Raw genomic sequence first — 72,089 nt, 5'->3', positions numbered from 1 at the left:
ACGGTATACATATAGGCGTACCTGTATTAACTGTATACATATAGGTGTACCTGTATTAACGGTATACATATAGGTGTACCTGTATTAACGGTATACATATAGGTGTACCTGTATTAACGGTATACATATAGGTGTACCTGTATTAACTGTATACATATAGGTGTACCTGTATTAACTGTATACATATAGGTGTACCTGTGTTAACGGTATACATATAGGTGTACCTGTATTAACTGTATACATATAGGTGTACCTGTATTAATTAACTGTATACATATAGGTGTACCTGTATTAATTAACTGTATACATATAGGTGTACCTGTATTAACTGTATACATATAGGTGTACCTGTATTAACTGTATACATATAGGTGTACCTGTATTAATTAACTGTATACATATAGGTGTACCTGTATTAACGGTATACATATAGGTGTGCCTGTATTAACTGTATACATATAGGTGTACCTGTATTAACGGTATACATATAGGTGTACCTGTATTAATTAACTGTATACATATAGGTGTGCCTGTATTAACTGTATACATATAGGTGTGCCTGTATTAACTGTATACATATAGGTGTGCCTGTATTAACGGTATACATATAGGTGTACCTGTATTAACGGTATACATATAGGTGTACCTGTATTAACGGTATACATATAGGTGTACCTGTATTAATTAACTGTATACATATAGGTGTACCTGTATTAACGGTATATACATATAGATGTACCTGTATTAATTAACTGTATACATATAGGTGTACCTGTATTAACTGTATACATATAGGTGTACCTGTATTAACTGTATACATATAGGTGTACCTGTGTTAACGGTATACATATAGGTGTACCTGTATTAACGGTATACATATAGGTGTACCTGTATTAACTGTATACATATAGGTGTACCTGTATTAACGGTATACATATAGGTGTACCTGTATTAACTGTATACATATAGGTGTACCTGTATTAACTGTATACATATAGGTGTACCTGTATTAACGGTATACATATAGGTGTACCTGTATTAATTAACTGTATACATATAGGTGTACCTGTATTAACGGTATACATATAGGTGTACCTGTATTAACGGTATACATATAGGTGTACCTGTATTAATTAACTGTATACATATAGGTGTACCTGTATTAACGGTATACATATAGGTGTGCCTGTATTAACTGTATACATATAGGTGTACCTGTATTAATTAACTGTATACATATAGGTGTACCTGTATTAACTGTATACATATAGGTGTACCTGTATTAATTAACTGTATACATATAGGTGTACCTGTATTAACTGTATACATATAGGTGTACCTGTATTAACTGTATACATATAGGTGTACCTGTATTAACTGTATACATATAGGTGTACCTGTATTAACGGTATATACATATAGGTGTACCTGTATTAACGGTATATACATATAGGTGTACCTGTATTAATTAACTGTATACATATAGGTGTGCCTGTATTAACGGTATACATATAGGTGTACCTGTATTAACTGTATACATATAGGTGTACCTGTATTAACTGTATACATATAGGTGTACCTGTATTAACGGTATACATATAGGTGTACCTGTATTAACGGTATATACATATAGGTGTACCTGTATTAACGGTATATACATATAGGTGTACCTGTATTAACGGTATATACATATAGGTGTACCTGTATTAATTAACTGTATACATATAGGTGTACCTGTATTAATTAACTGTATACATATAGGTGTACCTGTATTAACTGTATATATATAGGTGTACCTGTATTAACGGTATACATATAGGTGTACCTGTATTAATTAACTGTATACATATAGGTGTACCTGTATTAACTGTATACATATAGGTGTACCTGTATTAACGGTATATACATATAGGTGTACCTGTATTAACTGTATACATATAGGTGTACCTGTATTAACGGTATACATATAGGTGTACCTGTATTAATTAACTGTATACATATAGGTGTACCTGTATTAACTGTATACATATAGGTGTACCTGTATTAACGGTATATACATATAGGTGTACCTGTATTAACTGTATACATATAGGTGTACCTGTATTAACGGTATACATATAGGTGTAGCTGTATTAACTGTATACATATAGGTGTACCTGTATTAACGGTATACATATAGGTGTACCTGTATTAACTGTATACATATAGGTGTACCTGTGTTAACGGTATACATATAGGTGTACCTGTATTAACGGTATACATATAGGTGTACCTGTATTAACGGTATACATATAGGTGTACCTGTATTAATTAACTGTATACATATAGGTGTACCTGTATTAACGGTATACATATAGGTGTACCTGTATTAACGGTATACTGCACATATAGGTGTTGAATAAAACAAATGCTTTTCATTAACATAAGACTTCTGTAAGCCTGTCAATCCAACTAAAATAAAACGAAAGTAGTGAAAGTGAAAGTAAACGAACAGTATGCGTTGGAATGAAATCCTTTATAGGGTGTGCATCAGTTTAAGCAATGATAAAATTATCTTGAAAATTTTATACAATGCTGTTGTTAATGTATTCAAATTGATACAAAATTAGAATAGCAAGGGACTCTCAACAATGAAAATGAAATACATAGAATCACATGTGATCTATCGATTAGACAGCAACTCACAATTTGATTGCTGCACATAAACGGCACTTCCTACATTTATTTCATATTACAGAGTGAATCTATGCATGTCCTGTACACGACGCAAACATGTGATATACATGTATTGCTATTGACATAATATTCTATAATGATATTGGACACTGTTTTCTATCGATATTAAGAACACAGATGGTCGACAAGAAATGGTTTTATACAGACAGGCATTTAACAAATTATTGATCTTCATATACATTATATGTATCCCTTGTGTTTTGCATTAGTCACCACAAATCCTTGAAATCATTTGCTGTCATTTAAACAATAAAATGCTTTCTTTGTTGTTTCATCGGGTGATGAAGGTAGCTAACATTGCAGAAAAAATGCACAACCCCTTATTGTTTATATCTTTATGTATTATTTAAAAATATAAACTAGAATTATCATATGGTTGACCCATTTGTTACGTTAAATTGAACAGCCAATGCACCCTTTGACCTTGATGACACTCCATATTTGGTAATGATTTAGCAGACAAGTAGTACTACAAAATCGGATTGAACTAATTTGCAACAAAGATGTAATTTTTGCATGATGAAAGCAATGCTAATTACCAAAAAAAAAAAAATAAAAAAATGTAAGAGAAAGATTCAGTGAATGTAAATATTTTGAAATGAGGTCACTCTATAAAATTAGAAATTTCCGTCAAGAATTGACTTCAACCAAATATTTTTCCTAAGCATTTGCATCCCTACCTCACTAACTGTGAAATAAGCCAGAAATTGTAATCACGCACCTATAATTATAAATCAAAGTCAGTTGAATTTTCACTTTATTGATTTTAGTTTTGAAAAAGCAACGTTTGTTATATGTTCAAATTGATCTCATAGTTCAATGTGAACTTTATTTGCAACATCAGAAAAAAAATAACTACCATGAATTTTAGATAAATTAGGGCTTCAAATATCTGTCTGATTATCATTGTATACTTAGACTACAGTGGTGATTTACTAAAATATTTACAATATTATTGAATTCCGTAGTAATGATTTAGTAAAGTACTTACTGTGGTGATGAATTACCGTGGTATTTACAGTAGTAATAACTTTACGCATTATTCATTTACCGAAGTGTTTAATTTAATCATAATTCATCGATATTTATTACATAACTTGTTTTATAGTTGAACATCGATTGTAGATCATATGGTAACTCCTAAAATATTTTGTTGAATTACCGAAGTATTTACCATAGTAAAAACCATAGCATTTCAGATTTTAATAATTCACAAAAGTATTTACAATTGTAATTATAACAAATCAAAGTGGCTTGCGTACCTTACGGTAGTATTAATTATATTAATCATTACCGTAGTATTTACTATATTAATCATTACCGTAGTATTTACTATATTAATCATTACCGTAGTATTTACTATATTAATCATTACCGTAGTATTTACTATATTAATCATTACCGTAGTATTAACTATATTAATCATTACCGTAGTATTTACTATATTAATCATTACCGTAGTATTTACTATATTAATCATTACCGTAGTATTAACTATATTAATCATTACCGTAGTATTTACTATATTAATCATTACCGTAGTATTTACTATATTAATCATTACCGTAGTATTTACTATATTAATCATTACCGTAGTATTTACTATATTAATCATTACCGTAGTATTAACTATATTAATCATTACCGTAGTATTTACTATATTAATCATTACCGTAGTATTTACTATATTAATCATTACCGTAGTATTTACTATATTAATCATTACCGTAGTAATTACCATCAGGAAAATTTACGGGAAAAAATTGAATATAATAATAAACTACCGCAATATTTACTGTAGCAATGAATTGGAGTACATTATGCAAAGAATACAATAGTTGTGTAATAAACGAACACATAAACACAGTATTGTATTGATTGATTTCATGTTGTTTAACATCGATCCTCTCGAGAATTTAACTACGGATAACTCAGTTTACCTGATCGGGATATAGGGTTCACGGCGGGTGTGACCGGTCGACAGGGGACGCTTACTCTCCAAGGCACCTGATCCCACCTCTGGTATGTCCTGGTTTCCGTGTTTGCCCAACTCTCTATTTTGAATATCTTATAGGAGTTTTGATTTTAATCACTGTTCGTTATCTTCACCTTTCATCTGATCCCTTACTACTTCTATCATGATTTACAGAATTGAAGTACACATCTTGGGGTATGGATATTGAAGATGGATAGAATAAAACAAAAACAAAAACCCGGTAAAATCGTGCAGATTTATAGCTTATGGACTGCACTTCCGCCACAAAATAAAGTTCATTTTCCATGTATCGACTAAGTTTAAATATGATAGCAGATCTTCTAAATGTTTTGAGCTTTTATCTTTAAAAGTTGATTGTGATTGATGTCTATCCTGTTTATGAAGAATCGTATTAAAATCCCCTGTAAGCATAATAATGTTTTCACTCATTGCTAACTTAAACCTCCACGTTTTTTATTTTTTAAAAATGTTCGTTACAAACCTTTTAAAGTTTGAATCGACATAGAGAATTTAGCTGGGGTTAAGTAATAAATGTTTCAGAAGTTTGGACAAATTAAATAAGCACTGGACTAGTACCTATCCAGTTCTAGTACCTTGTGCTAAATATTGTGCTCAAAAGCGGAGGAGCTAAATTCTTTAACGTGTAAAGGACTCTATTATATTTCATTAAGTTAATTAAACGTGTTAAAATTTAGATTTGGGTTTGCCTTTGATATCTTTACAAATTCATTTCCTCATGAACGCGCTGTAGCTGTTGCGTGTATGAATCGTGATAGATATAATGTATGTACGTGAATCGTGATAGATATACATGTATGTACGTGAATCGTGATAGATATACATGTATGTACGTGAATCGTGATAGATATAATGTATGTACGTGAATCGTGATAGATATACATGTATGTACGTGAATCGTGATAGATATACATGTATGTACGTGAATCGTGATAGATATACATGTATGTACGTGAATCTTAACGACTGGGAAGTCCGACAGAAATGAAAGTACAAAGTACAAAGTAATTTCATTTTTGAAAATATACGAGTGTATGAATCGTTTCACGCCGATATAGTTTCTGTGAGGCGTTAACGTCCGTTTGAGTATAAGTATAGGTATACCGACACGAAGAGTCGCGGTTCATATCCTCATGTATTGAAAAATGAAAGAAGTAGGTACAGTTTCTACAGTCATCTGGCCCAAAATATTGATGATTTCACTTGGAGCTCAAATCCTGGCATTCAATTAAGGAATAGTTTAGCAAACCCAAAATTCACTCAGTTTGATCAGCAAAATGATTTGTGTCATATGACGAGAGCTTGAAGTTGGCATAAAATTGCAAAAATGCCATTTTCAATGAAAATATCCACAAATTCAGGTTGTTTTCCTTTTAGAAAACATACAGCGCATGCGTCGAGCAAATTCATATTGAAGCATGTTTTTCATTTCAAAATAATACACAATATATATCATTTTCATTTTGCTCGACAAATGCGCACATCTTTTCCTGAGCAATAATTTGTATGACATTTGACAGTTTTCAGGCTTATTTTGAGAAAAAGGCGGGAAATGTCTTATTCATGATGTCATAATGCTATCCATTTAGGACTATCATTCTGATTTTGTTGACATAGTATACCTGGCATTTATTTTACTTTCTTAAAACACTGATTAAGGTTAATTCCAGACACATTTTATAGAGAGAAATTTGTTGGGCCTTTTTATGTATACAACCGTACCTTGTTCTTTATTTCTTTAATGGCTACCTTGACATATGAAAATACTGTGTATATAATTATAATCCAATCCTTTGGTAAATGTGAAAAACTAGATGAATTCTTTTGATCTGGCCACATTACTGGACGAAGTCCTTCGCTTTATTTTTGTCTGACCTAGTGTTATCGTCGGACTATTTGATCTACGCGAATGAACTTAAATCAAGTAGCGGTAGAATGCTTACGACTGTTGGTAAGTGTAGCGGGCGTTAACCATTTTTAATTTGCAGTTTCTTTTTTCTGTGTAAATTCGTGATTACAATAAATCCATTCTTAATGTCTTGTGTTGTTGTGATTGTCCGGTACATAAATATGTATTGATCACCTATACTTTGTTTCAATGTGCTGTATAATTGAAACTACCCCCATTGGAAAGATTGGTGTTCTTCCTCTAAGCCTCTACGAGAAAATATAAACTAATTAGGCAGGATCCACCCACATATCATTCTAAATCGAACAAACATCACTCTACAACATAGGTAATGATATATTTACCTCCAATCCAGACACGGAATTCCCTCGTTAGTAATTATACCCAGCTAGGTTCAGAGAACAAAAAACGTATAAATACATGCAATAGCTTTAGGATGTTTTCGAAAGTTGAAATCTGTTGAGTGAGTAAAATGTTACAGGTGGTTTATCTGCTGATTTGTGTGGTTGCCTTGTGTCGATCTGACTGTCCGTGTAAGAATGAAATAAGAAACTACAACATCTGCACGAAGTCTGCCAACTCATGTGGTCTTCACCTCAGCGAATTTGAAGAGTGCATAAAGGACAGATTTACTTCTATGGAGACCAAGATAAATGCCTTGAAACACGACATTGAAAATATCACAGGTTGCTTTAATCATTGTTTCTTATGTAACTTGAAAAAGGAGTTGATTGGTTAACAGGTCGGTATAAATTTCAATCTCTACCAAGAGTTAAGAGTTATTGTTCCTTACATTCACTTAGGTTACAGACTACTAATTAACGCAAGTAGTGCCTGTTTATAAATAGAGGTTTTTTCTTACAAATTCTTGGGGATGTATGTGGGGTGGATTTGTGTCATTATAGGGCTTAGATGGAAAGAAGAGGGTCTGAAAAAATTAAAAACTTATAATAATGGGAAATTCTGCTCTTAAGTGTGTAGTAGGAAGGGTGTAAATAGGCCATTGTTTACCTGCTTCTCAAAGGGAAAGGGAAATATGCAGGGTAGGGGTAACCATACCGGTGTCATAACAGGACTTGTGTGTGGTGGATTTTCCTGAGATTCACAAATAATTTTGGACTTGAATTGCTCTAAGTCTGTACCAAGTTTCAGGTAAGTTGAGGCGGTGGAATTTTTTAGATTAATTTTTATGTTATAAAGGAATGTATAGCAAAATAATTGGTAGTCTGTGTCCACTATGCGAGTGTGAGGAATGATAACTCTGGGTAGAAATTGTATATCGCAACACTCTGTGTTTGTCGATTAGATATGCATTGTCTCTACGCGCAAACGAAGTAATGTACATTAATTTTAAGTACTATTATCACAAATTAAATATTTGTAGAATTTTTCTTTTCTTCTCTCGAGCATTCATACGTGTACAATGCGGGACAACTCTTACAAACCTCGACTGTCAACTACGTTTGACTGCTTTAACAGAAAATAAATCTGCTATCCAGGTGCAATCAAGGGTGTATGGGCAGGGCCGTAAATTAACCTTCAATTTGGAGGAGGCAGGAAATTAGGCGGGGGTCTGGGGGCCGCCCAGGCCCCCAGACGCTGAGCACATTTTGTGCACACTGAACACGTTTCGTGCAAAATCCTTGATTCTAGGGCCTTCTAAGATGTTACTTGACTAACTCATTCTAAAAGAAAGATTTGGAATGCTTTTTAAGGGAGGTATCATGTTCTTAGTTATTGGAAACAACATAAATTCTAATGAACTTTAAATTTTAATTTTTTTGGCTCAAAAGTTGGAGGAGGCAGCTGCCTCCTCCGCCTCCATGTAATTTACGGCCCTGATGGGGAGTTACCTTCAGTCTCAGGTGTATGGACAACACGGGATAAATATCCGCACGCCCTTACTTGGACTTAAATACTAATGATGTAGATGTATAGTGAAACTAATTGTAAACCTGTTTTAGTATTTGTCATCACACCCTTGAAATCACTTAAAAGTTGTAGCCGATATACCATCAAAATGTTTCAATAAGAAACTAAATTTTCCCTGAATCGTTTGATTGTCATAGCCCCTTCCACATTTTTTATAACCATTCAACGCTTCATGTCGTTAAATTATAATTCTTTCCATGAAGCGCTAACAAGCTTCATGAAATATTTCGGACATAAAGCGTCACAGTTTATACCCTCGTGTATTTAAATTTTTTTTATTTTATTTCTTAAATATACGTTCTATTTCCATTTTCTATCGGAATTCCCAGCCGTTAACACAGACGAACTATATTTATCAAAATTCATACGCATATTGTTCAAATCTGTAACGCATCTATGAAGAAATGGCTATTAGCACGATTTAGAGATATCAGAGGCAAAAACATTTGAATTTGGAAAGGTAAATATCACGAGCGCCCAGCAATGAGAATTTCTTTAACGTACCGACTCCTGCTGCGACACGATACCTTCATTTTAAAGATCATATCTGAAGACCCGTGATTCTTACTTTTAAATGTCGATTGCATGTTTAGGGAAGTAGCACTCACTACTACATACCTTAGGTTTCACATGACCGGGCGGGGTTTGAACTCACGACCTCCCGCTTACCAAGCTAACATTCTACCAACTGAGCAACCAGGGCAGTGGATCTTGTTCTGAGATAATAATGTGTTGTTTTTTCCTTCAAATTCTAGGTTCAACGCATGTCTCTTTTATGGCTACTCCATCCATAAATTTAAAAATGAGGCCGGGAAATATCCTGAGATTTGAAACAGTTAAAATCAATAGAGGGAACGGATACGACAGAAGGACGGGTGTGTTTACCGCCCCTGTAGCAGGAACCTATTCCTTTACTCTAGTCATTGGTATGCCTACACCGTCACGAGCCAAGGACTATCTGAGGTTACAATTATTTCACGACAATACACAAATGTTTGTCTGGTGGACTGGATGGGGAGGATAGTGGAAAAAGGGCTCAGATAACGCTCTTGTTACCATGAGGAAGGGAGATAAGGTGTTCGTCAAGGTTTATTCATGGCCTTCGGGATATCGGTATATCGCAAGATTATCACAATCCAATTTCAATGGATTCTTAATCAACTGAGGCATATATACTGGGCCTGTCAAGTTATGACAAACATGTAAATGGGAAATAAAACATGAACAATTTCAGTTTTATTTTTGTGTTTAAAATTTGTTCGGCGCTGTGTAGTTATAAAAATACTTACACTGATAATCATTTCATGAGTCTAATGCACCTCCGTCAAGGAAGACGAGTGCTGAATAGAATTGAAAACCTACAAGAAAGACCCCAATGCTAGTACCTGTTAGAAAATATTTTACTTGAGGAAAAAATTGAGTCTCTCTAACATCAATGTGTGATAAGATATTGGCAATATACATTTTCATCGCTCGTTAACATTGCTGGTGAAAGGCTGTACAATTTAGGCCTATATTCGGCGCTGACGGCCTTTGAGCAGGGAGGGGTCTTTATCGTGCCACACCTGCTGTGACACGGGGTCTCGGTTTTTGCGATTTCATTCGAAGGACCGCGCCATTTAAACGCCTCTTACGACAAGCAAGGAGTAGTGAGGACTTATTTTAACCCGGATCCCCACGGGACACAAACCCCTGGTCAATCACGTTTATCTGTCAAACAATTTACAATGTAGTATTCACTTGACGATATTCCTGTATATATAAATAATTTTTTTTTTTATAAAATGATACAGATGTACCTAATTGCTAGTACTCATTATTTCTTTCCAAATCCTTAAAATCTGTCAAGGTAAACACTTCATACCGCAGTGGCGTCCACTTCTGCTTCATACTTAGATATTTTATTGAAAATAGATATTAATGGCAGATTAACAACTCAACTTTATAACAATGGGATGATTTCATCTTCTCCATCGTCAACTTCCCATATTTATGAAGCAATATTTCATTATCACCTGCATATGGTGTGTATATATCTCAACCGGTTTGATACACAAGATTTAGTTCTGCGTATGATCAGTATTTAAATCGAGGCAGGCTACTGACAAACAAGTTGATGGGGGTGCAGAGATTCCAGCTGTCCCGTGTAAAGCCAGCATTTCGCAAATTCTAGGATCGTTATGATGATCTAGTATACCAATACAATCTTTCCTTGGGTCAAATGCTGTCTGACGTGTTCATACCGATTGTTAGGCCGTTCTTAGCACACTGATTTTGACTACGGACAACTTCGTTTACCTGATTAAGATATAGGGCTCACGGCGGGTGTGACCGGTCGACAGGGGATGCTTACTCCTCCTAGAAACCTGATCCCACCTCTGATAGATCGAGAGGTCAGTGTTGTCCAACTCTCTATTTTAAATTGGTTATAGGAGTTGTGAGATTGATAACTTCGTAATCTTCGACTTTCATGAGGCCTGATCACCTTCAATTCAAACAAAAGGTCCATGGGCCACAATACTAACTTCACTCGTATTGGTCTTGCTGTTTATCATCAGTAGAAAAAAAGAGTTTTATCCTCTTTATTCCCACGACAAATCTGTACTCCATATTATGATCCAATCCTAGTCCCACGGGGCGATGACTTACCGAATCCACGCAGCATAGGGATACATCTATAGCATTGTCTTGCTGATATCTTCTGACGAAGATTGATTGATTGATGTTTTCCGCCACACTCAACAATTTTTCAATTATCTGGTGGCGCCCAGTTTTTATTGGTAGAAGAGAGAACCCAGTTACAATGTACCTGGGAAGAGATCACCGACCTTCCGAAAGTAAACTGGGAAACTTTCTCACTTGCCGACGCGAGCGGGATTCGAACCCGCGCCGACAGAGGTGAGTGGCCGTGTGATTTTGAGCGCGATGCTCTAACCACTCGGCCACGGAGGCCCCATTTCTGACGAAGAAGAATATTTTTAAAGAATTGATTGTCTGTATTCATGTACTATGCAAAATTTCATTTCCGATTCTAGCCCCACTCGTAAACCCAGGTTTATATTTTATTTCCGATTCTAGCCCCACTCGTAAACCCAGATTTATATTTTGAAGAGAAAAAAAAACCCCGAAAGTTCACATAACTTAGGAATGTTTGCATGTTAATTTAGGAACAATTGGAATCTTCTCATTTGTTAATTGCGGCCGTTAATGCCCCCCCCCCCCTAAAATTTTCAAATTTAAGGTAAATCGTGGTATCTTGTTTAAACAAAAATGTACTAAACGATAAAAGAAGCAATGATTTCTTCCACTCCTGGAGAAATAAATGACAAAATATTTTGATTTCTTGAATTACTTTATCGGGAGAACTTGATCTATTCCAAAAACACTTAAAATTTGCGTCATTTTATTAATTTCATCTTATCAAAAATGATAGAAAATAGTACAAATGACTAAATAGGAGACATATTTCAAGCCCTATAGAATCTGTAAAATCACGAAGCTTCCACACAAGTTTAATCTTTTATGGTCAAGAGGTTCTTGAGAAGAACATCTTTAAACACCCCTCCCCTGTTGTTTTTCCTTTTCTTGATTATTTGGAGAAAGAGGTGGCCCTTTATTTGAACAATATCAAATTCCCCCTTCACGCAAGAATAGTCTTTGTAAAGTTCGGTTGATATTGGCCTGATGGTTGTGGGGAAGTTGATGAAATCGTGAAAAGTTTATACGATACGTCGATAAACAATTTTTTATCAGAAAAGCTCACTTTAGCCTTTAGCTCAGGTGAGCTAAAATGGCATCAACATTATTTTCTTATTTTTGACACCCATCTTGAACGGGACTTCAAGTTGACCAGTCACACTCACTGTGAACCCTCTAATTTCATCAGGTAAACAGAGTAATATACAGGTAAAGACTTAAGAATTGGTATGAAAGACGTCATACAGCATTCGACCTAATGACTGGCTGTATTTACAACTAAGATCAGTATAGCGACCACAGAATTTGCTAAATGCTAAGTTTAACTTTAAACAAAACATCTTGTGACATGAAAGGATAGAGTAACTCTGACACCTGCTAAGTTTCATTTCTTGGAAAATCATTGTACAAATGTTGGGGGAAGTGCATTTTTATTTTTTACCTATATTGTAAAACTACCCACTGAATTTCGGTTGTCGTTTTTTTTTTTTTTTTTTTTGGTAGCAGCAGCGCTTCCCAAGTTTTTAAACGGAAATGATATGAACTGTAGTCTAATCTCACCTTATTGACACAAAATACAACCTATTGTATCACGCAGTAAACGGATCTACATTTTAAATTGTTAAATATGATGGACTGAAAAGTAAAACGTCAATCATATTGCATGTAAATATGTGTAAATGTGATTTTTTTTTCAAACAATACAAACCGATGCGTGTGTAGCGCAATGTTTTTAAAAATCAAGATGCATACTTCTCTTAATTACATGGTAACCCGGGGATAGAAACAGTGACGGACCAAACCGAGATTCGACCACATCCCCCCTACTAGTGAGGTGCCTACTAGTGAGGTACTAGTGAGGTGCCTACTAGTGAAATACTAGTGAGGTGCCTACTAGTGAGGTGCCTACTAGTGAGGTACTAGTGAGGTGCCTACTAGTGAGGTGCCTACTAGTGAGGTGCCCTACCGACTATAGTAGGCCATCTAACTTCCGAGGCTTTAATCCGTCTGATCGCCACACTTGTCGTCTGATCGCCACACTTATCATCTGATCGCCACACTTGTCTCTGATCACCACACTTATCGTCTGATCACTACACTTCTGGTCTGATCGCCACACTTCTCGTCTGATCGCCACACTTGTCGTGTGATCGTCACACTTCTGGTCTGATCGCCACACTTATCATCTGATCACCACAATTCTCGTCTGATCGCCACACTTGTCGTCTGATCGCCATACTTGTCGTCTGAGCGCCATACTTGTCGTCTGATCGCTACACCTGTCGTTTGATCGCCACAATTGTTATCTGATCGCCACACTTGTAGCTGATGAGAATACCAATGCTTGCCTTTCAATATGTCGTTCATCATCTTAGAATCAAATAATACAGCAGTATTGATAAGTTTACACGATGTAATGCGATATTCGTATTCCTTAACATTCATTATAGTCTTATCAAAATTAAATAACTCATAGCATAAAGTAAAAACATATAATGCTGTAGCTCATTACACCAGCATTTTATTTAATGAATCTTATGAAGTATGATTTCATCATCGAATGAGTGATACAGACTCAGTTGTTTCATATGAATTTTTGTGATTTTGTTTTCTGGAATGATGAAAAGGTGTCTTATTTGCAAATAAGATTCTAGATTTCCAAATTTCGCTATGATTTGATGCATGAGTCGCATATCTAATAAAACAGGCCTAAACAACTCAGACAGACGCTCTAATTTTGTAAATAAAAATATGTATGAAAATTGAAAACGTTATGTGTTAATATTTCATAAATCTACGGATAAAATATTTTAGAAAAAAAAAAACAAAAAAAAAAACATGTCAATGGGACAGAGTTAGCCACTGAAGATAGTTCATCAGTACAATAACCGTCACCATTTGATCCATTGCTTCAAATTAGAAATAGAAAGGAGTTTGGTTCCATTGCACTTATATCATCAAGGTTGCCCTCTCATGACCAAAATAATGATAAAGTTTGCATTGGCCACCATAGATACACGAAAAGCAGACAAGGGGACAAAGTCCTTGATTTGTGTTTGCATAAACAGATTCTATATTTGTTTGAAGTAGGTTTGAGAGGACCAGAATGTGAGGACTTGTTGTCGTCTTGTCGCCTCTCTGTCACTTGTATGAATATGTTACTTGCTTCTTCTACAAGTAAATGTGTAAATAACGGTGGATATGACGGGCGCTTTCGAGCACGGGGTAATTTGCATATCTAGCCTTTTTAAACAGTTCTGCTGCAACGACAACACACATCTGCTGTGCTGAATACTGAAGGTCAACCAGAAAGCAAACACGTTTTGATTTTTAATTCATGAATGAACTATGCGGATCTAAATTTAATTTTTTTTTTTTTTTGCATAATTTACTTTTAAAATATTTATCCCGGACAACGTTTTAATGATAACAAGACATGACAAGAAAATTGTACATAAGGGAGGTGTTGTATGCTAAATAGATGACAATACCATTGTATGTGAAGTTACTATTAACGGAAATGTGTGCCTTGTTGTATGGGTGTTGTATATCGTCGGGCACTAGCACAGTTAAAACATCATCTTCACGAAAACGGTTGAAATTTTAGTCGGGTAAATTTCTTATGTATTTTGTGTAATGATTCAGCGTTTCCAGTTAAAACCACATTACTTAAATTTAGAATTTTTCATGTAATTTCTTTGTCCAGTAAAATCCGGATGTTTAAAGAGCATACTTTACTGTGAAATAGAATATAGGTAGGATTTGTTATTCTGAAATTAATTCCCGTGACAAAATTACATCTATTATAACTATCTACGAGCGAATTTTTTTCCAAAGCATTTCATTTGAACACAGCCACTTATCTAATTTAAAAGATTAAAAACATGAAACCTAATACCATCATAATTAGTGTTAGATACCGAATCGAGGACTTGTTTCAAAATTACAGGTAAAATACCATTTCATTTGATATCGATATCGGGATTTATAGAAATCAATAAATCTATAATCACGAAGTTTTATCCATTTCTTGGTTTTCTACTGAATATTTGTGTTGATTCAATGGAAACTTTAAGAATATGCTAATTGATGATATGTACATGTACCATACGACACATCTGCTTGACATTTCAATAATCCAAGATGTCCGATAGATAATCACAAAGTAAATACATCTCCAGATGTTTATTCTTTTTATGGCGTAGCTGGCCGCGGTGATCAGATGTTTATTCTTTTTATGGCGTAGCTGGGCGCGGTGATTTGAAACTGCATCATTTCAAAACAAACAAATTCACAAAACATCAAATTTGCACAAAGGATAAGCGCAGAATTCAACTCGAAATGTAAAACATATCAAAAGTTCGTGCAACGAGTATGCGGGAATACACTGACATCACAAAAGAACATATAAACGCATGCTGATGGGAATACACAAGGTGCACATTTAGTTATGTACAACATATTGGTTATCTACAATGTATGGTACCAGTTCATGGTTGTATAATCTAGAGAAATGAACACAACAAACAGTTTGAAAGTCAATGCAAAATTATTCCAGAATAGTAGCACTCTTCCATTGGTGTTGGCGCGCGAGGAAAACGCCCACGTCTAGGCAGGTTCACCACAACGTCTGAGACGCCTGATACCACCTCTGGTGTGTCCAGGAGTTCGTGTCTGCCCAACTCCCTATTTTGTATTGCTTATAGGAGTTATGAGATTGATCACTGTTGTGATCTTCGCCTTTCTGGTAAATGAGAAGCCCGGACAGGCAAGGAACAGATTCGAGTTGATAGTGAAAAACAAACAGCAAAGAGCAGTATATTGTTCATAAAAGAGAGAGAGAGAGAGAGAGAGAGAGAGAGAGAGAGAGAGAGAGAGAGAGTAATTTGCAAGGATATTTTCGAAAGACAAATTTTAGTACAGCTTACAATATTAACAAAATTTCAGGAGAGGAAGCATGGGGCATGCGCTAATTTCAGAGTGGGTTTGCTAGACCGGGAAAATTCCGGAATAACAAACGCCAAACACAGTCCCTTAGATAAATACGCATAAACTAGACAAGCTATTATACGCGGTATTATTCAATAGCTACTCGAAAAAGTACGATTTTCAATAAGGTGTATGTCAATGATACATGTAGCATTACTTGTGTTAAAATTTTTAGTTTACAAAATTTACGTTAACTACTGGAATGCTAAATAGAAGCGATAACTCGACGTCATTATTCCCGTTCCTTCGTCTGTGAATTTAATTTTACTGTAAACAAACCTCGTGAATCGTAAAGAAAATTCGTTTGGACTGTTTCCGGTTACGAGTTAAAAAAACCCACACACCCTAAAACGCCGCTTTGACAAGTAGGTAGATCCGAGTTTTTTTATGTTTATAATAGTTTAACTACTGTTGACGAAAATCGGGGGATGTAGTCAGCTGTAGAAATGATTAAGGCCAGATGATATAAACAAATTTTTCTACCTTTAGCACTGAAGAGTTCCCATGGTAAAAAAATACTTTGGTTGGTTTTGGTTTTCTCATTTATAGTTGTTTGGAACTCTTCTGTGTTTTAAGAGCAGGAAAGGGGGTCAGTAAACAATGTAAACAATTGTGATGCCAGAATCATTCAGGAAAAAATCAGGAAAAATTATTAGTAAAAACGTCATCAAAGGTTACAGAATGCTAAGAAAGGTTATGCATTATCCCTTGGACGTAAGATAGTGAATGTTGATGCCAATAACAACGTGGTGATCGAGGAGAAGTTGGATGAATCAAGAAAAAATTGTTCGTCTGGTGATAATTCAGAAGAATGCCTAGGAAATGAAGAAACGTATCCATCTGATGCATCAGAGAGTGAGGAATCGGAAGAAGAGCATGAGAAGATGATTTGTTGGAGACGAGTTGTGGAACTTGGAATTCTAGTGGACAATTTGGAAAAAGGTTGTGCTGCGTGTGGTAGACCACTAGATTTAACAACGCATAAGACATTGTGAGGACGAAAAACGGTATGGACTTGGATCATTGCTATATATAAGATGTCAGCAGGAAGCATACAGTTATCTTTCTCCTGTTTCTACTGGGAAACGTGACATAATGCAGAAATTAATGTAAAATGGCACATCAAAGAGATCCTGTATTAGGCATTTCTTTATTTTTTTCAGAGATGAATAGCAAAGGAAAACCAAGAGTGAGCAAAAAAAAAAAAAAAAAAAAAAAACAAACAGTAAAATCATAAATGCCATTGTAAATTATTTTCAGAAGTTGTAAAATTTTACTCTTATATTATGGGAGATAACTCTTCTTTGTCTTAAGAAAATCAGCCAATGTGATATTTACAATTTTGCTTCTACTCAGAAAATTCACCCCGTATGGTATATGATTTTTAAGTTTATATTACACTTTAAACATTAAGTCAACATATTATGAAGTTTATTTTAATTTGTAAACCTTTACTGAGGGTGCAATGTCCATATATGTAATTTTATTGAAGCAGCAATTGATATTTTCCAAGTGTAAAATTTGTAATGCATTAATATTTCACATGTTGTGTTGTAAATCTAATATCAGTACCCTCTGTTCTCCCTGACAACCATTTTTTGAGGTATAAAAAAGGTAAACAGATGAAGAATAAACTAATTTACCATGATAACTATTGTTTTGTACTTTTTTTTTTTTTGAAATATGGAAAATATTTCACTCTCCAAGTCAAAGGGGAAAAGAATTCAATGAATTATCCACTTTTACAAAAGAATGACATCATATAAAGTCTCTTCGAAAGAAAAAATGTGTTTGTATCATCTGCCCTTAAAGCACACGAAATAACCACAATTACCCATATCTAAAGCGGCGAGATTTTCCGAGAGCAGAAGGAGGTTAAATTTTGAGTACATATATTTATCACGACTCTTGATTGTCAGTGTCAATATCGGCTCAATCAACTAACCAGTAGAAATAAGTTGACCACTCTAGGGACGATTTGTGCATGTTGAAATTAAAATATTCTAGTTTTTTTTTATGTTGGTGTTTGTATTTTGCCAAAATTCCTATCCAAACGGGTCAGGTAATGTTTTCGGGGATAAGTTATGATTTAATGAATTGGTTATGATTTAGAGGAAAAGTTGTTTAATACACAACCGCTGCATCTTTTGTTATTACAAAAGGGAAGCAACGTGTAGTGTCGAATTTGTTGCACTTTCCAATGGTCTGATTTCTCAAGAAACCAACCGTCATGCGACTAGGATTAAGTTTTTATTACTCGGTACCGGAAACATTTGAAAATCAAGTAGTATTTAATGTAACTTGTCTGTGTTTATCAAGCAAACTTTTTGTGTGCGGAGAACGGTTTGTCAATTACTTCTTAGACCCATTTTCTACCGAAGCAGAAAAAATACATGCAAAAATACAAGTACTAATACTATACTAGAGTTTGGTTTGGTTTTTTTTTACCGCTAACGTAAGCTGTTCCTATGCAAAGATTCATTGAGTGTTTTCATTTCCATCCTAATACAACATATTTATTCTATCATTTTGTATTTTACAGATGGAAAGAACTCGATCAGCACAGGTGTGAAAATAAAGGATGCGACAAAGTCTACCAACACAAGGGGAAACTGACTTTGCATATGAAAATTCAACATAGGTTTATTGACGTCATCGTCGGAAACCCGCGGTTGATTACGCCTCGTTCCTCTCTCCATCCATCCATGGCGAGAGGAACGAGGCGTAATCAGCTGTGGGTTTCCGACGATGCATTGACATCGGTATCTTACTTGTTTTGCTTTTGTTGTTTTTGTTTGATATTTTTAAACATTAAGGAGAGATTACTTGAGTATGTGTTCTGGTTCTATCTACTTCCGTTCGGGTTCATCGGCATTTTACAATCCGAGAGTTGTTCCTTCTTTAAGCTTTCTTCTGAAATATACAAAGCAAACTTTACAGTAGGGAAGAAATTTCACTTTGTATACACGGATGTTTCGAGTGATGCTGGTGTCAACATAATGTTTTAAGGTAGCTATTGATAGCTAGCCCCCAAAAAACCGCTCATTGAATTTTTTTCAATTTTATTTATTATAACATTTTGACTTTATCCTAAAACATATCAAAAAATCAACAAAAGTAATCATGTTAATTTTCGAGGAAAGCGAGATTGAAATCCCCTCTTTTGCAGCCCCAAAAGGCTAAAAATGCCAAAATTGAGCAAATTAACACAGAAGACAATAAAAAATTTATTGACACCAGAAATATTGTTTGTCATATATAGTTATGTAAATCATAAACAGATAAAAAATCACCATTATTACAGATATTGACGTACACTTAGGTGGTATGTGCATATTTTCTCTAGGCGAGTCAGTCACAGCAACAAAATACTTTCGGAACCCCTTTTTGTTTTTCGACTATTCTATGACAGAGTAAGGAATTCCGGAAAATGAATTCACGTGAAAATACACAATTTTTACTGATCACGTGGTTGCTATCCGTCGCTACCTTAAGGACTGTTATTTCTTTGCATGGGAAAAACCAGTATCAAATTACAGGTACCTTTCTTAATAGCAGCTTAGAGAGAAAACGTTTGCTTTGTTTTATAGCAATGTTTTATAATTTTCCAGAGAGAAGTGTGTTTTGTGGGGTATCCACTTTCACATTCATCTTAACGAATCTGCAAAGATGAAAAGAAACGCCAAAACCTTAAGTAAATTTAAGTGTAATTTCAGTAGAAATTGTTGAGCAACTTAATTTTTTCTTCAAATATATGGATTTAACATAAATAATCTACCTTTTGAATTTTTTTATATAATCATGACTAGGATATTAAACTGTAGCTTGGACCTCAATTTCATAATTACCGTTTGTTTTTACCAAAAAAGATCCTTTAAAAATACCTCTATCTAAGTTAGAATATTCATGCACCATAAGTGTTCAAAAGTTTTGATAAAATACAAAGTGAAGATAACAATCTGATAAATTTTGTAAACAGAGAATACAACAAGAGGCCCATGGGCCACATCGCTCACCTGAGTCACCTTGGTCCATATCAGAAGATTTTCCATATCTATTTGCATGTAAAACCGTAGTCCCTATTATGGCCCCAAACCTACCCCTGGAGGCCATGGTTTTTGCAAACTTGAATCTACACTATGTCAGAAAGCTTTCATCTAAATGTGAACTTCTTTGGCCCAATGGTTCTTGAGAAGAAGATTTTTAAAGATTTTTCCTATATATTTGTATGTAAAACTTTGATCCCCTATTGTGGCCCCATCCTACCCCAGGGGGCCATGATTTTAACAAACCTGAATCTGCACTATATCAGAAAGCTTTCATATAAATCTCAGCTTTTCTGGCTTAGTGGTTCTGGGAAGAAGATTTTTAAAGATTTTTCCTATATATTTGTATGTAAAACTTTGACCCCCTATTGTGGCCCCATCCGACCCCCGGGGGCCATGATCTTAACAATTTATAATCTGCACTATATCAGGAAGCTTTCATATAAATCTCAGCTTTTCTGGCTCAGTGGTTCTTGAGAAGAAGATTTTAAAAGATTTTTCCTATAAATTTGTATGTAAAACTTTGATGCCCCCCTTGATGCCCCATCCAATCCCCGGGGTCCATGATTTTAACAAACTTGAATCTGCACTATATCAACAACAACAAAAAAACGAGAAAAAAAAACAAACAAAACACAAACAACTAAAAAAAAAATCTTTGACCCCCCTATTGTGGCCCCATCCGATCCCCGGGGGCTATGATTTTAACAATTTAGAATCTGTACTATATCAGGAAGCTTTCATATAAATCTCAGCTTTTCTGGTTCAGTGGTTCTTGGAAAAAAGATTTTTAAAGATTTTTCCTATATATTTGTATGTAAAACTTTGACCCCTATTGTGGCCCTATCCGACCCCTGGGGGCCATGCTTTTAACAATTTATAATATGTACTATATCAGGAAGCTTTCATATAAATCTCAGCTTTTCTGGCTCAGTGGTTCTTGAGAAGAAGATTTTTCCTATATATTTGTTTGTAAAATTTTGATCCCCTATTGTGGCCCCATCCTACCCCAAGGGGCAATGATTTGAACAATTTAGAATCTGCATTATATAAGGAAGCTTTCATATAAATCTCAGCTTTTCTGGCTCAGTGGTTCTTGAGAAGAAGATTTTTAAAGATTTTCCCTATATATTTGTATGTAAAACTTTGATCCCCTATTGTGGCCCCATCCAACCCCCCGGGACCATGATTTGAACAAACTTGAATCTGCATTATGTCAGGAAGCTTTCATGTAAAAATCAGCTTTTCTGACTCAGTGGTTCTTGAGACGAAGATTTTTAAAGATTTTTCCTATATATTTGTATGTAAAACTTTGATCCCCTATTGTGGCCCCATCCAACTCCCGGGGCCCATGATTTGAACAAACTTGAATCTGCATTATGTCAGGAAGCTTTCATGTAAATCTCAGCTTTTCTGGCTTAGTGGTTCTTGAGAAGAAGATTTTTAAAGTTTTTCCCTATATATTTGTATGTAAAACTTTGATCCCCCCTTGTGGCCCCATCCTACGACCGGGGGCCATGATTTGAACAAACTTGAATCTGCATTATGTCAGGAAGCTTTCAGGTAAATGTCAGCTCTTCTGGCCCAGTGGTTCTTGAAAAGAAGATTTTTAAATGACCCCACCCTATTTTTGCATTTTTGTAATTATCTCCCCTTTGAAAGGGACATGGACCTTCATTTGAACAAACTTGAAAGCCCTTCACCCAAGGATGCTTTTGGCCAAGTTAGGTTGAAATTGGCCCAGTGGTTCTGGAGAAGAAGTCGAAAATGTGAAAAGTTTACTGACAGACGGACAGACGGACAGACAGACAGACGGACGCCGGAGAAAATGTGATCAGAATAGCTCACTTGAACCTTCGGTTCAGGTGAGCTAAAAACTGAGAGTAGAAGAAACACCAGGGTAGGATCAAAAAGAAGAGTACGTATCTCTTGTTGACAGGGAAATATTTGATTTAGACAATCTAATTATGCATATTGTATGCATGTACTTTTGAAGATCAACAAACCTTTTTAAGTATCATATAGGGCGTGACTCATTGGCCATTTAATGCGATTTTCTATCAAAAGGTAGGAATATGTGTATTGCTATTCATTTAGAACAAAAATGTTTTCCATAACATGCATGGTCCTCGGATGTATATGTCTGTGTACTTTTCATCGTACTAACTGTAAGTATTCTGTTCGTCACGAAGACGATTTTCTCTGTTAAAAGTAACACGGATTTCTTGGCCTTTGTGTACTTTGTACATAACCAACACACCATTTATTGTTTAAAGAGGAATAACGCACAAGAAAATGGGGGTATGTACAATGATATTTTGAAAATGAAAACTTTTATATTTACTTTATTTAGTCAAAAATACAGGTTTAGTAGAAAGTAATTCGGAAAAACTGGACTCCTTGTAGTGAATGACTTAAAATAATGGATGTGAAAGAGATTTGATATGTTCATAACACTTATGATAAAAATCTTCGTTTGTTTGAATGGACATATGAAGGACAAGGTTAGCTATATACATTTAGTAGCTAATTACAAACTTGCACAAATGTTGGAGCTAGGTGTCATTTTATTTCATTCTTCTCAGGTGTCGAAAGTCATTATATAGCTTCTCACAAAGTCATTATATACTTCTCAGAAAGTCATTATATAGCTTCTCAGAATGTCATGATATATCTTCTCAGGAAGTCATTATATAGCTTCTCAGAAAGTCATCATATAGCTTCTCAGAAAGGCATTATATAGCTTCTCAGAAAGTCATTATATAGCTTCTCAGAAAGTCATGATATAGCTTCTCAGAACGTCATTATATAGCTTCTCAGGCACGTAGAATCAGCTCCTTTTTTGACAATGTTTTTTTTTTCATATACAAAATAAAAGATACTATTGGATGACCCCCCCCCCCCCCCCTCTCCCCTATTTTTGATAGTAGTATTGAATGAGAAGAATGTAAGGCTGAAAGTTATGAGGCCACGTTTTCGTGAAGGATGAGCCCTCTCCCCCGATTTAGAATTTTGAATGGTCCCTGAGCCAGAGGTCTGGTGCTCGGGCGGGGTTCCAAACCTTTAAAAAGAGTGCAATCTTTTAAATCGGTCGAAATAGCGTAATGGTAGTGCTCTGGCTTCACAACCGAAAATCCCAGGCTGGATTCTGGCGCCATCTCAAATCTAAAAACTCATCAATATAGGCATAACACTGTTTTTTCCCCAATCACCAGTGCTTCGGATATGACATTTAATATACAGGCTTTAACATGATAACGAACCCTTGCCGTTACGACCGTAAGCGTCATGCATATATAAGTGGTACTTCACTTGTAGCTGGCGATTTCTCTATATATAGCTGAACAAATTTCTTGAATGGGACCTCAAACATTAAACAAAAGTATACAAATCGTCTTTACCCAGGGGAATGGTTAGCATACAATCTACATGGATATGTACTGTCATGATGATCAGCTATCCAAATTGTGAAATTCTTGGCTCCTAGGTCAAAGTTTTTGTTTCTGGAGTGGGGTTTTACGGCACATAAAATGAACATTTGTTATTTCTTTGAATGTCTTCTTTATGATTCCAGGCCCCCGGCATCATACAACAAACTCAGACTTGAGTCACAATTCCAATCACCTGTAAAATGTTCATTACTTTTGAACAGAAACTCTCAATTTGCAGACCCTGATAATTGCAGATATATTTTTAAATTCTCAAGGACCCCATTGGAAATAAGCAATAATATTTTTGCTTTAATGGGTTATCCTAGGTAGACTGTGATATATGTACATAATGCAGCAGTGATAATATCTTGTGTGTGATGACAATACTGTGATAAAATGACCGGGATAACATCTGGTATGCTAAGTTTTATGTGTATTTATTTATTTATATTCTGATGATATCTTATACAAAAATGATTATTTTGCCTGAATAAAACTACTACTAATAATAATGATAATTTGATGAAGCAATATTGAGTAACAAATTTATTTTGGAGTGATTCACTTCCCAGTGGTTTCATCACAATATTCAGCTTAAGATGTTTCATAATCCATGGGAAAACAAAACTGATACATAGTAAGAATGAAGATAAATTGTCGTCCAAACCTGTGAAATGCATTGGCCCTGGATCAGGGGATCTGGTGCTAGGTTGGGGAACAACACCAGTCCTTTAAAAATACAGAAAACACCTTTCATTCTTTACGCCAGGACATTTAGCAAACAATTTGTATAGTCATAATTAGCAGGGATGTTTTTACCAAAATAAAATTCATGGCCTCTAGATAAGATTTCATTGTGCTAAGATTGGGCTATTTGATTTACATGGTGAGAATTTAAAAAATTTATTTATTTGAAGATTTTCGTGAGTTTTGGACAAAACAACCAAAATAAGTACATGGTGTTGGAAAAGAAGAGTATTTTATTTATTTCTTGTGAGTCCTTTTGATATTTCTTACTTATGTTAGGCCGTCACCAGCTGTTGGTAAAGTGTCGCATACTATCGCTCAATATCGTAAAGGTGGGGGTCCGTGGAAATGCCAACAGCTGACGGAACTTCAGATTTTAAGATCTCCGACTAAAGACCCGGGACTCCTCTAAATTTTGAACGTTTGGGGAAGAAGCAGTCACGCCCTGTTATATTTTTAGATTTGATGCGGCTAAATGACGAGCGGGGCTTGAACCCACCACCTCCCGGTAACGAAGCGAACGCTATACCACTGAACTGCCTCGACAATTTCCAGTTCTTTCTTATTCAAACTTGAAAAAAGAGAAGTTCATGTATTCAACAATTCATAATACGGATGCTGCTTCAGACATGCGTTTTCTATATGAGTGATCCGGCAGGTTAAAGTTTTTGCCGTTAAATGTTTTTGGAGGTCCAGTTTCAAGAAGCTATTTTCCCCACATTGCACATGACCAAAAAGAAAGAAAGAAAACTTCATTACACACTGCTCAAATAAAATCTCTTAATATCCAGTATTGGACAATCATCCTCCGCTGATATATTCAGAAATGAAAGCTACCAAGTTACTAGAAGTGTTTCATCGGTCTGTGTTCGTCATGTTAATATTGACAACCAGTTATCTGTCTATTACATGCACATCTAACGTGACATATCTGGGGTTCAATAATGTTGACATAAACAATGAAAATAGTCAGAAAATCTCTGCAAGAAACTGTCCACTGACAGACGGACGAACGAACGGACGGACGGACGGACGCGATTGTTGAGTCATTGTATGTCCGCATGCACTAAATGTCCGCCCAATTTTTTTCTAAGTGTCACAATATGTCTGCCTACTTTTTGGAGAGTTGTGTGTAGTATCGTTAGCGTGTTGTTTACTGAATGATGTTAATCTATAAAGTGTTGAGTGTAGTATCGTTAGCGAGTTGTTTACTGAATGATGTTAATCCATCAAGTGTTGAGTGTAGTATCGTTAGCGTGTTGTTTACTGAGTGACGTTAATCCATCAAGTGTTGTGTGTAGTATCGTTAGCGTGATGTTTACGGGAGTGTTGAGTGTAGTACCCTTCGCGTGTTGTTTACGGTTACGGGAAAACGCTGTTTGTTGAGTTCAGTTGCTTGAGCTTGACTTCGTTTTGGTTATTTTCATGTTTTTGTAAGACCAACGGCGACTTGAGTATAGCTGGGTCAGTGTGATTCGTTTTTTATTATAATTTTGTTAAACCAGCGACGTGTTGTTTATAACTGCGTTTGCACAAGTTTCGTGTTGGTTATAATTCCATGTTATTGTACGGCCGACGACATTGTGTGAGGGGTTGTTAACGCAATGTTTTCTCGATTGAACGTATATTTCTTCTGCGCAAGTGTATGAGATAGTGGTGCGCAACTGTTGTGTTCCCTATTGCAATTAATAAAAACCGAAGTGTGGGGTGTTGTTATGTCATGGAATAACGCGATGCTTACTGAATGCCTGAATGTGTGATATTTTGCTACGCGAGTGTATCGGCTTGTAACGCAACTTTATTGTGTTCTCGCGCGTAAATCTAAACAAAAACCGCGAGGTATACTGTCGTAAAATAACGCAATGGTTAATAAAGTTTTACTTTTCTGCGCAAGTGTGTGAGCTAGGGCGTCCATGTTGCGTTTGCTAACGTAAATAATTAGATTAAACTTAAGTGTGAGGCGTTAGTATAACGGTATGCTAACTGAATTCTCCGCGAGTGTATAACATAATGATGTTGTGTTTTCTTACATGAATACATGTAATGAGATACGTGAAAAGTGAGACGTTGTTATTTTATAAAATAACGCTACGTCAACATTTAGATATCCGTGAGTGTATGAACATCACATATCAATAACAACCCATTATACACCTCATACATAGAAAAAAATATCAAAACATATTATATATTACAGAGACAAAGAAAATATTGCTCATAAAAACAAAAAAATGCACTGCACTGAAATAGATATCAAGATGGCGAGATGAAATAAACCACGGGTATTAGCGCCATAAATGATCAGAAGTTAAGACACTTCGCCTGCAGCTAGTGACGTCACTGTGAATGAGTGAAACAAACGTCCCGTAAAGCAAAAACCAAAAACTAGTTTTTGACGAATATTGATATGTAATCCTATTTGTTATTCTACAGTATGTGCTTCGTTTATACATGCTATTATGAATTATTTATTTTGTTTATTATATAGGTTATCTTATCAAGCAGCAGAGCCTTTGTAAAACAACACACTATACAGATGAATGTGGAAATGTTGGTTTGTTATGGAACTGCAGCGGTCTAGGACTGAGCACACTTCCACGTGAACTACCTACAGGGCCATATAACCTGGCTATAGATCTATCTCAGAACGATTTCCGTGTGGTATCTAACGAATCATTTCTCAACATTTCTCTCCAAATTTCATTGAAAGTAAAAGCCATTTACTTACGACACAACAAACTACAATGGATAAAAGGTGGAGTATTTTCACAATTCAAATACCTTTACGTCCTTGACGTGAGCGGCTGTGGACTACAGAAGAGTTCCTTGGAGACCAAGGCCTTTGCTGGTCTTCCTAATGTCAAATTTCTCAGCATACACAGTAACAGCTTTCAACAAGGTGGATATCCTGATACAGAAATTCCTCGTCTCTCAGCTTTACAAAATCTTTCTATTGATGTCTTTTCCGGATTTCATTTCAATGATAACTTTACAAGTTTGAAGAAATTAAACAGTATCAAATTCCATACCATGGGGTCTGCATTTCATTTGACAAATGTCACATTTCGTGGTCTCATTGATTCACCAATACATTATCTGGATATGAATTTTAAGAACCACACATACTGCGATATCAGTGACGATTTATTTTGTTCTTTCCCATTCGTTAAGGAGATTTATTTCAGTATAGGAGGGAGTTGTAACTTCAATCCAGTTTTAACGTCATTGAAATGCCTACAGAACAGGACCTTAGATTACCTCAGAATTCCCGATAACGTAAAACTCTTCTCCGGAGAAAATATCATTCTTAACGAAGGGAAGAGCGAGTATTTGTTCAACATTTGCGCAAAATTAGTTGACATCAGTGGAAATAGAATAACAGGTTTAACAATCGATCCTTGGAAAACGCGATTTGGTGATTGTGTCGAAATACTAAATTTGTCATTTCATCACCTATCGCAGGTAAATGCAGGAATTGTTTCACACATCATAAGTTCATATCCAAAACTTAGAGTTCTGTATGCAATAGCTTCAAATCCTGATCATTGCACACCATATGCATCCCCTGGTATTTTCCTGACGTCCGTGGAAGGTTTTAATTTTACATATAAATTATCTCCTCAACTACAATGCCTAGATTTCTCAAATAATTACGTTCACCTTGTAAAGTTCAGTGCAGATTTTAGTATTATTGGCAGCGCTTTAGAGGAACTCCTCATCAGCAATACAAACTTCCCCTGTAACGATATGACCCCACTCCAAACCCCAGAGTTAAGAGTTATTGACATTTCCATTAATGACTGTAGTAAAATACCTAACATATTCAGTTCTTCACATAATCTAGCATCAGTAAAGGCATCAAAGACAAAAATAAATTTCTCAGCTCCCAAAAGTCAACATTTATTTAAAAAGCTTTCAAAACTGCAAACACTAGACTTAAGCTATAATGCTATAGAAATATTACCCAACTATCTTCTCAGTGATCAAAACAAATCAATTTACATTCTGAATCTGGACAACAATTTACTTTCCTCCATTCCCTTTACTGTTTCCATGCTGACCAACCTTTCACGATTGTACGTTCGACACAATAGAATATCGTTCTTTCAGTTCTCAGACATTGCTGTCTTGAGTGAGCTCCATAAAGTCAAAATATTCATCGAAGGAAACCCAATCAGTTGCACTTGTTCAATACTATCGTCATTGAAGTGGAAGAAGGAAAACCAAATGCGTTTTGGAGATAGGCGAATTACACAATGTCTACAGACCAATCAAACTTTATCTCACCTCTTTCATGATGGAACGTTTAGAACATTTGAACTGAATTGCCGGACAAAAGACTGGCTGATATATTCATCGATTGTACTCTTTGTTATGACCATTATTATCGTTTTGCTTGGCGCCAGGACAAAATATCGCGTGCATGTGGATTACGTCATCTTAAGATTGCGTCATAGATGGAGAGGGGTGATGAATAGTACACACAAAAATGACTACGAGTTTGACGTGTTTATATCATACTCCGAGGATGACTTTGAATGGGTTGTAAACACAATGTATCATGAATTGACAAAACGCAATATGAAAGTGAGTCTTCCCGACAAGGATTTCATTCCAGGCTTATCCAAAGCGGACGAAATGCTGCGATGCATTGACGACAGTCGAAAAGTAGTGTTCGTTGTTACCGAAACGTTTCTAGAAAGTGGATGGGAGTCCTACGCTGTCCAGATGACAGTTACACATGCTTTTCATAACAATCGAGAAAGATCCATGGTTGTGTTGATGAAGGACAGCGTCCCTATCATAAAGATGCCTAAAGATTTGAAATACGTGTGGTGGTCGCTGGAGGTTATAAAACAGGCAGATTTCGAAAACAATTTGGATTGTTTCTGGGATCATATTTCCGCCAGTTTACAATAAGATTAAATTATCAATTCAAGACATTTATAGGGATAAAAAGAATGTACATTGATATTCTCATCAAATACATTCACATTTTGACAGAGAACCTTTTTTTGGTACATTAATGCATGATCTGGAAATAAAACTGGTGTGATCTTTAACACGGATTTTGTGAGGAAGTTTTCTATATAAAGCTGAAATAATGACAAGAACACATCTTATCTGGATTTTTCTTCCAAACGGCGTTGGAAAATGTAATGTACATGAATGCCTAATTTTTAGTGTTAGAATGCTTCATGAACTTGTAAAATATCGGAAGGTGTGTAATTTTATGTAATGTAGACATATTTAATCCGGAAAGTCACAATTTTACGGATTGCCATTTTTATACGCCCGTCTTTAGACGGGACGTATTATGGTACAGCGATGTCTGTACGTCCGTCCGTCCGTCTGTCCGTCCGTCCGGTCGGGGTTTTCTCTTTATAATTTCATTTCCCTTTCACATATCATGCTGAAACTTGCTGTGTAGCTTTTTTGTGGGTCACTCTAGATCATACTGCAATTTTGATCCATTTCGACCTTTTGCCAGGAGTTTTGCCCCTTTATTTAGAAATATTTATTATATGGACGGTACATAATTTGTCCGCCCTACTCCTCCCACAGTTTTCAAGTGAGAGCCTTCTTATTTTGTGGAGTGTTTGTATGGGTATTGAAGATGTGCATGTGGGATGGATTTTAATTTTCTACAATTGTTGAGAAAATTACAGGTTGTTGAACTTAGTCTATTTGGAAATTAATATTCTATGAGGGTACATAATGTGTCCGCCCTACTCCTCCAAGAGTTTTCAAGTGAGGACCATCTTATTTTGTGGAGTGTTTGTATGGGTATTGAAGATGTGCATGTGAGATGGATTTTGATTTTCTACAATTTTTGAGAAAATTACAGGTTGTTGAAATTAGTCTATTTGGAAATTAATATTCTATAGAGGGTACATAATTTGTCCGCTCAACTCCTCCCACAGTTTTCAAGTGAGGACCCTATTATTTTGTGGAGTGTTTGTATAGGTACTGAAGATATGCATGTGGGATGGATTTTGATTTTCTACAATTTTTGAGAAAATTAAGGTTGTTGAACTTAGTCTATTTGGAAATTAATATTCTATGGAGGGTACATAATTTGTCCACCCAACTCCTCCCAGAGTTTTCAAGTGAGGACCCTATTATTTTGTGGAGTGTTTGTATGGGTATTGAAGATGTGCATCTGGAGAAGGATTTTGATTTTCTTCCATTTTTGAAAAAATACAGGTTGTTGAACTTGGTCCATTTTGAGGAAATCTCGATTTTTAAGCTAAGACCCTTTTTTCATATGAAAGTTTGCCACAGCCGCATGATGGCTGATACTACCTGAAGCAAAGTTATAAAAATTATAGCACAAGAAAAACACCCTATGTAAGCATTTCATTGGCGTATTATGTACCGTTTGCGGTACTCTTGTTGATTTGATCCACCGGTACAATATTTCGCTGGGTTGAATATATTTTATGTGAACACAGGTTTGGTGGAAATAAGTACCGTACCGTATATATATATATATATATATATATATATATATATATATATATATATATAGAGAGAGAGAGAGAGAGAGAGAGAGAGAGAGAGAGAGAGAGAGAGATGCTAATAGCGTGGAGATCTCTTTGTTTTCTGATCGTGATTTTTGAGAAGTTATATTGATCGAGTTGGTACTCATGTATAGTATATATATATATATATATATATATATATATGTGTGTGTGTGTGTGTGTGTGTGTGTGTGTGTGTTATTATTTTTATTATTTCATCAATTTGAAATATATTTCTGGTATATTATAATCTTTGCAAGATTAAATCTTATATCCATCAATTCCAAACATCATTGTAATTCGCTAAGAGGCTACAAGGTCAAATGCGGTAAAGGTGAGCACTAATTCGGGTTCACTAATACCGGGTGTGTTCACCATTAGCGTTTATGACTGCGGTGTTCCATTGACTGACAAATGGTTTGAATGGTTCTTTGAGATCGAATACTTTGCTACTTTTCCAACAACGCCCTTCACGGGCCAATCCAGGTCATTGATGCCATTTCCTTTAAGAATTTTTTTCGCAGTATGTGGGCGTGCTGAAAAACTAATCTGCTGCCTTGTTTGTGTCACTGTATTTATGGTACCAACACTTGAATATTGGGAGTATGAGGAATCCATTAATTCGTTAAAATCCCTTGACTTGTTCGCCCCTCTGACTCTAACCATCACGTGCCACATGCGAAATATATGAACTATCTACTAATATGCAACATGCATATTCGAGAAGTAAAAATTTTCCATCAAATAGCACATGTAATATATTCGATCCAGTTTACTCCACCATATATACTGATTGATTTATGTTTTAATTCCAGCTTTCAGCAATCAAAAAGGTTTACATGGGCAACCAAAACAATATTTAATCAAGATCAGATTAGCTCAAATAACATATCTGTCTTTCTCATATACATATTACTGTTTATGATATTGAAACATGAAGAGACATTATTTGTCGAAATGCGCATCTGGTGCATCAAAATTGGTACCGTATAAGTTTTACATAGCTACCATCTCCAAAAATTCATTGACGTTGAAGCATTGTGTTTGGGTTTTTTCCTCCAACTATGTATAAAAAAAAGTTTGCTTGATTAAGAACCCAAACGAAAGAACTAGGCCTTACTGTAACTTTATCACAAACCACGTTAATTTGATTTACAACGCTATATTACCTGTTATTCCATAATACCTCATACCCCTGAGCAAAAGTTGTTCTTTTTCTTACAAGATATGTCCGTTATCAATTATTTATCACTTCTCTACAAACATAGGTTTCACAGTATGTACTTTTCATTGCAAATAAAATCAAAGTACTGAAAAGCGCTAAGCTGACTTCATGAATTCTGTCTGTAATGTTAATGAGCAGGAACAACAGTAAAAAAAGTTCATGCGTTATTCTTTATTTTCGCACAACTAAATAATACACTTTCTGTAAGGAAATAACAAATATGGATTGGAAACAATGTCCTGGAACTTTTCAACATGGTGAAATATAAACTTTATGATGTTGTTAAAAACAATGGTCACTATAATAATTTTGATTCCACCCAGAACTAAAACCCTGTCATTGGATCATGAAATTTACAATTTTGGTAAAGCACACCTGCTCTTTTTAAATATCTATAATCAGAATTTAGTACCAATAGCATTACAACCGTTGCGGTGGCCTAGAGATAAAGTGTAGGCCTTGTGTGCGGACGGTTGGGGTTCGAATCCCGGCCGCGATTGACCTAGGTCGTTAAAACATGTAGTAACAGTTCCATTGCCAATCTCTTGGCATCAGGTGTGGATGTCATGGGTCCTTCGAGATGGCCTTAAAACGGATGGTCCGTGTCAAAGTAGGTGTGGCACACTAAAGAACCCTCACTGTTCAATGGCCGTATGCGCCGAACAAAGGCCTAAATTTTGCAGCTCTTCACCGGTCTTGGTGACGTCTCCACATCAATTAAACATTATTGAGAGGGACGTTAAACAAGATACAATCAATCAATAGCATTAAAAGCTATGTTATTCAAATATTTTACACATAAACACTTTATACCCAGTTTGGCCCCACCCATCCTCCCAAATCTAGGGTTTCTGATCCGCTCCGCTCAGGCCCCACCCTGGATCTTGAAATCCTCTACATGACTATGCAATTTTTTTTCTTACAGATATGATGGTCTAGAGAAGAATATTTTTTGAAATTTGTCAAGTTTTGGTAGAAAATGTAAAAACTGTTGTAATGGCAGTTTTCGGTAAAAAGTGTTCAATTGTTATAACGCAACTAACTTACTGTTGTGGTCCAGTTAATTGTGTGTAGCGTTCTGTGGACCGCAAACCAATTTACATTCATGCTTGACACAATGGCAATATTTATCTAACACTTCTTCTAACCATATTGCAGTAAACAGCCCTCGTAAAATCCCAGGCGGTATTTTGAAGACTTGAAACGGGCATTGTGTTCCGTAAACGCAGACCTATAATTTTGTACCTTTTGTCTTTTCCCTCCCCCAAGATCATCATTTTCAGTCTCATTTTTGAAACTAGATAACGAAATCAAATTAGATTGTGTTGACGAATAGCTTGGTCGTTTAGAAATAGTAAGGTTAGCCTAAGTTACACCGCTGTATCCTCTCCATTACTGCATGACCTACTTACATGCATGATCGGGAGAGGTGTAATCAGTTACGCAATATCGTCCCTCTGAGACACCAATCGCTGTCCTTCGCTGTCAAAACATAATCGTGCACAAGTACACGTTCTTTTTTGTTCACGATCGACGGGGATAATTTTTTTTTACTGTGTTGCACACATTTTTGCTGTGTCGGACCACTGTGGTCGGACAAATGTTTTTACTGAGCCGGAACAGCAGTCAAAACACAAATGGAAAACCCTCATGATTCGTGTATAGCTTAATGACGTGGTTTTTAATTATAGATTACACCATGCAAAAGTATTGATTTTCTTGACCTCTAGGCGCTATGTGAAGGTAACACTACAAAGGCACCCTAGCCAAAACGGTTTCATGTATAGATTCTTATTCATTTTTAGATTTTGAATTACTTAATCACTTTAATTATTACAGAAGCAGATTCAAACGGAAATTTTAACTGAAGAATGACCTGCTTCTGTGTCCCACTTTCCCCCAGAATGAGGACAAAAATGTCACCTTTTTATACATATTTTACCCACTGTCCAACTAACTGTATTTCCGGGGGGGGGGGGGGGAATGCTCCTGCGAATATGGATGTTATCCCCGTACTAGATCGGTTGCAAAATTAGACTACTATAAACACGACTTGTTTACTATAGCGATGCATAAATTTCCTATAGGTGGCGATAAACCGGAAACGTGATGACGAAAGCAAAATCCAACTGGCGACAATACAGCGCAGCTACGCTTAGCGCTTTAAAAACTGGTAATATTTTTCTGTTTATGTTTTCACTCCATGATTGGCTAGTAGTTGTATGATTTTGACATTTCCTTCTCGAGCAGCGAGTAACGCAGCATCCTCACTGTTTAGAAGATCAGGGTATGTTTGTATGATATGATGACTCATTGCTAAGTTAGAGTGTACACACGCCACGTGAAGAATGTTCAAGCCGTGATTATCTTTATGTTTCACGTCTACTCCATTATCTGCGAGTAGTTTTAGAATTTTAACGTTTCCTCCTCTAGCGTCGTGTAGAGCAACATTCCATCCATCATTATCTACATTATGTAGAAGGTCTGGGTATGTTTGGGTGATATAACGACTCATTGCTACGTTAGAGAATCCACATGTCACGTTGAGAATGTTCCAACCATCATTTTCTTTATGTTTCACGTCTACTTCATTATTTGCCAGTAGTTGTAAAATCTTAACGTTTCCTCCTCGAGCGGCGAATAATGCAGCATTCCATCCCTCTTTATCTACACTGTGTAGAAGGTCAGGGTATGTTTGGATGATATAACGACTCATTTCAAAGTTAGAGTGTACACACGCCACGTGAAGAATGTTGTAGTTATACTTGTTATGATATTTGGCGTCTACTCCATTATCTGCGAGTACTTTTAGAATTTTAACGTTTCCTCTTTGTGCAGCGTGTAGAGCAGCATTCCACCCAGTATTCCTGACACTGTGTAGAAGGTCAGGGTATGTTTGGATGATATAACGACTCATTTCTAAATTAGAGTGTGCACATGCCACGTGAAGAATATTCCGGTCGTCATTGCTTTTATGTTTGACGTCTACTTCATTGTCTGCGAGAAGCTGTAGAATTTCAACGTTTCCTCCATAAGCGGCGTGTAGAGCAGCATTCCATCCATCATTATCTACATTGTGTAGAAGGTCGGGGTGTGTTTGGATGATATAACGACTCATTTCTAAGTTAGAATTTACACATGCCACGTTTAGAATATTCCAGCCATTATTGTTTTTATGTTTGACGTCTACTTCATTATCTGTCAGTAGTTGTAGAATGTTCACGTTTCCACCTTGAGCAGCTTGTAGAGCAGTATTCCCTCCATCATTATCTACACTGTGTAGAAGGTCAGGGTGTGTTTGGATGAGATGTTCACACATTTTGAGGTTCGCATTCTTGCAGGCTGCATGTAATGCATTAGGCACACCATCTCCAGTATAGTGATCCTGTTCGTTATCAGGCTGTATTTGTAGATATGTGGTTTCTCCTCTATTTCCTAATTAAATAAGTTGGATGTATTTTGCATAACGAAAATGAAAGACTCAAAATATTGCTACAGTAAGACATTTTAAGAAAGAACTTTATAGGGGCCACTGTATGACTAATAGCATGTTCCATTAGTAGAAGGATAAGGAGATTCCACTGAGGGAAAAACATTTGCAGTACGATTAACCCTCAAAAGGAAATTTTGTTTCCGAGATATGATTTTCCTATCCAACCCAAATAAACATTTCATTGACAGTATATCACAATACTCTAGTTTGTTTTCTTTTCTCTCCAGATGTTTTTCGGGATAGAAAATGTTTCCGAAATTAGGAATCATATAATTTAATAAAGAACTTTGATTTCAAATATAAGCTCTATTTTAGGGCTGAAAATAGCTGACTTTGATTTCGATCGTTGCATTTGGCTTTAGGTAAGCGTTCGTATTAAGCCATTGACTAAGTGGAAACACACACCCCTTTGTAATTTCTATCATAGACTGATATAATTTTCAAAATGAATCTCTGCTTGCATTATAGAAGCTATTTTTCACACGTTATCCACCTTTCTTGAAGTAAACTACTAATAAGTGGGAGAATACCTAGTGATTTTTATTAGACTCGTTCACGTCCGGCAAACTATGTGTAAACATTCAACCTATGCATAGTAAAAATAAACCACAAGACTATCACTGTATATAGTCAATATGTTTCTATGAAATATTTAGATATTTTATTGAAAGTAGACATTAACGGCAAACTAACAACTCAACTGTATGACAAACGGGATGGTTTCAGCTTCTCCATCGTCAACTTCCAACATTTATGTAGCAATATTCCATTATCACCTGCATATGGTGTTTATATATCTCAACTGATTCGATATGCAAGAGCTTGTTCTGGGTATAGTCAGTTTTTAAATCGAGGTAAGCTATTGACAAACAAGTTGATGGTACAGTGATTTCAACAGTCTCGATTGAAGTCAGCATTTCGCAAATTCTATGGTCGTTATAACGATCTAGTTCGTCAATACAACCTCGCATTGGGTCAAATGCTGTCTGACGTGTTTCATACCGATTGTTAAGCCGTTCTTGGCACACTGATTTTGACAACGGATAACTCCGTTTACCTGATCAGGATATGGGGCTCACGGCGGGTGTGACCGGTCAACAAGGGATGCTTACTCCTCCTAGGCACCTGATCCCACCTCTGGTGTGTCCAGGGGTCCGTGTTTGCCCAACTATCTATTTTGTATTGCTTGTAGGAGTTATGAGATTGATCACTGTTCGTTATCTTCACCTTGCATATTTAGGAACACCTCACCAAGGCTATACTATTTTCCATTTCTTTTTAGTGATGCAATGCATATGAAACACTCATCGGGGCGTTTTGTTTTTATGTAATACATTTGAAAATGTTCAAGATTACTCAACCAAAGATATTGAATTTCTCAACTTTTTATAGTAAATCCAGTAAAACTGAACAACTCATGAAATTTAGGAATGAATGCCTATGATACATGGGTAATGTACAAAAACGTATACGGTACCAATTTTGATCCACCAATTGCGCATTTCGACAAATAATGTCTCTTCAGTGATGCTCAACCGAAATGTTTGAAATCCGAAATAACTATGAAGTTTTAGAGCTAAATATAGCCAAAAACAGCGTGCCAAAAGAGTGGAGCCAAATTCGTCCAAGGATAACAGCTATGCATGAGGGAGATAATCCTTAATTTTGAAATGAATTTCTAAATTTTATAACAGCAATTAAATGTACATCCGTATTTTCAAACTAGTAACGAAGTACTTAGCTACTGGGCTGTAGAGACCCTCGGGGACTAACAGTCCACCAGCAGAGGCCTCGACCCAGGGGTCATAATGTAAAACTTATACGGTACCAATTTTGATGCACCAGATGTGCATTTCGACAAATAATGTCTCTTCAGTGATGCTCAACCGAAATGTTTGAAATCCGAAATAACTATGAAGTTTTAGAGCTAAATATAGCCAAGTATTACATAATCAGGAATTCAGATGTATTCAGATGTATTCGAGGTTCTTTTTACCTTTCTTATTTGTACATTTCTGTTTCTTCCTCCTTCTCAAGACGACGAACACTAGAATCAGCAGGACTGTAATAAGAAACACTCCACCTACAACACCTCCCACAACTGCCTCTATATCAGTGGATACGTCATCTAAGGAGTCCGTTGTGTTGTAGAGAGGATTGACAGTTGTGTCAGAGAAGTCAAAGTAGGTGGAGGGTGTTTCCATCATGTCGTTGGTAGTGAATCTTGATGTCCTATGATTATATTCGTGATGTTTTGAAAAGAGAATTATTTGTATTACCAACATAAAAAGAAAAAAATGTATATTACTATTAAGTATTGACTTACATATTGGGACATGTCGGATCAGCAAGAAAACACTGACTCTCTGTGTTGATATTCAGACAGGCAGAATCTACAAACACAGAACATGTCAAACTCATATTGAAAAATATATTTATTCAATCATCACTGTTAAGTATATGATAAGAAACAGTTTCTTACATTTATATATCTCATTGGCATGGGACGGCTTACTCGGACAACCATTGATGAAGTGTTGACATTTGCTATAGTACAACTGGCGCCAATTTGTCTTCAAACAAAAACCTTTTACAAAAAAATAAAGATAACGAACAGTGATCAATCTCACCAATCCTATCAAAAATATGAAGATATGTCATGTATATGCGTTTGATATAGGGTTTATAAGCAAGGCGAAGATAACGAACAGCGATCAATCTCATAACTCCTATAAGCAATACTAAATAGATAAAACACGGACCCCTGGACATACCAGAGGTGGGTTCAGGTGCCTAGGAGGAGTAAGCATCCCTTGTCGACCAGTCACACCCGCCGTAAAGATAACGAACAGTGATCAATCTCATAACTCCTACAAGCAATGCAAAATAGATAGTTGGGTAACATATGTATCATAATAAATATTATAGTAGTTCCCTCTATCTTGAAGATTATCATGTTTGTCAGAATTTACTTAATCTGCTTAAATTCAAAAGTATCTTCACTTGTGTTTATTAGGTTAGAGAGCGCTGCTTATATGACTGATAACTACTTCAGTATTTCATACTTTGGTTTGAAAAAAAGTAATTCAGATCCAGAAGAATTAATAATTAATTCCACAACACTCCACTCCCTAAAATTCCTTATTTGATAGCATATGCAGGTGTATTTCTTTACTAGAGAAACAGGTCTGATGTGTTTCATACCGATTGTTATCTTCACCTTTCATTAATATACATGTGCATTTTCTATTAACTTTCGATCAAAAATACCCTTCTGTACTTTCAAAAATAATTGCTAAAGATATGTTACTTTGACCACCGCTAGGTATCATCAGTGTTGCTTTTAATAAGACTTATTAAATATTTTTTTCCATGTTGCATTCGTTGTTTTAACTACTTCCTAGGGGCGAGATCAAAAGTTTAATGTCTAACTAAATTCACATAGTTTTTACGCCCCCCCCCCCCCCCCGCAACGACCCCTAAACTAGATATGATGAGTGTTTAAACTATAATTGATCAACAAGTAAGAACAAACGAGTATAAAAACTCTGTATACCCTATCTTCTGTTTACTCACAAATGAAAGTGTAGATTAAACTATCAAATGTTAATTAAAATGTAATATCGTCATGTGGTTTTTAACAGTCACTTGTCTTTCTCCTTTTTCGACTAATGTGTAATTGGTGTCGGATAAGAGAAACTTACAGAAGTTTTAACCACCCCCCACCTCCCCCTAACTATTTGAATTTACATTTTTATCCGAAATCAATCTTTTGATCTCGCCCCTTACAGTTTTTGATATCAAATTTCTTACTGTTTTTAACATGTGAGAGAATTAGGGTTTGATTAATTATGTTAATTAAATAATACTCTGTACACTTTCTATCAAATCGTATTTCTCTCCATATTGCGTTCATTGCATTATTTATTTCTTACATTTTTTATAGTTGAGCTAATTGGGGTCTAATTAGTAATCTTAATTAGTAAAAAATCCCAACAATTTTCTTTGCCTTCTTCATCGTAAACACATTTCTTTACGAAATATTATTCGACGTACGACTTATCTTTCTATCTATGATCAGGGGCAAGTAACTCGTGGGGCACCTGCTTTTCAGGGATACCATCCAGTCATCACCGTATATAAGGCGGTGATGAACGATATTTCGCCAGTTCACTGTCGGAGCTCAAAGGAGTAAGAAAGTAGCAGACGAGGTAAGGCGATAATAAATTTAACCCTGCTTATTTTTTAGTATACGGTGACTAGTATACTGGTTTTAGGGTGTTATACAGTGAATTAAAACTGTTTGTTATGTTTCGATATAAATGTAGTTAAGTTCTCTCTGGGTATAGGACAGATCTGGAGATACATCCGAGATCCGTACTTGAATAGGATACATACCTGTCCCGAGGATACATACCCGTCCGGACACAGACCATATGCCTAATTAGATTTGTTTGTTCTTATAATAGGGATAGATAATCCTAAGACTTATCTGTATATATTGATTCGTTCTTGTTCACTCCAGGTTTCTGTCCTTGCTAGAAGCGTAATTAGTGAAACTTTCCCACCAAAGTACTTACGGAATTCCGTAGGCATTGACATATGTAACTCTTCTCTTTCTGGCCACAAGTGAAGCATTACATTCTTACATGCATAATTTGTTTCACATCTAAGAGCAGTTAGGAGTCACCTTAAATCTATATCCCAAGTCTTGAATGTCTAAATTATCCCTGAGTTTTATAAATGTGAGGACCAATGTTTAATTTCACAAGAATGTCCCTTCAAGTATACGTTATGTGTGGTTCAAGGAAAGAGAACAAAGTCAAAAGTGTGATATAGCAAAGTCCAGTATAATGCTTCACTTTTGCATCATCCCAAACGTTTCTAGACAGAAAGCACCCGTTCCAGCACTACGTTTGTCATTTCCTTCTTCAGTCCCTCTCGCTGGTCTTCAGTTTATTCCTCTTCACCCACACACTCAAACGCTCCTCCAAGACTTAATGTGCCATTTGGTTGTTCTCCTGTTTCAGTCTCCTTATAACATTAATTTTGCCAGAAAGGCTCTCATCTGCCTGAACCTGCATTGTCGATGTAATTCTGGCCTGTGTTCTGTCATAGCACTCCATGGAAGAGTCAAATCCAGGTAGCTCTGTTGGTGCAAGATTTAAAGAGAGTACCCAGTCTGGATTGGTCTTGTCATACAAGTCGGCTTTTGGCCCTGCAAACCCCCGAAAAAGCATGGGTGTGAGATTTAATTTGACATAATAGATCAAAATGCATAATATAAATGTAAAGTTCTAGTACAAAAACATATTCAAATATGCAGTACGTGAACATATTCTGATATCATGAATATTACAGATTCAGCAGAAATGGGTGTATCATATAAGAATATTATTATCTTGTGTTGTTGAATAATAAGATAACACATATGGCAGCAGGAAATAATGCTACCGGACAGAATTAAGTTGTAAAATATTCACTTTCACCACCAGCAGCTTCCACATACAATCCAAAGCACAATGGTTTGCAAAAAAGCACTTAACTTAAAATACAACATTACCCTAGAGGCATGTTGGTGCCACAGCAAAGTTGAAAACATTACATATACATGTACCTCTCTTTTTGTAGTTTCCATATTTTCATAGATCTATGTAATGGTTTGAACTTTGCTGTGGCACCAACATGCCTCTAGGGTCATGTGTTTTAAACTTGCATATAATATATATCATTTTCTTAATGCTTTCGTTTTAATGTGACAAAGTCAGTCCTTTTAGCTCTCTCAAGAAGAGTTTGGAAATATTCTTATTTATGCCTATATAACACATAAAAACCTCCTCTGGCATCTACCTCATGCTAGTGACCGGAATTTAAACAAACTTGAATCTTCATTTGTGGTTTAATTTTGGAATCTGATCAGACATATTTGTAAAACTGTTAAGATGTAATACTTTATACCAATTGCGACCGTTCTTTGGATATTGATTATGGTTACGGATTCCTCCAATTAATTGATCAAGATATAGTTTTGACGGGGTATTATTGGTATGCATGGAAATTTTCAGGCAATTACAATTAAGTCAATTTATGCATAAATTAATATCGGGTCAGTGTATATATGATGGTAACCAACAATGATCAAGTCTATAATGAACACAACATTCAGAGTAGAGGTGAGATCAGATTCCTAGGAAGATTAAGCATCCGACGTCGACCGGTCACACCCACCGTGAGCCCTATACATGTATCTTGATAAGATAAACGGAGAAATGTGTGGTCAAAAATCGATGTGTACAGAACGGTCTAACAATTGGTATGAAACACGTCAGACAGCATTTTACCAATGCCATGCCTTTTTTAAAATTGTCCCTCTGTCTCTAAACTATGGACAAAATTATCATGAAAGGTGAAGATAACGAACAGTGATCAATCTCATAACTCTTGTAAGCAATACAAAATAGATAGTTGGGCAAACACGGACCCCTGGACACACCAGAGGTGGGGTCAGGTGCCTAGGAGGAGTAAGCATCCACACCGCCATGAGCCCTATATTCTGATCAGGTAAGGGGAGTATAATTAAAATTAGGCGCAATTTGATTGCTTGCACTACTTGCTCTAATCATGATTTAGTGCCTGGTTTTTGTTGTTGTTGATAATATATAATTTCAAATATCTATTTAAACGGATATTTTTATTCGTTTGAATAGAAAAAGAATTTCTATTTCCTTTGCTTGTAACCGTCGAAGGTCTGACAATTTGAATTCCTTTAAAATGAGTATACGTATGCTTGCTCCTCCTAGGCACCTGTTCGTTATTTTCGCCTTTTATACGTACAATATCCATTCTCGGTACTATCACATCTATGTTCATTATCCTTAAATTCAGCTTAATCAATCTTAAATTCTAGTTAATTGATCATACAATAAAACCACTAAAGCACAGGATGCACACTGAAAGCCTTTATTTACTCTAGTACAACAATCAAAACAATAATGAACATAAAGGAAGTTAAAATTAAACATTAAATGAACATAAAGGAAGTTGAAAATGAAACATTAAATGAACATAAAGGAAGTTGAAAATAAAACATTAGAAGCATATGTTAAAGCTATTGAAATATCTATTATGATTAGATGTCGGGAATATAGTATCGCTAAATACTTAAGACAATAATCATATTCAAGAATACTTGAACATTATATGAGGAAGACAAGGAGTTATGATGTCTTGATATCTACCAATCAACTAATTCAATGTAATCATGTGTTGATATGTAACATGGACGACAAAAAATCGAGATCTTGATATATAATGTCATAATTGAAAAAAAAATTGACTTTTAACAAAGAATTGGAACACGAATTACACTTTATATCAAACTGGAATAATCTCGCCATATATATACGTTCTGCTGAACACAAATGAAAAAATCATGTAAAATTTACTGACATAATCTTTATAACTTCCATAGGTAAAACAATACCTCAAAGAGTTTTGAACACATTTTTGTTGAGTAAATAATTGACCAATATACAACAAAGAGTTGAAACTGACAGTCTTGTTGAGAGCAGCAGTCGATCATAATACAAAATATAAGTTGAACACATGACAGTTTTTGTAGTCAATGATTAGTCAAAATATAAGTTGAACAAATTACAGTTTTTGTAGTCAATGCTTAGTCAATGATTAGTCAAAATATAAAAACATTCCTGGTTAGTATGATAGTTACAGTCAGTTTCAACACATTAGGCAGGAATATATCAATATTAAATACTGTTATCTAGAGCACTATAATGCAATGTAACAAAAAAAGGTTTGGAACACACTGAAAATGAAAGTAGGTCTAAATACAAAATATAGTACTAAAGAGATATTGCTGAAATGTAAAAACAAAACTAAATCTGAACATACAGTGTATAGATTTTAAAAAAAAAATCAAAATAAATGCAAAATATAGTGAAAACATGAAATTGCTGCCTGGATTCCACATGTGAAAAACGTAAAAACAAAACTACATTTGAACTTTCAGTATAAAAAAATTAAATAAACAGTCGAGAGCAAAAAATAAAAATAAAAAAGGGATGTCATATATAACCACAGTTTGTATACAAAAATATATAGAGACTTAATGAATTCAAATATTGTAAATTCATTAATTCAGTTGATACATAGTTTTCCAAACAGAACACAAATTCTTTAAAAAATTCACTCGACCGTTTGTATGAACATTTAATATTTTGGTCAATAAATTAAATGTTTGATCCATAATCCCCACTTATTAATTTCCATTTTCAATTATAAGGCAAGACTTTGTAACTTATATGTGTCTAAAACAAAAATGACAATACTCATAATATGTTCTTTTGAACTCTTATAGTTTCACTATATCAGGTGCAAAAAGGTAATTAATTACTTCGAGTCTACCGCATATATTCGCCTATAAGTCGGATTTTTGGAAGTCAAATTTTTGGTCCAAAACTCTATGTCCGACTTATAGGCACGTCCTAAGAAGATTGGTATTTTTCAGGGCGGCGTAATGTAGTGCTTTTTTAAAACAACTCAGACAATTATCATGGACTACCACACAAATGATTATCTAGACATATTGTATTGTTTATGTATTTCAAAATTATGTATAAAGTACAAGTATTTACATATTTTTATCTAGTTAAAAATTATTTACATACACATGTACCAGTAACTAATACTTTCAATTCATCTAATCTATCGTTTATCGGTAAAATTGAATTACGAACCCGATTTAATATTGAAATATTCATAAGTATACTGGCTGAAATATATTTCATAAAAGATTGAATATTGTTAACAGATAATTTATATCATCATTCTTGACTCTTAAAAAAATCTATTGTTAATACAATGAATTTTACCTGAATCCCACAATAACGGTTTTCGCGAGGCGCGTGCCACTAAGTAAACACGGTGTCAGGTACTGGTAATTAGGAGACCATAATTGCTTAGGTCAATCATTGCCCATCATAGATCAAGGGTTGCATTTAAACCCCAAACAGATAAGGCTTGGATATTGAGCACCTCATAATTATTAATTTCTCAATATATTTTTTGAAACATAGGTAAAAACACTAGAGTATTGACTTGAAATTGTCAACCGATTCTGACAAAAATTTGTACCGACTTATAAGCGGGTCAATGGCAAATTCCTACAAAATAACCTTAAAAATACAACCGACTTTTAGGCGGACCGACTTATAGGCGAGTATATACGGTACTAGCATTTAACCTTTTGAAGTCTACATTGTTGCACGACATGAATATGTATTTATTTGATGTCATGATGATTTGTGTTGCTTTTGTTGTGTTGATACCAATAGACAAATTGATATTATGGTAATAAATTTTAACCAATTTTGAGTGCAGAACGGTCAGATTTAACAGATTGCATTTCAATAACACGCAGTATGACCCCGTTTTTTGTTTTTGTTTTACAAGTAGAATATTTTTTCACCCTCATTTTCCGTTAGCTTTGGACATTATTGGATTTGTTTGTGTCAGCATTGGACAGATAGGCTTTTTTTTATAGGCACTCCTGTGAAATGATAAGAATACATGTGATCACATACTATGTAAAAAGACAAGAAATAATATATAAACGGATGATTTATGAATAATATCATAAATCACTTAGAAATCAAGAATTGATTGAAATGTGACCGGTCAACAGGGGCTGCTTACTTCTCCCAAGCTCCTGATCCCCCCGCTGGTGTTTAAGGGGTACGTGTTGATCCCACCGCTGGTGTTTAAGGGGTACGTGTTGATCCCCCCGCTGGTGTTTAAGGGGTACGTGTTGATGCCCCCGCTGGTGTTTAAGGGGTACGTGTTGATCCCCCCGCTGGTGTTTAAGGGATATGTGCTGACCCCCCCCGCTGATGTTTAAGGGGTATGTGTTGATCTCCCCGCTGGTGTTTAAGGGATATGTGCTGACCCCCCCGCTGATGTTTAAGGGGTATGTGTTGATCTCCCCGCTGGTGTTTAAGGGGTGCGTGTTGATCCCCCCGCTGGTGTTTAAGGGGTACGTGTTGATCCCCCCGCTGGTGTTTAAGGGGTACGTGTTGATCCCACCGCTGGTGTTTAAGGGGTACGTGTTGATCCCACCGCTGGTGTTTAAGGGGTACGTGTTGATCCCCCCGCTGGTGTTTAAGGGATATGTGCTGATCCCCCCGCTGATGTTTAAGGGGTATGTGTTGATCCCCCCGCTGGTGTTTAAGGGGTACGTGTTGATCCCCCGCTGGTGTTTAAGGGGTATGTGTTGATCCCCCCGCTGGTGTTTAAGGGGTACGTGTTGATCCCCCGCTGGTGTTTAAGGGGTACGTGTTGATCCCCCCGCTGGTGTTTAAGGGGTACGTGTTGATCCCACCGCTGGTGTTTAAGGGGTACGTGTTGATCCCCCAGCTGGTGTTTAAGGGATACGTGTTGATCCCCCCGCTGGTGTTTAAGGGGGACGTGTTGATCCCCCGGCTGGTGTTTAAGGGGAATGTGTTGGACCTATTCTAAATTTTATATTGTGTACAGGATTTATAAGATTGATCACTGTGGGTTATCTTTACCTTTTTCAAGTTAACAAATGCTTTAAAACACCATCATAAATAGTATTAAACAATGTAAGATTTACTTACTGTAAACTACTTTGAAGCACATGATTAAGATGAGGATGGTAATCATGACAATTGCGGGACTTATAGTCAATACTATCTTTGTCGTAAGAGTATAGTCAACTTCATTTATTCTGCAATGGAATCGTAAGTTGTGTGATGAAAATTGGAAATGAAATGCCCGTATGTTTTCAAGAAAAACATAGTAAAAGTAAGTAGATATCTGTTTAAAAAATTGAATTATGTCACATTTTGCGCTGTATTGATTGATATTGAATTATGTCACATTTTGCGCTCTATAGATTGATTGAATTATGTCACATTTTGCGCTCTATAGATTGATTTGATGGCGTAGCACAATACAACTGAACTTTTAAATATCAACTAACACGAAGCTATCCAAAATCGCACACCATATGTTGTACGATTTTGAAGAAAAAATCCAATTAATTTGTTTTTAGCGTGTCGTTTGAGGAAACTGTGTAATTTTTTTTTTTAGATATTACAAATACCACACAAAATGTTGGTGTATTAAAATGTTTTCAAAGAAAACATTTAACTATCACGATAGTGTAAAACATCGGGCTAAAATGTGTTCCGGTGTTTGTTTTAATCAGTATTCAATGATGTTCTGTATGTAATATGAGACACACTGATTTTGACAACGGATAACTCCGTTTACCTGACCAAGATATAGGGCTCACGGCGGGTGTAACCGTCCGACAGGGGATGCTTACTCTTCTTAGTCACCTGTTTGCCAAACTCTCTATTTCTTATAACTTATAAGAGTTATGAGATTGATCGCTGTTCGTTATTTTCACCTTTCATAACTACATCAAATGTCAGAATTCGACGAAAGGTGACCCAAATATTTTGTATGGGATATGATATGTTGAAATAAAGTGACACGTAATATCTTTCTTTGCGTGAGTGCATGATTATTTACATTTCATGAATGATCAATTATCAGTAGTAAAACAAAATACAGCTGGAAATTGAAGTGTACTATATGAACCATAATAAACGTACTGAAAGGTCTTCTTTGCTGTCCCAATCGTGTTGGTCTCGATTTCGAACATTCGGTAGCAGTCTGAATCTACAAAAATACCAAAGACCGCTTTAAATTTGAGAAATACGAACTACTGTAAAATTTCTCACGCATTTATACACATGTATACTTACATTTGTATGTCTCTGTTGAGTTGTAGTACAGAGGACATGGAGGGTCAAAGCCCGTGCAGTTCGTTGAATAGCTGTCCCGTATAGTTTTGTATCCTGTATTGAACTCAGCACATCTACCAGCTAAAACACAATTTAAAACTTCCAGTTTAATTTCACAATGTATATCTACAAATTTATGTACATTTGTTTTTGACGAAAGATGACAGAAAATATAAACCGTTTTGTTCTTATCTCCGTATATGCTAAACTAAAATTCATAACGTGCTTATATTTATAGATTATGAAAGGTAAAATCGTATCTACTTTCATTTTGGTAAAATGAGGTGAATATAAAAATGAGTTATGCAAACATATCATAATGTGAAAATACGCTTAATAATACATACAAAATACACTTAATGATACATACAAGTTTGTTAATCCAGTGGAAATATCTAAAGTCCAAGTTTATGGTTTTGTATATTGTTGTATATAAAGACGGTTGTTACTTCTACATAATGTACGTAAAATCACTGCAATCGTATTATGAATACATTATAAAGTACCTATTCAACATCACACAGAGATGAGAGGGTTTTCCCATGAAAATCAAACAGTACAAATGTCTTCGTTGTGCAAGATAACATAGTTTCATTGGTTGATATATCTGTATAGGATGTATATTATTAATCATCAGTTATGCAATTTTACTAATTAATTAGCTATTGACAACACATGGTTTATCAATTCATGATCATGTTCAAATACATATTTGTCGGATTGAAAGTTAAAATATTAATCTTTTTAAATTCGCAATTATCATACAAAACACTGTGTGATGTTTTGTTGGTATATTGTTTCACCCCCTTCCAAAATCTTTAACTAATGTTGAAGCGTCACCAACATTTGGTGAAGTAACATGAATTTTGATTGGTTGTAGCAGTGAAGTAACATGAATTTTGATTGGTCGTAGCAGTGATGCAACATGAATTTTGATTGGTCGTAGCAGTGCTGGTTCTTTATCATCCCTACCGTGACACGGGACCCCCGTTTCTGATTTTTACTTTTAATGCTGGTTTTGGTGAAGGTACAATTACTACCTATATTAAACGTCGTGGGATTGACATGGTGCCAGGATCGATCCCAGACCTCCCAGTCGAGAAACGACCACCCTGACCACTTGGCTACTTCATGACCGGGAAATTTAATGTAATGAGTAAAACAACAGTATAAAAGAAACTCACACAAAATATATCTAGATGTTGTGCAAACTTCTACCAATCCCGTCATATTTTCATTGAATGCACAGTGATACTGAAACGATTTGCACGTGGTGTGATTGTATCGGGAACAGTTCTTCCTTCTCTCTGCCGTTTCGTATTGGGTCTTGTTTGATGGACATTTATATACTGTTTCCAGCGTCACCAGTGATTCCTCGCAAGCACTTTCAGAAAGTTCATATCCATTTGAAACCCATCCGTTTAAACATATGGAGATGAGCATCTGTATTGAAAACACAAATTCGTGTTTAGTGAAAAATGCGACAATAGCACAATTATAACATATAGCAAGATCAATGGTTGATGAAAACTTGAAGATAACGAACAGCGATATATACCATATGGAATACAAAATTAAGAGTCGGGAAAGCACTGAGAAATATAATCAATTTCCTATGACGAGAAAGCTTATCCCAGTATACGGAGCATCCATAATTAATAAGAGTCCCATGGACCACATCGTTCACCTGAGCAGGAGTTCCTAGCAATAAACAAGCTTGTACCAACCTATCATTATACAAGCAGTTTAATTCACAAAACAAAAACTTTTCAAAGGTAACGACTAAAAATTCATTAATTATCAAACTTAATCATTAAACTTGATTACAAATTCATTAATTACCTATGCTCTTGAAGACAGGTTTGACCTCTCATATTAACATATTTCATCTAAGGATGGTTTGTACCAAGTTTGGTTCCCTATACATTTGCATGTAAACTTTGATCCCTACTGGGACCCCATCCTAACCCCAGGAGTCATGATTTTTACAAACTTGGATTTCCACTCTGTTAGGAAGCTTTCTTGTAAATTTCAGCTTTTCTGGCCTAGTGGTTATTTAGAAGACTTTTGAATAACTCCACCCTATTTTTGCATTTTTATGATTATCTCCCCTTTGAAGGGGACATTGTTCTTCATTTGAACAAACCTGAATCTTCTTTTTCAAGGGATGATTTGTATTAAGTTTGCACGAAATTGGCCCAGTGTTTCTGGAGAAGAAGATTTCCCTATATATCAGCATGTAAACCTTTGATCCCCTAATGTGGCTCCACCCTACCTTCGGGGACCATCATCTGGGATAAATGTCTATCTACTCTACATCAGGAAGCTTTCACGTAAATCTCCACTCTTGTGGCCTGGTGGTTCTTGAAAAGAAGGTTAAAGATGTTCCCTATACATTCGCATGTAAATCTTTGATCCCCTATTGTGGCTTTAACCTACATCCAGGGGGTCATGATTTTAATAAATTTGCATATAGACTATGTCAGGAAACGTCCATGTTAAATTCAGCTTATCTGGTCCAGTGAGTCTTGAGAAGAAGAATTTTAAATGACCCTACCCTCAATTTGCATTTTTGAGATTATCTCCTCATGGAAGGGGGTATAACCCTTCATTTAAACAAATTTGAATCCCCTTCACCAAAGTATGATTTGTTCGATTGAAATTGGTCCAGTGGTTTTGAAGATTTTCCTATAAATCTGCATGTAACCCTTTAATCCCCTACTGTGGCCCCACCCTACCCCCGGGGGCCATGATCTTATTGATCTGAACAAATTTGAATCTGTTCTACATCAGGAAGCTTTCAGACAAAGCTCCACTCTTCTGGCCCAGTAGTTCTTGTGAAGATTTTTACAGATTTTCTTTACATATTCGCGTGTATAACTCTGATCCCCTATTGTGGTCCCAATATACTTCCGGAGGTCACGATTTTAATACACTGCAATTTCCATTATGTCAGGAAGCTTTCTTGTAAATTTTAGCTTATCTGGCCCAGTGGTTCTTGAGAAGAAGATTTTTAAAGGACCCCACCCTATTTTTACAGTTTTCTGATTATCTCTATTTGAAGGGGGCATGGCCCTTCATTTGAACAAACTTAAACCCCCTTCACTCAAGGATGTTTTGTGCCAAAGGACTAAAGCCAGAAATCATGAAAAATGGCCCTGTTTCCAATATTTAAAATCTTTTGGGGGTCAAAAGGCTATAAAATTTGCTTTCTAAATCAATTAATTTTATCCGATTTCCTCTACGCATTTTCTTTCTACGGGCTTCTAAATATAGCAATGAAATGAATGCATTTACATTGTAACGTCATTTTGACGTCGTTATATTGCTAAGGTAGTTAATTAACGAAGTCAATATTTACTCGAATGGCGTAAAGGAGAAAAAACTGTATCATTTAATATTATTAAGTTCTTCATTAAATTTCCTCGTGGATTTTCAGATACAATGAGTATTCATTTTGATAATAAATATGACATTGTATGGAAAAAGCATTGTGTTTTGCATGTAAGCTTGTGAAATGCAATGAGGATGCCAGTGTTGTATCGTTCATATTCAGTTGATATGTTGACATTCTCACAAAGATTCCACAAGGGTGTTGTAATCATTAGCGGATTTACGGGGGAGGGGGCAATGCTTTCCTAAGAAAAAAAAATTAATGCAATTCAAGAACAAAAATATGAGTAACATAAAATTAGATAACTAATGAATATCATGTTTAAAAAAAAATATTATCACAAACCTGTTATTTTATCGAATCACACTGTTTATATACATGCCAGTTTAAGTTTCAATTGGACAAGTATAGTTACATGTAAACATTCATCAGAACATAAAACTTAGGGATGTCAATTTTACTCGGACGCTTTAGTCGAGCGATAGTCAAGTACACAGTCAAAAAACGGACTGATATGGTACAAGTGTACCTAATTCATGCATGAGTCATACCTCGGTGCACCTTGATAGCCAAGTACACGGCAGGGGACGAAAGGCTGTCGATAACCGTAATTAATCCACCACGATAATTTTTATTTGATACGGAAATGCTGTACAAGCAACAATTAAAATGTACGTGTACTCAGGCATAAAAAGAATCATGTAAACATATGTATAAGGGTTTTTTTCCAATGCATGTACAATATATTCTTGTTCAAAACCAAAAATAATTTGGTCGACAAATATTGGACGAGAGCCTATTTCTAAGTTTTGTCTCCCAATTGTCCAGTCGATGAAAAAAATTGTCTCTGAAGGCACGAACAAAAACTCACCAGCTAGGAATGCCATCAAATAATTGGATTAATGCCATCAGGGTACGAGTTTTCGGAGAGGTAAAGTTTTAATTCACAGTCGCGAACATTCTCCCCCTTTTCGGGAGATATAGCTGTAAGGATTTATGAACATTATTTAAAAAAGCTATTCTAACAAGTACTCGACTGTGAAAAATAGTCGATGATCGGTATGACCGAGTGATTGTCGAATACTCGACGACATCTCTAATAAAAATATTTGAAAAGTATCAAGTGAGCTTCAAAAGATGATAAACTCACAAGTGCTAGAATATGTATATCGGTCAATTAAGAGAAAACATCAATATTGACGAAAGGTGTGCATAATGAATTAATAAAAGAAGAATGTAGCCGTGTTCATTAAAACTCTAGCCCAACTCGCTGAAACTCCTGAATTGTAGAAAATTTTTAGGCACTTTCTTGGTAAATGAATTGCTTAGGTTTTTAAAATCTATGATGTGAGTTTTTCTGCATTTGAGTCCGATTTGTGTTTGTCATTCAATCGTTACAATATCTCTCTGTTTGAAATTCACCCTGGTGATTATGCCTTCAATTACTGGCTAGAACAAAATTGATGATGACATTAGGCTACATTGATACAGTATAGATAGTGTCTCGGAAAAGTTTTTGTGAACTTCAAGACTGATGTTGATATCAATTTATTTTTCATGAAGAGATTGAATCTCGGTACATAACGATTCTGCTAAAAACATTAACATATGCATGAAAGGCGAATATAACGAACAGTGATCAATCTCATAACTCCTATAAGCAATACTAAATAGAGTTGTGCAAACACGGACCCTGAATATACCAGAGGTGGGATCAAGTGCCCAGGAGGAGTAAGCATCCCCTGTCGACCGGTCACAACCGCCGTGAGCCCCATATCTTGATCGAGCAAATGCATATATCCCCGATTAACACTTTATCTGATGTCAAATTGAGAATTATATAAACGAATTATTTTTCCTATATACTTCTACCTTTCGGTATATAAATACAGATGTCACCCATCTGTCATTGAAAAAAGATGCTAGACACAAAGAGCCAGTAGCATTATGAAACAGGGTTGGATGAAGTTTAGAAAATATGTTGTGTATTATAAAATTAGATTAGTACCAACAATACTATCAATAACTTTTACGCCCGATGTCATTTATATGAAAATACAATAAAAATGATAATCGTAATAATAATGATAATAAAAGAAATTGTCGGCTTTCATTACTGTACTCATTTTAAAGTTCATATCCCCATGCCTTTGAATTATTTCTGTTGTTTATTTTCCATTTAAATATGCTACTAACACATCTTTATTATTTATCGGGGATGCATTTATGTATTCATGTTTAATATACTTTATAATATATTCATGTTTATTAACAATTCGCTCATTCATCTATTTACTCCTGTTTTTTTCTTCTTCTTGTATTATTATCCGTATGCTTTTATTTAGTCAAATTATTTATCTTCTTATGTGTTTATATTTATTTGATATGTCAGGGACAGATCCAGGATTTTTTTTAAAAAGGAAGGGGGGGGGGTCTACCATTAGTTTTGATTTTCAAGGGTGGGGTCACCTTCAAAATGTGTTATTCGTACTTTTTAAAGCACAATTTTCTGACGAAAGCAAGAGGTCCAACCGGGCCCCGAGACCACCCTCCCCCTTTTGTATTTATTTTATCTACAGTATTTATATTATTCATTTGTCTACTGTGTGTTTATTTCTTTTTATCTACTAGATAGCTATTGTTCTTGTGTATGTACTTATACCCTTGTATTTTTAATTATCCACATTTATGATTTATCTATATGTTTATTCAGTTTAAATTAATTTATTCATTTTTACCGCATATCATTTTAGTTTTGAAATATGTATTTGTAATTCAATGATTTAATTGCTTTTCATTTCTAATAACACCATTCCCTACTAGGAATTTATCCTTGAAAAACTAGTTGTGATGGTATTAGCCTATAGATTTGCTTAAAAATTCCCCATAGGGCACCCCATTAAGAAGCTTGAAAGAGTTGTCTCCCGTCAGATTTTCCCATGGTTACAGTAAACTACAGGGTTTAAATTCCTACCATTTAAAACAATATTTTAATCAAATAATTATATTTTAGCTAAAATAAAGCATTGTTTACAATACATGTATTGTTTTAATGAGAACAAGCCCCAATCGTAACAACTCGGCCATTCCGTAACCGACAGGCCGAGCGTGTTCCGATTGGAGCAAACCCCCGTGAGCCTAAACTCCATTGTTATGAAGAGCTGACTAATTTCGTCAGCTTGACAGGCGACGTCATTCCTTATGCAGGAACTGAGGAACAAAGATTTTGGAAAGTGTTCACTAGGCCTAGTGCGTATGTTTACTTAGGAAACCTTAAGTGAAGTACATGAAATTGCTTAATCCATTTAATATTAGAAAAAATACCATAGCAAAGTCTCATAATTTCACAGCTTTGAAACCAGTATATTTATATGGATCTATTTTTATCGCATTGGAAATTCCCTATCTTCGATCACCGTAACCCGAGTGAGATTCGATAAATAATGTGATAATCAACATTAACATTGAATTCATTACTGTTTGATTCGAAACATGACAAAACACATTTAAACTATCAAATTTCTTGCCCAATTTAACCACTTAAAACGGTAATCCGGAAAATTCTAGGCAAGTTTCAAGAATTCAAAATCATCAAATAAAATATGGCGCCGCACGTAAACCAACACGAAACTAATACACAATATTTCTCAGATAACGATATAACCGTATATAAAATATCATCGTGGTTCAAGAGTGGCGCCCGTAAAAATTTATTAAATAAAGTTTAGAATTTCTATAAAAAATAGGTATTTTTGACATACCGCATCCGGTTTCAATGCATATAATTACGCTCGTGCTGTTTCCTGCACAAAACTCGATATGGAAATTAATAGTATAATTTCTAATTAAAGTCTGGCCTAAGATTTCTTCTATAAATATAAAGTTTTATTTTCAAAGATTGACAGGGCCAAATCATGCAATTTTGGCTTTAGTCCTTTGGTGAAAATTTGGTCCAGTGGTTTTGGAAAAGGATATGAAAATGGGATGAATTTACGACGACGACGACGCCGACGACGACAGACAACGGACAAATTTCCATTGGAAAAGCTCACTTGAGTCTTTGGCTCAGGTGAGCTAAAAACTTTTATGACACATTTTGGACAGATGTTGCCTTTATTGTTTCCAATGTAACATCTAAATTTATCATCAATTCAACAAACATTCAAAAATCAATCAAAAGACATGTTTTACATAACGACAGTGGAAGGCAACATTTCGTCTACCGTGCAGTATATGTGAATATTTACTCATTTTGTTCGATTTTCTCAAGATACTATAACAACCGACTGCTCTATGCAATGATATCAATAGATAAAAAGTGAAGATAACGAACAGTGATCAATCTGATAAATCTCATAAACAATACAAAGTAGAGAGTTGGGCAAACACGGACCCCTGGACATACCAGATCTGGGATCAGGTGCCTAGGAGGTGTGAACATTCCCTGTTGACCGGTCACACCTGCCGTGAGCCCTATATCTTGATCAGGTAAACGGAGTTACCCGTAGTCAAAATCAGTGTGCCACAAACGGTATGAAACACGTCAGACAGCATTTGATTAATTGATGTTTTTCGCCACACTCAATACTTTTTCAGTTATCTGGTGGCGCCCAACTTTTATTGGTGAAAAAGAGAGAACCCAGATACAATGTACCTGGGAAGAGACCACCGACCTTACGAAAGTAAACTGGGAAACTTTTTCACTTACCGGCGCGAGCGGGATTCGAACCCACGCCGACAGAGGTGAGAGGCCGAGTGATTTTGAGCGCGATGTTCTAACCACTCGGCCACGGAAGCCAGACAGCATTTGACCCAATCTTGACCCAATGAATCTTCCCCAGCCACGTATCAACAGGTGATGTGGTTGAGCGGGTTGCACGTGCCACCTACTTTTTGACAACGTAATTTAATTGAATTCCTCTACTATACTGAATAGCAAACTCCCATCCCTTAAAAAAGTTAAGGTTTGTGTAGAATCAATTTTTGCTTTCTCAAGAATTTTCAGACAATTGTGAAGTCAACTTTTTCTCCGTCTGTCACCACCCCATCCTACTTTAAGGAAACAAAAACAATGGCACGTGTCTGAATTCACAGATAGTTACGTGTGCTTGTTTAATGAACAAATTGCTCATTTTACCGCAGAAAACGAGATTTCGTAGGGCATATTAAACTACAACGAAATCGGGGATCAAATAATGGTGTGGCCGGTCGACAGGGGGATGCTTACTCCTCCTAGGCACTTGATCCCACCGCTGGTATATCCAAGGGTACGCGTTAGACCAACTCTCTATTTTATCTATTAGTAGGATGGGGTGGTGGCAGACGGAGAAAAAGTTGTCCTTACAATTGTCTGAAAATTCTTGAGAAGCAAAAACACTACGAAGATATTGTCAATGAGCAACTCCAACATATTTTTAATTTCAACTTCAGAGTACGTGTGCGCGGAATCAGAGTGGCGTTAACAAAGCAATTCTTGGGATGACTGATCACTAGATGTGAATATTTCCGTTTTCCATTTTTGCTGAAGAGGCAACTGTCTATGATGTCGGAATGTCTAGTCTTTAATTCATCGCGAGGTATGGTCGTATCTCTACCTACAGCGTTAATGATAAGCAATAATTGTGAGCAATATTCCATCTTATAGTAACACATGAAACAACTGATAATACTCTCTATAAACTCTTCCATATGAATTTATCCATTATAATGTTAAAATACTGAAGACACTCTGCATTTTGGAAATATAGGATTAATGTAAATAGATAAGCACGTACAAGCATATTTATGTGTAATATGAGCATAGACAGAAGCTGTTACAAGCGTTGTGATGCTATGATGATTGGAGTGGGGCCCTGCTTAAAGACTGAAAGTAATGATATAGGTAAATATCACTGATACGGGAGTGAATCACAATTTGACGATGCCCTATTTGAGCAGGAAACATACATAAGAGTGAATATGTTTTGCACTGAGACTGTTTTAGACAATATGAAATATCATTGCAAGGAATTTAAATTGATTTCTGTTAATATATAGCTAATAATTCTTTAGGAATAAAATGTTCATAAATTCCAGAGAATTTTTAGCGTGCATTATCTAAGCCATTATTGAACGTCAACTTTTCATGAAATAATAGGATCCGCACCGAAACATTCCGTTAAAAGATTGATTAAATGTATATTATTTAATGTCCCACTCGAAAATATTTGAGCAGGGAGGAATCTTTATCGCGCCACACCGACGGTGACTCGTTTGGTAAAAGATAGATAAGTACCAGAATAATTACATGTCATGAAAAGGAGGAAGTCGTATAAAACACAACAAAGTCACATGGCCAGATAAGATCCAGCCAGTAGTGCTAGCTTAGCTGAGTACAGTAATAGCTAGCCCTCTTTATCTGATCTTCAAGGAGTCTCTTGATACTGGAGAAGTTCCTGATATTTGAAAATGTGCAATCTTAACAGCCTTGTTCAAGATGGGAGGAAGGAAGTTGGCATCTAATTATAGACCAGTTAGCCTGACCAGTATACTATGCAAATTAATGGAAAAGGTTGTACGCCAGAGAATTGTCGATCATGTGGAGATAAGCAGCTTGGATTCTTGGGAAGTAGGTCAACGTCATTTCAGTTAATACATGTAACAGTACTAGATAAATGGACAGAGATATCAGATCATTTTAGAATTACTCCTCCTAGGCACCTGATCCCACCTCTGGTGTGTCCAGGGGTCCGTGTTTGCCCAACTCTCTATTTTGTATTACTTATAGGAGCTATGAGATTATTTACTGTTTGTTATCTTTACATTTCGTATCAATACAGTCTTCATAGATTTTATGAAAGGTTAGGCAAAGTGCCACACAGGAGATTATTGTCAAAGATGAAAGCTTACGGAAAAAGTGATTCTGTAATTTTGGGTTGAGCATTTTCTAACTGAACGTAAACAATGTGTGTAAGTAGATAAAATATGATCGGATTGGCACACAATTACAAGCGGGATTCCACAAGGAGCAGTAATTATTCAAGAACACCTGGATAAGTTGTACAGCTGAAGTGAAACTTGGATCCTTAAGTTCCATCCAGACAAATGTTACCGATCCACAATCGAAATTATGTATATTCCGAGAAATACTATACGATGTAGACCTATGATGGGAAGGGAAAACATTGTAGTAGAGAAAGATATAGGACAAGCGGTGGACAGGAACTTCAGTTTTGAGGCACATATACAAAACCAGATTAACAAAGCAAATCAAACAACAGGGCTGATGAGAGGATCCTTCATTCTACTATGACTGGTATCAGTAAATATCATTAATCACAATTTGTAACATTTAGCACGCATTAATCGATGCAATTCCCAGGACGAATGTTGAAAACGCACCTAACTGTGATATTGCATACATTCATATCAGTGTCAATACTCCTCTAGTTTCTAACTTAACGCGAAAAATGAATGAACTATCGACATAAAACAACTGAAATATAGCTTAACTATATAACAAAGGTGTTATTTGACTTGTATCCTCGAAAGTAAATGTTAGCACTACATCTATATTTAGCTCTAAAACTTCATAGTTATTTCGGATTTCAAAGATTTCGGTTGAGCATCACTGAAGAGACATTATTTGTCGAAATGCGCATCTGGTGCATCAACATTGGTACCGTATAAGTTTTACATGTAGTTGAGTTTGAAAATATATATATTCAACACGTTCTGTAAACCCTGACTTTTGGTAATAAGGTTTATCATCTAGATGTCTACACGAGGTGTTTCGACCGCTCATATCGACTATCATATAAATTTAGCATTATGTGATATTGTGATATTAGATGTAAAATTTGATATATAGCTTTCCGTGACGTTTTGGGTACAATTAACTTGCATCCTCTGTTGTTTCTGCAATATTAATCGGTATTACCAGGGTTGCTTTAGAGTTGGTATATCTTGATAGTTCCTGGTTGTAACAAGTACAAATGTCAGCTCTTATGAATTACAGACGTTTGTATATATAGCCATTACAAAGACGGAGGAAGATATTTCAATCGGAGATCAAACACGGCGGTATCCTTGCATTATTAAATTAGTGATCTAACTAGGCCGATATGCGATGTTTGGTAATATACTACACCATAGGATTTAAACCCATTTCAGAAACCATACAAATAGAGGAGAGGAAAATATTAGTCATGGGGAGGTAAGAAATTTCAAAGGGAAAATGTCGGAAACGTCGCGTATGACCTTAAGCAAATGTGACTATCATGTTTCGTTTTACATCACGCTCAATACTTGTTTCAGGATTGTTGTAAATACAGCAAGTATAAATCAAAAGCGTTATAAACAAAATAATATGAAATTAAAAATGCATACATAGTGATAATACCACCTACCAAGACTGACGAGACTGACGAGAATTAGGTTCAACACGGTGATATGGAGAACAAAGGATGAAGACAAAATAGTGACCCAGTAGCTAAGTACTTCGTTACTAGCTTGAAAATACGGATGTATATTTAATTGCTGTTATAAAATTTAGAAATTCCATTTCAAAATTAAGGATTATCTCCCCCATGCATAGCTCTTATCCTCAGACGAATTTGACTCCACTTTTTTTTTTGGCATGCTGTTTTTGGCTATAATAGCTCTAAAACGTCATTGTTATTTCGGATTTCAAACATTTCGGTTGAGCATCACTGAATAGAAATTATTTGTCGAAATGCGCATCTGGTGCATCAAATTTGGTACCGTATAAGTTTTACATTAGATATTGCTGTTTTGCGATTCATATCCAGACCCACCCCTTGACCGCTGTCTACTTCTCCATAAAACCGTGATAACCTCTCTTTTATTTTCATGAATTTGAATCTCATTTTTATAAAACGAACGTTTTGCAGAAAAGTGAGTTTTGGAATATGTGTTCACAGTGTGTGTATATATAAGTAATGTATCCAGTCTTCAAGGTTAAGCTCCACTCCGTAATTAAGCGTTACATGTAAAGCCACAATGTCATGAATACCTTCATAATGATAACGCATGTAAAATGTCTGCGGGATGTACATCGCACTGAAAGAAAAATCTAGAGAAATAGAAAATAATGACAACTCGTGGATTTCATTATGAATTAAACAAAGATAATTGTCAGTAATAAATGACATCTCGTTTATGTATGTACGTACGTGTGTATGTGTGTGCAGGGATTAATTAAGAGATTAATTAGGAATTATGGCTTTCTCAATATTAGTGCATGTATTTTTGTCCTTGAAAACAGTTGCATAAAATATATTGCAAATGAATTTTCCTCAACCTTTTTCAAAATCGGGGCATATGGGACCCTCTGTACAAATACATCTAAATCATGAACGGGTTCTTGTCACTGAAAAACGTTTTATTGGCATGGAAGAGTTATCTTCCCTGAAAGTCAGTGAAAACTTATCACTGTCATAATGATAGTCTTGTTAAACTTTCTCTGAAATCATTATCTGTCTGAAATCCAAATAGACTTTGGAGAATGCCTACCTTATTAGTCATGTTTCAGTATCTATTCAGGTGTTAGGGTTATCTAATCAACAATCCAAGAAACACTTTTTATCATTGTATAAAGAGATATCGTTTATTCTATAAAACTCGTTATATATAACATTTTCACCGATTTAATACGCCCTGTTACTATGGAGTACTGCGATGAACCTCAAAGGTAAACAAAGTTCTTTTAAAACACCGACTTAGATAAAACGGGTGACCCAGTTAAATTTTGAATGTATAGGTTGATATTTAAATTTTCATGAAAGCATGGTTCCTTTGTTAATACTCCAGGTTCACAATAATGCTTAGAAACGTACAAATGTCGCATTAAGTTCATCATATAGATTATTCTATTAATTTTTGGCTATATGTTATTTGTTGTTTAGTAGATGAACATGTACTTACTTGTTTAGACAAACTTGGACACGCTTACTTAAAATCACGACAACGCAGGTTCGAGACAAAGGCTTTAAAATATACGGAAGCCCATTTAGGACCTATCAAAAATACAGTTCTAATTTGAAATAACGAATTTCACAATTCGTTGTTTCGAATTTAATTCGTTATTTCAAACTTTAAAATTCGTTATAATGTAAAACTTATACGGTACCAATTTTGATGCACTAGATGAGCATTTCGACAAATAATGTCTCTTCAGTGATGCTCAACCGAAATGTTTGAAATCCGAAATAACTATGAAGTTTTAGAGCTAAATATAGCCAAAAACAGCGTGCCAAAAAAGTGGAGCCAAATTCGTCCTACGGATTAAATACTTTATAACAATTTTATAAACTTCGTAATGATACATTTCAAAATTTGAAATAACGAATTAAATTTGAAATAATAGATTTTGAAAGGACTAAAGCCAAAAATTATGAAAAATGGCCCTGACTCCAAATTTTATAATTTTGTGAGGGTAAAAAGGCTATGACATCTGCTTCCTAAAACAATTTACTTTTTGTCATTTCGTCCACACACTTTCTTTTTACGGACTTCAAAGTGCAGCAATGAATTAAAGGCATTGACGTTTTAACGTCATATTTACGTCGTTGTATTGCTAAGATAGTTAACTGTTAAGATTCACAAAAACGGCGTATCAGAAAAAAACTGTAGTATCCTTTTTTATAAATTCTTCATTGAATATCCTCTTCCTATATACATGTACAATACAAAATTATTATAATAAAATGGAACATCGTAGAAAAATGTCTAAAGCATTGTGAAACTCACAAGTCTTATGCCTATTGATAGCGTTTTTTAAAAATTGAAATATTTCTCAGAGAAATGAATTCACAACTTGGATAATTAAACATTGAATATTGACATAATCATATTACTGATGTATGTATATATATAGTTTAAAGAAGGATATATTACAACAAATCTTAATATCATGTACACACGTATACAAAGAATTGAAACCATAAAAATTAAGGTACTGTACAACAAGATAGTAAAAGACAATGATGATACAGTCGGATTTCAATAACAATGGTTCCGATTTTTATTGAAATGTAAGAATGCTTGCCGAAATGTTGTTTCTTTACCTGAGAAGAAATATTGACTAATTTTGTCATTGGATACAGAAATAATTATTAAAAAGAAATAAACAAGATTTAAAACATAAAATATTTAGGGTTGTATTCAACAGTAACTACACAAACATAACTGTTTATTCTTCCGGAACACTTTCGCAGCTACTGACATCACTGTCGGAGTCATCAATGGTAGGAGGGATATCTGCTGCATCCAGGACATGCTCGCCCCAATCACGAACACCGTATTTCTTTCCCTCATGCCTTCCTTTTGCTAGGTACCAAATAATGGCCGCTATATGTGAACACATGCCTACAACTCTTGCACCAGCTCTACATGTACAGTACCATGCGTTGACAGTACATTCCGAATATTCAATCCAGACGAAGTATTGTTTTGATGATGTGTGACGACTCTGAATTTTCACTTTTAGCAGTCTTTCATTATCCTTATGAAAAAATATATCGCATTCCCCCTCAATATGTTCTTGAATGTAACTGCGAGAAAGCTTTAGCTGATAGGTCCCACACGTCAAATTCCGCAACTGTTCCTCATCAAGCGTAGGGAAGTTCTGAATATCACACTCATGAACCGCCTGCCACTGAATAGATCTTCGGTTCAGACAATTTTCTTCAACCGTTTGCTTGAGATTATTAACCTGTTCAAAATGATAACAATGCAATTATAAACAATTGTCTACGAATTAGTTTTAATAGTACTAGTATATCTTCATTTATTATATAGATATGAGTGTCTGTTTTGCAGTTGTCCAGTTTGTTTGAAGTTTAGCAATCTATTAATCTATGTGTGATTGAAAATACCTGTTTAGACAAATATAGCATTTTTACTGCCTCGGCCTCATCTTCCTTGGTGCTTTTGTTCAGGGGCGGTGAAAATCTGTTAGACAGCGCACATACAATTTTCACGTAATCTCCGATAAATGGGATCTGATTTGTTGGTAGAGTCTTATCCAGGTATCTCCAACGCTTGATTCTCGCATTTGAAGATTCCACCACCCATCGGACCTATCAATATCAAAATGGATGAAATTATTAGTTCACGTTGTCATTTTTTAAGAAATTGTAAACAGGCTTATTGATTATGAGATTTAAATTGCCTACCTTTGTAACAAGTCTGCTGATATTGGCATCGCCAGTGCTCATCTGTCGTTGCCCCTTTTCCAAAAAACAGGGCATTTCTGCCTGGATTCCAAGATCTGCAAGCAGAGGCAAAGCGTCCCTGAACCCTCGGTCCACGATGAAAATATCGTCTTCACTGACCCAGCTCCGGATATTCTCTGCATTTGTTTTAATGATGTGATGGAGAATTGAAGCATCATTATTTTTACTGTCAGCTAGGTATGGGCCCAATATAGATACAAAGTATCCAGTGGTTGTCACAATCACCATTGGTTTGACTAGTGGTCTTCCCTTATGCATGCTGTAAGAGCGCCTTTGGTAATGAAAATTGTTGCTCTTGGCTGTGTAGATATATGTGCCATCGAGCACCAATATAGCCTGGTTTTTCTCTATGTTCCCGAACAGAGTTTGAGCTAGCTGACGAGTGTGACCATTAATGACTTCCTCTCTTGTTATGTGCGCAAACCCAAGACTCTGTGGAACAAAACTGGTCAACATTGCTTTTCTTACAGAAGCAGCTGCTCTTCTTAAGCTGGACTTTGAAGTACGAAATAATATGGATAAAATCTGATTAGATAGTCCAGTCTTTAATTTGCACAGGAATATGGCTACGGATTTTCTAAGACTTCTGGATGGAGTTTGTTTCACTTGATGTTTCAAAGAATCACATACAGTTTGAAAATTATCCTTATTGAGACCTAGTAGAGCCATATAGTCAGCATCTGTCAGTGTCTGTAAATCATCAAAGTCCAGGTGGGATTTTTCATTTCGATGGCATAAAAAACGCATCTGTTGCAGCAGACTTAAAATGGTAGTTCTGTTGATAAATGCCTGTTCTGTAGTTGGTAACTGATGAATGGCATCATTTGTGAAACGACCATCTTTCAGATGGACTGGACAGCATCTATTTCCAGATGGAATAAGTATGTTGTGCTCAACGAAGACAGCTGTGCGACATTCTGGAGACACCACTACTAATTTAGGTCCTGGTTTTTTGCAAAGAATACAATATGCATGGGTCTTTGCTGTAGATTTCAGATCCAATGTCACTGATGGAGGACTTGATAGATGTTTCCTGTTGTCAGTAGTGGACGAAGGCGCTAGCGATTCCTTCTGGATAGTTGAACAACATGTAGGTGTTGCAGACGATGTATGGTTTGACACATCTCTGTAGTATATATTTCTACATTTACCGCAGATGACTGAATTTCCTTTACTCTCCAATAGAAATCTTTTCCTTAAGTATTTCCTAATGTTTTTGTCAACGCGCCTTCTCTCCTTTGGTTTAGTCCTTTTTGAACACAGCACACAGTTAAAGTACTCAGTTTTTTCTCCAGGCATGGTTGCATTATCTGGAATTAAAACATTTCTTTATCATCCATGTGAAGCATTTCATGCATAAACAGTTTAGTTTGAATATAATGTCATGATTTACCTTTTTAAAGATAATTTCTTTTTGTCCATATAATACTACTTGAAGTGCATACGTTTGAATTATAAACATTTCAAAGTAAGTCTTAATACAGACTTGTAGCATCGGTTTTCTTTTTTGTTTTATTGGGGAGGGGGCCAGCTGGAGAAGTCGCACGACTTCATAGAATTGTCTAAAATTCTTGAAAAGCAGTCAAAAATAAAATAAAAAAGTATATGGAAGACATCTCAAATCACAACACATAAATGGCCATCCCCCCTTCACCCCCCCCCCCCCCCAAACTCCAAAGTCCTGAATCGGAGGGGGGGGGGGTCGTCCTTCACAGCAATAGCTGAATTCATCACTCCAAAGATGATAGCAAAGAAGAAGTGATATATATAAAGCACGGAAAAAGCAGATGAATTCTTTAATAAACATAACTGCCCTGAGTGAAAAAAAATTTAATCTAAAGCACAGGAAATTTCACTTTTTTGGATACCCACTTCCGCCCCTACCCGGGGTTGAACTCACGACCTGCGGAATCAATCTTCTAGCAGCATGCAACCAGCGCGCTAGAACGCTCGACCATCTAGGCAAATGTTTTTCATACCCCCCCCCCCCCATGCTTGAAGTTATGAATATTGACACACGTAAAAATAAAAAAAATCCGAAAATAACCTAGTTAATAAATCAAGAAATTAGTTAATAAGTCAAGAAGTTTAAAATACGGCGGCTTTATTTGAATAAAGCTGCGTGCCAACATAGTGAAAAAAAATGCAACAATATAATGAATGACACACCCCCCCCCCCTTATTTTTTTTTTTTTACAGTAGTGAGTGGGACGATTATAAGGTAGATGTTATGACTATTGGCCCCATGTAATAAATGAGAAGTCCCCCACCCACCCCCTCTCTTTAACACACACTACACGATATAAGAAGTTGATAGATTTTCATATTGGTATCAATTTCAATTTATTTATTGATTCACCAAGTACGTTGGCATACAATCACGTTACACAATATGATATAAATAATGACTATATACGAAATACTAACAGTTCTTATACATAGATGTAAATACATGTATTTGACATGTACCTGTGATATCAAACTGTATCTATGCCATTTAGTATTATATTAATTAAATATAATTATATCACTTTACTTTTGTTGTGCAATTCAGAGTATTCATGTAAAAATTCATATACCCTTCTAGCATGAACTACATTGACATAGAACTTTACAATGGTTTTCCTTTGATACATCATCATCTGATATGTAGATGTTCAAAGGTTAATGTAAACAAGAGTTTGGGGGGAGGGGGGGGGGTTGTAAATGAAAAGAGTTGACTGAAAGAGTAATTTCCCTTTGTCGTGTTTTGGATCTAAGCGGACATCGTCTGCATTGTTTTGTGCACATTTTGCGGCATAAGAAGTAAAGCATTATGCCTAATTGTTTGACTGGACATACTTATCAAATTGCAAAGTAAGTAAATGTTTTGCATTTTAATAGCTCAGCAGCAAACTGTTCATTCATTTAACGTCATTTATACGGTGGTAGGCGGATTGGCCTACTAAGTCGCATATCGTAATGAAAACATGTGCGCGGACCTAACTTTTTATCGTGGTCTACTTCTGTGATCTATGGTGGTAATTATTTCCTAAGATTTGGTAAATACCAAGGACAATTCATAGTAATAAGCATTGTGGTAATAATTTTAATGAGGGGGGAAATGTAGACTGTTTATAAACATAACTATATCGACAGTAATGGGTACCCGGCAGTTGAATAGGTCTTACCCCGGTACATGTCTTTCTCTTATCGGAATATACATGTATATGTGTACATATATACATAAATATATGTAGGTCTAAATGTTTTATATTTTTGATGGTTAATTCTAAATATATAGATCAATATAGGCCTATATGGTAGTAAATACCGATAGGTGTTTCTAAGAGCGGTAACTCTTCAAAAGCAAGAAAGGTAACAGTCTTTAAAAAAAAATTCAAGATACACAATTTGTGTATATTGTTACATGTATACATAATCATGTATAGGCCAGGCTGTACGTGCGTGCATTATAAAATGGGTACGCAGCAGACGACAAGAGTAGGCCTAACGATAACGTTATACTTACATGTATAATTATTTAGGCCTACTTGTAACTCAAAAATATATTGCATTCAGTTAGGCCTAGTATCTTTTGTTTTTCCTTGTAAGAAATCTACTTACCATTACATAGTCTCAAAATTTCCCTGCTTGTTCTTCATAATCGTTTTCCTTCTGTTTGACATCCGAACGCTTTTGTTTACATGGAGATCTATTTTTATCACTGGGAATTCCCCATTTCCGTTCATCGGAACTCAAGGCAAATTCGAAAATTCATAATGATAGTGATTCCAAATCCTGTTTCATTTCAAATATAACAAAATTCAATCATAATTTTAAACTTTATTACATATTCCACCATTTAAAACGTAAATCCGGAAAGCTACAATACAAGTTTTATAATATAAATAAACATGAAATATAACATGGCGCCACTCGTGAACCAGCACACAACTGATACATGATATTCCTAAGGTAGTCATATAACTTTATGAAAAATGTCAGCGTGGTTTAAGGATGGCGCCCATAAAAATTTGTTAAATAAAGTCTAGAAATTCTGTTAAAAATGGGTATATTTGCCATACCGCATCCGGTTTCAATGCATATAATTACGCTCGAGCTATTTCCTGCACAAAACTTGATATGGCTATCGATAGTATGATGTCTTATCAACGTATTGCCCAAGTTTTATTTCATAATTAAAAAGTTTGATTTTCAAGGATTGACAGGGCCAAATCATGCAATTTTGGCTTTAGTTCTTTGTTATATCCAATTGCCTAATTCGTTACAACAAATTTCTAAAAAAAAAAAAAAATCTCTGCTGATGAAAAGGTTAAGATAACAAGCAGTTAGCAATCTCATAACTCATATAAGGAATACGAAATTAAGAGTTTGGCATAAGCGGACCCCTGAATGTACCAGAGGTAACATCAGGAGCCTGATTTTGCGACATCTTCCTCCAACTACTTTTTATTAATTACTCGTTTTAACAAACTGTGTTAAAATTCCTTTTAACGAATTAAAATCCGAGTTAATGAATTGACAAATCTATATTTCTAAACTGTTTAATTCATTCTTACATATTCTAGCAAATCGTTATCACGAATTTTATACCATGGAGAAGGTACACTAAGGGTCAATTTTGGCCTATGTTCAGAAGTTGGTAATCTTATGCCCCAATACTATATAGGGTGTATATTTTCTATATAATACTATATAGGGTGTGTACTTTCTATATAATACTATATAGGGTGTGTACTTTCTATATAATACTATATAGGGTGTGTACTTTCTATATAATACCATATAGGGTGTGTACTTTCTATATAATACTATATAGGATGTGCACTTTCTATATAATACTATATAGGGTGTATACTTTCTATATAATACTATATAGGGTGTGTACTTTCTATATATAGTGATTATATAAACGTATCACGTATATGTTTTGCGATAAGAAGTAGCAAAGTTGGCATGTTTAAACATATTTTATTGCATATATAACATTCAACAGGTTTGAACACAAGTTCTTAAAGGTTCTTACCTTAGGTTAATTGATAAGAATGATCATAAACATATCTTTAGACAAATACATGTACATATAGCATAAAATGAATTACTATCATGAAAATCTGCATGAATTCAATATTGATTTGTGAACAGCAATTAAAAAGTTTGCTTTTAATTTCATACCCCAAATTGTCACTCCCCCAAAGTAAAAATCCATGTATCAATCATACATGTAGATAATTGTTGTATTTGAAAAAGTTCGTTAATCATAACATATCAAACTACTGAAAATCTTTTACAAAGAAAAAACGATATGCATCTTCTCTCATACCCAATCACAGCTAGGAGAATTGACTATGGGTTTTTTTCTTCGGTGTAAATCATGATTAAGCAAACAGTTATGTATTAATTTAATATGAATTATATTTACTATTCTTTTGCCAAGAGGAAAATGTTTAGACACTATTGAAATATTGATATCATTAGAAATGCTTCGGCGGAACTGACAGATAGAGATTGTTTTCTTTGCTTCGTTTGCTAAAGAATTCGATTTGCGAATGACATCTAGAAAAAAATATTTCTCATATATTTCTTGCTTACGGTAAGTATAGGAGGTACATGTATGTAGTCATATTGGTAACGAGTATTGTAGTGCGATGTATCCTCTCACAATACACAAGAACTTGTTCTGCGTATAGTCAGTTTTTAAATCGAGGCAAGCTACTGACAAACAAGTTGATGGTACAGGGGTTTTAACGTTTCGATTGACGTCAGCATTTCGCAAATTCTATGGTCGTGACAACGATCTAGTTCGTCAATACAACCTACCATTGGGTCAAATGCTGTCTGACGTGTTTCATATCGATTGTTAGGCCGTTCTTGGCACACTGATTTTGACTACGGATAACTCCGTTTACCTGATCAGGATATAGGGCTCACGGCGAGTGTGACCGGTCGACATAACTCCGTTTACCTGATCAGGATATAGGGCTCACGGCGGGTGTGACCGGTCGACAAGGGATACTTACTCCTGGGTACCTGATCCCACCTCTGGTGTGTCAAGATGTCCGTGTTTGTCAAACTATCTCTTTTGTATTGCTCATAGGAGTTATGAGATTTATTACTGTTTGTTATCTTAACCTTTCATCCTTTCGAAAATTGTCATTGATATTGTGGTACAAGATGGAAGTGAATTTTATACATTGACATTAATTTTGTAATTTCCCGTCTTTCACATAGTGGTTCCCAACCCGTTTCTAAATATAATAATTCTTTGGATTCAAGAATTGGCAGTCCGTTGCAATTTTAGCTGCATGGAGCTGTACATTTTCTTTTCAATTTCTGCAGAAGAACATTTATCCGCTACGATTGAAGCATATTCTAGTATAAGTCTAACGAAAGTCACATACAATTTGATTTGTTTCTATCCATAAAGTGAATTTGAATTTCTTTAGAAGTCCTGGTTTTTTTTTTTTAAATACGCATTGTATACAATATCATTGTTTTAAATCATTAGAAAAAGTGAGATCAAGATGTTTGTGTGAAGAAATGATTTCTAATTGACAATTCTGAAAAAGCAGTCTTGGAATGTCATTATGCTTTGCCTTGGTAAAAGATAAAACTTTAATTTTGATAGGATTAAAATTTTAAAAGCCAGTTATTTGACCATTCTTGAAGAATTTTGAGATCGTGATTCATAACATTTTCTATATTACATATATTCTTGTCTGCATATTGAATTGCCATTATCATCTGCATAAAATCTACAAAAGGGTAACATATTTTGTGCTACACCATTAACATACACTGTAGGTTAAAAAGAAAAGCGGTCCCAGTACAGATCCTTGATAGTTAAACTGCATGATGATAACAAATCCTTGTGCATCACTTTCTAATATCTATTACACAAATAACTTTCAAATCATTGAAAAAGATTTCCAAATATTCCATATTTTTTGTCATTTAGAAAGAATTCCCTTATGTCAAACACTGATAAAAGCTTTAAAATGATCAACTGGGAAATGTGTTTCCAGACAGTGATTTGTTAAAAAGCAAATACAGAGGTTTACATATTGTATATGGTTGACTTTAACATTTTATGACTGATACGATCGGGTCCAATGGCCTTGTTGACTGGCAAAACGGAAATTATATCAATAACTTCATATTCTGCGATCGCAATAGAATCTATAATTTCGAAACATTGCATATACATTTCAGGCAAATTCTTATCTACACTTGTAATATTCGAGATGGAGGAAAATATTTATTTGGAATATCTAATATCGCAGAATCTGAGAAAGCTATTTTGTCGTCACAATCATTTTCTGTATATTTTAAAGGGGGTAATTCGTTTTTCGTCTTTGTCTGGAAAACGTCTTTCAGTAATTTCCAATAAAGTTTTTTATTGTTCTTACTCGCATCGTCTATAAAGGTTTCGATATTGTCATAATAATTTGAATATGCGTGTTTTTTCATATTGGAAAATTGATTTCGAACTCGTTTGTATTTCATCCAATCGCATTTTTTTCCCCATTGCGATGTTATGTAGTAGATCTCTAATTCTTAAAGCTGTATGGTCCGAATTACAACATTTTTTTCCCATCTCGTAAAAACAACATTAAATCATCGCACGTATGTAGTTATGAGGCTGTATGACATATCATACATTATTATATACTTTCAATTTCATCTCTTCTTTTTTCTTTAAAGGTTTGCGGGCATATATCACACGATATATGCCCGGAAACATTCCGGCCCGCAAACATTACATCACAATCAAATTCCTACGCCGTTAATTTTTTAATTTTTTCGTGTTTTTCATCTTTTACTCAGTTAAACCGATAAAGTTATTGTTAAAAATAAAATTATTGTTAGTTACTAAATGAAATTGAAAGTATATAATAAAAAGGTTATAGACTTTGTATGGGAAATATGACGACCTCGTTTTTTTGTCGCGAACCAAAAAACTCGGTCGTCATATTTTCCCATACAAAGTCTATAACCTATAATTATTCCACCTGTTTTAACCAAAATTATTTGATTTTAAATCGATGTTTACAAATAACCGCGTCACTCTGCCATTTTAAGTGACAGTCTCGTGACCAGTTCAAACTGTCAGATCATCGGTGGTCTTATCTGTGTAAAGCTTGGTATTTTGTTACAACAGTACCGTGCAATAAGTTTAATAGAAATAAAAATATCAAATACCTCTTAGTGATTCGTTGTTTTACTTTCTTTCAGCCTTAAAACTAGACTGTTGCGTATGAGTTAATACATCATGTTGGGATTCCCCTGACGGGCGTGGGTCTATTTATAGACGTCTAACACTATATAATTTATGCGTTATCTGGAACACCTCGGGCCTTTCACCGATTACACCATGTTTTGGGTGAAAGGTCCGAGGTTTTCCGGATGATTTATCTATGTACCACACTATATTTACTTTCTAAATGATATTTTCACTGTTTTCTTTTACATGCAGATGTTTTCAAGCATGTAATTAAGGGAAAGTTAATGACTTTATAAAGTAATTAATCTGCTTTAAAGTAATTATGTACAAAAATAATACATGAACATCGGGTCATACAGCTTTAACGGTTTTCGTAATAAGGAATGATCTTTGAAATTCACAGCAGCTTCTGTAACATTTGCAATATATGTAGCTTTGTAATCGCTAAGAACGAAGTCAATTTTGAGAGTACCCACGTAGCCTACCTGAACATCTATTGTTGTAAGAATTGAGTCAATACATGTATATGTTCTTTCAGAAATTCGAGTGCTTTCATGTATGTTATTTACTAGGCCATTGTTAGATGATATGTCACAGATCGGATGTTTGTGTGGAATATTGAAAAATCGACGTTTAA

General features: G+C 35.4%; 4 protein-coding genes across 7 annotated transcripts; 1 reads left to right on the top strand and 3 right to left on the bottom strand.

Moving 5' to 3' along the window:
• Positions 1-7,097: 7,097 nt before the first annotated feature.
• On the top strand, positions 7,098-9,822 carry LOC125657000 (uncharacterized). The gene is made up of 2 exons (XM_048887636.2): positions 7,098-7,345; positions 9,347-9,822. Exons 1-2 carry the CDS (start codon positions 7,132-7,134, stop codon positions 9,613-9,615), a joined length of 483 nt encoding a protein of 160 aa, XP_048743593.2. The 5' UTR covers positions 7,098-7,131; the 3' UTR covers positions 9,616-9,822.
• A 22,603-nt stretch (positions 9,823-32,425) lies between these two features.
• Positions 32,426-41,133, bottom strand: LOC125656783 (ankyrin repeat domain-containing protein 50-like). 2 transcript variants are annotated; one of them, XM_056143127.1, is made up of 5 exons: positions 38,518-39,114; positions 38,226-38,330; positions 38,070-38,136; positions 37,740-37,975; positions 32,426-35,685 (listed from the first exon to the last, which is right to left on the bottom strand). In XM_056143127.1, coding segments are annotated over exons 3-5 (1,485 nt in total). In that variant the 5' UTR covers positions 38,072-38,136; positions 38,226-38,330; positions 38,518-39,114; the 3' UTR covers positions 32,426-34,438. The 2 variants fall into 2 exon arrangements, with proteins under 2 accessions (XP_055999102.1, XP_055999101.1); XM_056143126.1 differs by having other exon boundaries at positions 38,226-41,133.
• A 1,556-nt stretch (positions 41,134-42,689) lies between these two features.
• Positions 42,690-60,986, bottom strand: LOC130047749 (uncharacterized). 2 transcript variants are annotated; one of them, XM_056143124.1, is made up of 7 exons: positions 60,914-60,986; positions 60,003-60,049; positions 48,780-49,038; positions 47,557-47,676; positions 47,404-47,470; positions 46,399-46,508; positions 42,690-45,311 (listed from the first exon to the last, which is right to left on the bottom strand). In XM_056143124.1, coding segments are annotated over exons 1-7 (642 nt in total). In that variant the 5' UTR covers positions 60,915-60,986; the 3' UTR covers positions 42,690-45,273. The 2 variants fall into 2 exon arrangements, with proteins under 2 accessions (XP_055999099.1, XP_055999100.1); XM_056143125.1 differs by lacking the exon at positions 60,003-60,049.
• Positions 60,987-61,627: 641 nt separating this feature from the next.
• On the bottom strand, positions 61,628-67,876 carry LOC125657086 (uncharacterized). 2 transcript variants are annotated; one of them, XM_056143123.1, is made up of 4 exons: positions 66,832-67,876; positions 63,166-64,535; positions 62,866-63,069; positions 61,628-62,702 (listed from the first exon to the last, which is right to left on the bottom strand). In XM_056143123.1, exons 2-4 carry the CDS (start codon positions 64,522-64,524, stop codon positions 62,181-62,183), a joined length of 2,085 nt encoding a protein of 694 aa, XP_055999098.1. In that variant the 5' UTR covers positions 64,525-64,535; positions 66,832-67,876; the 3' UTR covers positions 61,628-62,180. The 2 variants fall into 2 exon arrangements, with proteins under 2 accessions (XP_055999098.1, XP_055999097.1); XM_056143122.1 differs by lacking the exon at positions 66,832-67,876 and having other exon boundaries at positions 61,836-62,702; positions 63,166-64,542.
• Positions 67,877-72,089: the final 4,213 nt, after the last annotated feature.

The sequence above is a fragment of the Ostrea edulis genome, chromosome 7, assembly GCF_947568905.1.
Source record: "Ostrea edulis chromosome 7, xbOstEdul1.1, whole genome shotgun sequence".
NCBI classification, from domain to species: Eukaryota; Metazoa; Mollusca; class Bivalvia; order Ostreida; family Ostreidae; genus Ostrea; species Ostrea edulis.
The sequence above is the reverse complement of the archived record's forward strand: the minus strand, read 5'-3'. Positions and strand labels throughout refer to the sequence as shown.

Excerpts from the sequence above, each read along its gene's own strand:
- LOC130047749 (XM_056143124.1), bottom strand. Across the intron at positions 47,677-48,779 it reads AACATCTAGATATATTTTGT|CTGGTAGATGTGCTGAGTTC; the intron begins GTGAGTTTCTTT and ends ATTGTGTTTTAG. Across the intron at positions 45,312-46,398 it reads GTGCTTCAAAGTAGTTTACA|GAGTGCCTATAAAAAAAAGC; the intron begins GTAAGTAAATCT and ends ATCATTTCACAG.
- LOC125657000 (XM_048887636.2), top strand. The coding sequence starts at position 7,132 with ATGTTACAGGTGGTTTATCTGCTGATTTGTGTGGTTGCCTTGTGTCGA. Across the intron at positions 7,346-9,346 it reads CGACATTGAAAATATCACAG|GTTCAACGCATGTCTCTTTT; the intron begins GTTGCTTTAATC and ends TTCAAATTCTAG.
- LOC125656783 (XM_056143126.1), bottom strand. Across the intron at positions 35,686-37,739 it reads GAAATGTACAAATAAGAAAG|GAAATAGAGGAGAAACCACA; the intron begins GTAAAAAGAACC and ends TTATTTAATTAG.
- LOC125657086 (XM_056143123.1), bottom strand. The coding sequence starts at position 64,524 with ATGCCTGGAGAAAAAACTGAGTACTTTAACTGTGTGCTGTGTTCAAAA. Across the intron at positions 63,070-63,165 it reads TCAGCAGACTTGTTACAAAG|GTCCGATGGGTGGTGGAATC; the intron begins GTAGGCAATTTA and ends TGATATTGATAG. Across the intron at positions 62,703-62,865 it reads TGCTATATTTGTCTAAACAG|GTTAATAATCTCAAGCAAAC; the intron begins GTATTTTCAATC and ends CATTTTGAACAG.